Here is a 72,089-nt window from a genome sequence, read left to right as displayed (position 1 = left end):
TAATCGGTATTCTAATGGTGTTATGAGTCTTTGGTACTATTGATCAATCAGTAAGAAGTGTTATTTGGCTTGGATGAACAGCTGAGCGACTCCTGCAGAAGTCGCTGGATGATTGATTGACCAGTGAAGTTAATTGCGCCGGACTTGGTGGAACCCGAAGGGCTGGGAATCATATCAACATCGTGTTTACAACGGGAACTGCGACTCCTGATGGCCCATGCTCTCGTTTTCCACTTCCGGATGATCTGGTTTTCCATCGCAAAAACTACAGTCCGGACGATGCGCTTTTGTCTCATTGGATGACGACCTTTCGTAAGCGGACAACAAAGTGGCTGTCGAGAGAGAGAGAGAGAGAGAGAGAGAGAGAGAGAGAGAGAGAGAGAGAGAGAGAGAGAGAGAGAGAGAGAGAGAGAGAGAGAGAGATTCACTATTATGGCTGCTCGGGTGGTCGTTGTTCTCCTTTTCATTTTGTATCCATGGGCAAGTCAAGTCTCCTCCACCGTCCATAAGCAGAATATCTTGACAAAGTCTCCATCCATGCATACATCTGTTCTTTAGTCGGACGTTCGGTACCCTGCGAGCATTAGACTTATTATGGTCTGCATCAAGCTCAACAGTCCTCTCATCCCGTATTCGGATATTCCTACATCAATCAGCACGGCACAACGAAGTGAATCAGTAAATCAGATTTAGTATGTCAACAAATTATTTATTGAATTATTATTCCTGCAATTATCAATTTAAGTTTTTGGATTAAATTCTCTAATTTGGTATCAGAGCTTTTGTTATCTGTCGCGTTTATCACCACTCGCAGCTGTCCTCCAACAGATCCGCAAACTTCAGATGTTATTTCGACACTTCCGCATAATTTTTATCTGTACCGATGTATTTTATTTTCTGCTGCAATCACTGATTACAATGATGGGGTTTGTTAATGTTAACAAATCAAAAGAGTTGTGATTTTCTACCTTTATGATATAGAAACATGTCGCCAAATTTATTTTATAGCGTCGCAAATATATCGTCGTAATGAAGTTCAAAAACAGGGCGAACTAAACATTCCACGGCAATAATTGTAGAAATTCTTTTACCTGCTTGCTGTTTTCCTACGATCATTTTCCCGTCTTCTATTGGAAAAGAGCATTCTACATGCCCAAAAAAACAAAAACGGTTAAATCTCTTCAGAAAACTTCAGAAAACAGCCAAAATGACTCTCCTTTCTCGCTAAAAGGCCGATTGGAACAGCTCATGTTCGACATTTTGAATCGTTTTCGCTAGGAACAAAAAACATACCCATGGAATTACAAAATCAGCATTTTATTATTCCCACGCAATTCATCTTAGTATACAAAATACCACGACCTGAACATAATCATTCAAAAAGAAATTAATAAATCATGACTAGAAACCAGGATAATGGATGAAATTACGGTTAGACATTACATATATTGACTTATCAAATTGACCACCAAATTATTACAATTTTTTTGTTTAATTTTAGTTTATTTTGCGAAAAATGAATAATTTTAAAAATATATTTCCTAAAAATGATCGCTCATATTACTTGAAAGTCAACCAGTTGATCTACACTATACTTTTTGAATTTATTATTATTTTTCCTTTTTTTTTTTTTTTTTTTTGCTTTTTTTCTTTAGGGCTGGCAAGGATCACTGGTGACCCTCGTCGGCCGCAAAATCCTCGTCCTCGACTGTGAAGTCCTTGGGCAAGGTTGTCGAGGCCTTGCCGGTGGTTGGTGAGGGCTCTCACTACTTTGCTCTCGCTGCGAAGGTTTTGGGCAACAACTTAGGGCCTTGCTAGTAGCGGGTGAGGCCACGAGGACCCTCGCCTGAGGTCACCCAAAGTCGATGAGGCCTCAATGGCCTCACCCAGGGCCACCGCAATTGAGGGCGAGGCAGCCAACAAGGGTTTCATGCTCGGCGAGGGTCGTCAATGATCCCCATCAGCCTAAAAAAGAAAGAAAGAAATTCAATTTTTTTAAAAAAATCAATATAGGTTGTTTGCCCGGAAGTGACACTTAGGTAAATGATTTTGCTTTGATGTGGCACTTATGTGACATCCCAAATTTCTAATTCTGTTTTCAATTAAATGAGACGGACTTTTCATCGACGCGCTTATAGTTCAATTCTCCGAGCTGATCACTCACGAGATAATTAGTCTATTAGGTGAAGCCGTTAAGGAATTTAAATGCAATAGGCTTAAGAATCTGACCATGAACCGACTACTCGATCGTATAAATCTGCAAGGATCATTACGACACTGTCAGAATCGAGCATAGATTAGTAATAGGTCGATTCGACTGAGATATGTAATTAGAGTGTGGGTGATTCCACCTGATTTCAATATCCTCGTCGACCGGCACTGAACTGATTATTTTGTCGTTTTGGGTACCCTGTGTCCGTATTTGAAATCTCGAGATTTTCATGACAATCGAAAGTCGCCAATGTGTCGAAAATTATGTCGTGGCTTGAAAATAATCAACCATGGGTCAATTACACTGAAAATTTCCTAAAAGCCACCCGGTAGATTAGGACGCGCTCAAATCGTGCCAGATTGAAATTAACCGTGATTTTAAATCCGGATTCAGAAATTGAAGGTTCTGGCATGTCACAATTCATTTTAGGAACGTCGACTCATATTCAAAAGATTTTTCTACAAACTGAGATTTTGGCGGAAAAGCAAAGTAAGGCCGTTTTGTTCGGGATTGTCGGAGGGCCGTTTTGAATCGAATCTTCGGGATGCGAGTTGGATCATTTGACGGGGAAATGTCATGAGAAGGTGAGGACACATGGACCGATTTATTTGAGCTTCAATTGAGCTTCAATTGATTGGAATTAAGAGAGAATTGAATGGATTGAATGGGGGAATGTCCAAAATTCGTAGCTCCCATGGCACACCACATTTTGCACCTATTGCCAAGCTTGTAGAGGAAGATTGGAGGAGAGAGAGTGGCTGAGGTCATGTGGTGTCATGGTGGGGGCAAAGCCAATGAGAAGATGGCAAGTGTTGAGCTCTAGAGAGCCCAAGGAGACCCCCACTCTTAAGCAGCTTCTTCTCTAAGGCTTTCTCCATTGTTGTTGAAGGAGAGAAGCTCAGCAAAACCAGAGGAACCGAGCAGCATCAGCCCTCCACCGTTGCATGCCCATCGGACCCCATTTCCTCCTCTGTTTTCCCCTCGTTCCAATTTCTGCTCCAGCCGACCTTTCGCCAAAGATCCGAGTAAAAAGTTAACTTCCTGGTTGAATTAGTGAACGAGCCACCCATCGCCGCGAAGAAGAGACCCAGCCCGTTCTGGAGCACCTCACCGCTCGCTGGAACGATTCTCCGGCTGTTCCGTACGACCTCCCGAAGCCGCCGCTCGCCGGACCGTCTGGACTCGCCTGGTTCCGCCTGTTCCGCCCGTTTCGCGGTTTTCAGTCATTTTCTCCCCATTTCTACCCTACCTCCACCCATACCAACCACCAGCAAGATCCCCTTGACCCCCGGGAGCCGCCGGTTGCCAACCACCCGCTCGCCGGAGCTCCGATCAGCCCGTTTTCGCCGTTGAAGTTGCTGGTTTCTTCTCTGCAGTTCAGTCCAAATCGAAGCGAGAAGACAGCAAGAAGTTCCAGACTTTGTGGCCCGTTTTCAAGCCCTTCCCGGCCTCCGTTGGTGTCGCCACTTTGGGGTTTATCGACCGCCTTGGCGTCGTGGTCGTCGTGAACTCACCGGCGCGCAAAACCGGTGAGTTTATCCTCTAAACCTTGCTTAGCAAGTTAATCATGCTTAAGGGGTGTTTAGATTAGTCTAATTAGGTTTAGGTGTTAGATTAGATTATTTTAATGTAAATTAGATTAGTTGTATGATTAGTTTAATGGATGTTTAATTAGGGCTAATTGTATGTTTAAATTAGTGTAATCTAATTTAAGCCCTAATTGATTATTTTTAATTAAATAATTATTTCGAATTTTTAAATATTATTTTATTATTTTATATTATTATAATATAATATTTAATTATTTAATTTTCGGAATTAAATTTAATTATTTAATAATTTCGAAAATTTTGCCGGGATGGCCTGGGTCGTTAGAATTTCGTGCCGATCGCAGTAATGCGGTCGGTTTGTGCTAATTGTATGTTTAAATTGAGAAATTGAGTGATTGATGATTATGGTTAATAATTCCAAAAGTGTGAAATTGCGTGAAATTGATGAAGTTGTGGTATTTAACTTGAAAATACCCGGTGTTAGCTTTTAGCACCGTAATTGATTTGTATGACCAGTTTGAATCGATTGGATTGATTGATTGATTGAATTGAGATATGAGTTGGTTTATTATTGAATTATCCGCTTTGGCGAGCAATTGATTTATATATGTCGGCTTGTGAGAGCATCGATCCATACATCGCTTGTGTGAGCTATCATCTATGCATATATCGGCTTGTGCGAGCTACCATCTATATCAGCTTGTGTGAGCTGTGATTTATTAATGGATGAATAGATGGTATGAATTGATAGATGATATGAATTGATATATAGTATGAATTTATCGACGTATGAGTTGCAGCGACGTGCGGGGAAGGACTGAGGCGAGGTAAGTCCTCTATTCTCTTTGTGTGGCTAGAGCACCCTGGGGCTTATTTTCTTCCTAATTGAGTTTTAGAGGGTAGGACTCATTGAGACATCGTCTCATCCCGGTTGTGGGATAATATTTCAGGTCCCTAGATGGCGGATCCTCCGGAGCTTTTTGGTAGACCAGTGAGGGTCGCTGAGAGGATTTTTGACTTCGCCGATCCCGACTAAAGAGCTGGCGAATGGACCTGTCTAGCTGATCTTAGGACAGCCTAGTTTTTGAGGACTGATCTTCTATAGATCTTTTGTAAATAGCCTAGTCCTGTAAATGAACTGGTTTGATATGTATAAAAAGTATGTGGTTGGTTTTAAAAATGTGATCCTGCTTTTCTATCCCAATTGAGTTTTGTCTGGGGATTATTTATCCGCTTCCGCATGTGTAATTAAAAAGAATGGGTCGGTGACGTGTCCTGGGAAGTCGCATTTCTATCGACCGCAGTGGGATGTGCGCGTGCTCGAGGTTCGGGGCGTGACAACTTAAGTGAGCGAATAAAAATTTTGATGCTTAATTGAGCATTTTACAAAAGTTTTGATACTTCTATTATTCTTATTTCGGAACACTCCTTTCATTATTAATGGAGAACGTGCGTTCCTTCTCTTGACGCATGCCACCAACCAAACAAAGAAAAACAACTTCCGTTCAACTTAATTTTTCTAAGTTTTGGTGTTTTACTAAAACCAGAAAAATATTGTAAAAAATAAGATTCAACTCCGGCGGGCCTACATCATTGTAGCGCGGGACCCACTTCTTTTTCTCTTTTTTTTTGAAGCTTGAACGGCAACCCAGATCTTGGCCTGCCAGATCCTCGCCTGCAGAAGAATGAAAATCCCATCTCCATCCGTTGCATCGGTTTCAGCCTTCTACAGTGCTCTTGTGTGCTCTGGCTACAATTTTGTTTAAAAAAGAAAAAAGATCAGGGGTGACTTCTTCTTCTGCTTCTTGTCGATAGATGTTTGATGACATTTCTAGGATAGTTTCATTAAGAAAGACAAGGTGGCAACTTGTCTGTTTTTACCTTCGCGAGAGCCCACTGTGTCCCTTGAAACCATGTTTTCCTTGTAAGTTGTGGCAAGTCACAAAGTGGTCCTACAAGAAAGCGAGAGAATAGACAGACAAGAATTGCAGCCATAAGCATGATAAACAGATAGTAAAGCCGCTATCTTAGGGAGATTTACCTTGAAAGTCTGCTTGGCGAACTTCAAAAGTTGTGATGCAGTACTCATTGGTAACTTTTGGGGAATCTAAAGAAGAGACGCAGCGATCCAGATCATTCAAATATAGCAAGCAATTATCTGCATAGTTAAAGGAGATCTCGCAAATATCGCAGGTTTGGATTGTCCGCATACTGGCTGGAAGCCGCCCATCATCCAGAGACCACAAGGCAACGAACATGTTAATTTTGGCAGAATTGGACACCCACAAGTTGTTCTTGTCTCTGTGATAGAATGTGATTGATTGAGTACTGCTATCCATTTCTTCCTTCAACTTTTTTATGTGCAAGTAGGCCCCATAACTTTATTTTGTCCAATGACATCGTTCTGTAACTTGTCGTTACTTTCTCCATTCCCTGATGGAACGTGGCTTTAATACAGTGCGATTGGTTCTATTTGCACAAGATCTTATATCTCCCCGGTCCATGATATTATAGTACGTGAAATGAGCATCATCCGCCCGTGCGCACGCCCAGATTTGTACGCATGAAGCAGATTTGTTATTGATCTAATGATTAGACAATTATCCGCCATCCGTATATGTTCCCACATATTTGCCCTTATGGTATGATCACAGCCATTCATCACTAGAATTATGTCAAGGAAATGCAAGTAGTCCCATTGTCCTACGAGAATATATAATTTTCATATGATAAAAACTGGGGACAAGCACTGGTTCCGAGTCAAACTAGGAATCAGATCGAACTGGCCAGTTCTGGGTGGTTCCCGCGGGAATAATTGGTCTAGTTCCCAGTTTTAAATCTTTAAAATTGGGAACTACCAGTCCAGTTCCCAGTTCTTGAGGATGAATTGGACTGAATTGGTCCAGCTCGGATCCCTAGATTGAGGAGGCAGCATCTAACTTGTCTAGTTCAGAGCACTGCGGGACAAGCTGTTGCCATCTTATGTACTTGCCTGGTTGTATGATGACGTCATGCTGTATTAAGTACAGTATAGCTTTCATGGATCAGACCATATCAGGTTCTCACGGCTTAATAAGACCATTGCGACGGTTCTGTGACTCTCTGGTAGCTCGCAGATGGGGGGCATCGGTGTTCTAATGGTGTTTTGAGTCTTTAGTATTATTGATCAATTAGTAAGAAGTGTCATTTGGCTTGGATGAACTGTTGAGCGACTCCTGCATAAGTCGCTGGATGATTGATTGACTAGTGAAGTCAATTGCGCCGGACTTGGCGGAATACGAAGGGCCGGGAATCAGATCAACATCGTGTTTACAACATGAACTGCGACTCTTGTTGGCCCATGCTCTCGTTTTCCACTTCAGGACGATCTGGTTTTCCACGGCGAAAACTACGGTCCGGTCGACGCGCTTTTGTCTCATCGGACGACAATCTTTCGTAAGCGGACAACAAAGTGGCTGTCGAGAGAGAGAGAGAGCCGGTCGACGCGCTTTTGTCTCATCGGACGACAATCTTTCGTAAGCGGACAACAAAGTGGCTGTCGAGAGAGAGAGAGAGAGAGAGAGAGAGAGAGAGAGAGAGAGAGAGAGAGAGAGAAAATTTTCCTTAAAACTCCTGTGTTTTGCGAAATTTATGTGAAGGGCCTGCATGTATAGTTTCTTGAGTAATAATACCACACAGCAATATGTATTTTGTCCCCTTAAGATATTACAAATCCTCTTCTCTCGCTCAAGTAGAGTTCTTGAATTCGTCATTGCTTCAATTGGAGTGAAACTTCCATTTAATTGTAAGAGTATTTTCCATTGTAAACATAACTGTATAGACTCACCTGCAGTGGCTTCTCACGATGTTGGTTTCTATGTGATAAATTCTATTGGACGATTCATGCAAAATTAAGCAAATCATTCGAGGAGGCTATTTTTTTTTTTTTTTTATCCATAAGGAATAACTCTTACGTATAGTATGTTTGTTCGGTGACGTTCCATAATTTGTTATTACTTTCTTCATTCCCTAATGGAACATGGCTTTTGTGCGATGCGATTGATTCTATCTTTGCGGGATTTGATATCTCCCCGATCCACGATATTAAAGTACATAAAAAATTGAGCTTCGTCCTCCCGTGTGCACGCCCAGATCCAGATATGTTGTCGATCTTATGATTAGACAATTATCATTCATCTAGATATGTTCCCACATTTTTGCCCTTACAGTATGATCATGGCTTAAGAAGTACCGACACTCTCTGAAAGCCTTCGTGTCGTATCTGACACTCTGACATGTGTCCGACACGCTCCGTCACGCTCTGACACGTTCCGACACGTGGTCAACAAGTGTCGGAAAATTCGACATGTGGTCAACTCTTCCCGACACGCTCCGACACGCGAGTTTGAAATTCCGACACGTGACTTCGACACGCACGGGGTCAATTTTAAAATTTTTCAATACTTGAGGGGTTAAAATATAAATATATGAAAAAGTAATGAAAATAACAAAAATAAAGGGAAAAGAAGAACATTTTCACTCTCAAGATTCTTATTTATAAGTATTGACCTTCCCGTGAGTGATGATGGAACGCCCCTCTTCTCTCTGGCGTCGCTCCGCTGCCCCCACAGAGTTAAAGTTGTGATTTTTTTTTTTTTTACTTCTTTCCACCTCTCGCAGGCGTCGCTTGCGAATTATCTCTTTTGGTCACATTTTCCATGGCGAATTTAGTTATTTCCTTTTCTTTTGGTCGTATTTTGAGAGTTCTTGTCATGGATTTTCATTTTTCTTGAACCTTGTTTTGCAGAGGAGCTCAAGCCAATCTATATCATGAACTCCAAACTCGGTCTGGGACTATAAGAAATCTCATTAATTTCTGACAAATATAAGAAAGGGTTGATACATTGAAAAACCCCAAATTGGTACACTTATGACAAATTTACCCAAAACTATTTTTTTGATTATGAAAAACCCAAAACTGGTACATCTATGAAAAATTTACCCTGACTGACTATAAAAAACCCTAAACTGGTACATTTATGATAAATTTACCCCAAACTAATTTATTCAACCACAAAAAATCTCAAATTAGTAAATTTGTGACTAATATACCCTCCGTTAAATTTGATTAATACCACAAAAAAATCACAAAAATTGTAAACTGTTACAAACAGAGAGTAAAATCCCAAATTGGTATATTAGTCAATTGCCACGTGTTATTTAACTTAATAACTTAACAATAAAATTTAACGAAAATTAACATATGGTAAATTTGTCACAAGTGTACCAGTTTTGGGTAAATTTGTCAAAGGTATACCAGTTTGGGATTTTTGGTGGTTAAAAAAATAATTTGGGGTAAATTTGTCACAAATGTACCAGTTTAGGGTTTTTTAGGGTGTTAACCCTACAAGAAAATAGGACATGATCATTCAAATTTACTCTTTTGTGTTTGCAATTTTTAAATTTCTCATTTAATCTCTATCAAATTAAAATAATAAATGATATTAACAAATGTTGGATTAATTTTTTTAGTATAAATTAATTCTATGCTCTTATTTATTTATTTATTTATTTATTTATTTATTTTTGCATATATACATAAAAATATGTATTTAATATATAACGTGTCGGAACGTGTCGAAATTCTCTATTTTTTTAGAAATAACGTGTTGGCGTGTCGTGTCGTGTCGCGTGTTCGTGTTGGTGCTACATAGATCATGGCCATTCATTACTAGAATTATGCGAAGGAAATGCAAACAGTCCTATTGTCCAATGAGAATATATAATTTTCATATGGTAAAAACTAGGGCGAGCACCGGTCTCAAGATCGAATTGGAAACCAGACAAAACTGGCTGGTTATGGGTGGTTCCTGAGGGAATAATCAGTCCGGTTCGTAGTTTGAAATCTTAAAAATTGGAAATAATTGGACCGGTTCTTTGTTTCTGAAGACGAATCAGACTGAACCGGCCTGGCACTCAGATTGAGGATTCAGCTACTAGCTTATCTCTAGTTCAGAGCTCTATGGGACAAATTGTTCCCATCTTTATGTATTTGCCGTGCTGTATGATTATGGCATGCTCTAATAAAGTACAGTTCAGCTTTCATGGATCGGACCGACCATAGCCGGTTCTTATGTTTTAATAAGATCGTTACCTCGGTTCCGTCACTCTCCGGTAGCTCGCGGATAGGGGGTATCGGTGTTCTGATGGTGTCCTGAATCTTCGGTATTATTGATCAATCTGCAAGAAGGTGCTCCATTGGCTCGGATGATCTGTCGAGCGATGATTGATTGACGCTTCCTCAGATGACTAGTGAAGTCGATTATGCCGGACTTGAAGGGCGGGAATCAGATCAACATCGCACTCCCAACACATGAGCTGCGACGCTTGATGGCCCACGCTCTTGTTTTCCATGGCGGAAAATATGGTCTCGACGACGCCGCACTTTCATTTTATCGTAACACAGCCTTTCGTGGAAGCCGACAACAAAGTGGCTTAAGAAGAGAGAGAGAGAGAGAGAGAGAGAGAGAGAGAGAGTGGTCGTTGTTCTGGTTTTCATTTCATATCCAAGTGCTAAGTCAAGTCTCCTCCACTGTTTATAAGCACAAAATATTGGCAAGCCTCCATGCACACGGTGTTCTTCGCGGTCGTTGTATGTCATACGTTGTCTAATTTGAATTTTCCTACACATGTCAAATACTAATTGCCTTTCTACCATAACAATTACACGGCTCAATTAAGCTTGACGATGAGGTTTATACATTCTTTATATTTTTTCAATTGTCAGTTTAAACTTTTGGATTGCATTTTCTAATTTGGTATTGGAGCTTTTGTTATCTAAAATGCACCCAAGGGGCTTATCCCTCAGTGGTTGTAGCAACATCAGCCGCACTGGTCGCGTTTATTACCACTCGCAGCTATCCTTCAACAAATCAGCAGCCTTCAGATATTATTTTGACACTCTTCGGCATAATTCTTATCTGTACCCACGTATTTTTTTTTTCTGTTGCAATCATTAATCATCATGATGGGGTTTATTGATGTTAACTGATCAAAAGAGTCATGATTTTTTACCTTTATGATATAGAAAATATCCTAAAAAGTCGCAAAAATTATTTTATAGCATCACAAATATATTGTTGTAATGAAGTGCATAAATATGTAAAATAAAAAATTCCACGGTAATAATTTTAGAAATCTTTTACCTGCTTACTGCTTTCCTTTTATCATTTTCCCGTCTTCTATTAGAAAGGAGCATTCCACATGCTAGATTAACAAAAACAGTTAAATCTCTCCAGACCAAGCTTCATAAAACCGTCAATATGATCATTTTTATAAACGCCATAATTTTTTCCAGATCCTTCATTTTCTGCTTAATAAACGGAATTTGTTTAGGATGGATTGATCCATCGCGATTGTCTTGTGACCTCAACCGAGCTGGACTTGGAGAAAAATGATCATGTTCCTATTCACAAAATGGACAGATTCTGGATGTCCCACGCTCCCACGTTCCACGTTAGAAAATCTTGACTTTCCACGGCGCGCGACGCACTTCATCACATCGTCCGACAAAGTAAGAGAAGAAAAAGTGGGTTTAGAAAAATTGGGAGTGCATAACACGGGGGTCGTCGTTGACCAGACAGCAACTTGGCTCATCATTTCATGTTTAAGAGTACAAATTTACTAAAATATTAGCTTGCTTCCAGAAATTGGTTCTATGTTAACCGTTGGCTATGACAAACATTAAATATAATTTGCGCTTCAGTGATCAAATAATAAAATAAACAAAACAAAAGAATAATTAGAACGCTGGATTTAAGTGGTTAGATTAGTGTGACCGATTTCACAATAAGGATACCGCATGATTCTACTATTGATCAAGTAATAAAATAGACTTTACAACCATATTTAAATCAGCCAAATGCCCTCGGTATTTCCCTGTCCCTAATTGCATTATTTGGTCCTCTCAATTCCTCATTAAACTTAATCACCCAATCTTGCAAAGGAATTCATGCGAAAAATGTCCAAAAAATCGTAAATTCAGTTCTAAATATTTTGATTTTCTCAATTGAGTCTAAATTTTTTTGTACTTTACTAATTGAGTCCATTCAGCCAATTTTGACCAGAAACTGCTAACGTATACGGTTTGCATTAACATGGACAATTTTTAATCATGTTTCTTTTCATCATTTCCAATCGTCTATTAGAAAGGAGCATTCGGCACGCCAGATTAACAAAAATAGTTAAATCTCTCCAGAGCAAGCTTCATAAAATGGTCAATATGATCATTTTTATAAGCGAAATAAATAATCATTTTTTTCCAGATCCTTTATTTTTCACTCAACAAATGGAATTTGATTAGATCCTTCATTTTTCACTTAACAACGAAATTTGATTAGGATTGATTAATCCATCGTGATTGTCTTGTGATCTCAACCGAGTTGGACTTGGAGAAAAATGATCATGTTCCCATTCACAAAATGGACGGTTTCTCGATGTCCCACGCTCCCATGTTCCACGTCCAACGGCGCACGACACGCTTCATCAGATCGTCCAACAAAGTAGGGAAGAAAAAGTGCGTTTAGAAAAAGTGGGATTGCATAACACGGCGGTCGTCGTTGACCAGACAACAGCTGGGCTCATTTCACGTTTAGAGTACAAATTTACTAAAATATTAGCTTGCTTCTAGAAATTGGGTCTACGTTAGTCATTGATTAGGACAAACGTTAAATATAATTTGCACTTCAGTGATCAAATAATAAAATAAACAAAACAAAAGAATAATTAGAAAATCGAATTTAAGTGATTCGATTAGTGTGAATGATTACGCGACAAGGATACCACATGATTCTACTATTGATCGGGTAATAAAACGGACATTACAACCATATTTAAATTAGGCAATGCTCTTGGTATTTCCCTATCTCTAATTGCATTGTTTGGTCCTCACGATTCCTCTTTAAACTTAATCACCCAATCTTGCAAAGGAATTCATGCAAAAATTGTCGAAAAAATCGTAAAGTTATTCAATTTTTGTCAATTCAGTTCCAAACATTTCGATTTTCTCAATTGAGTCTAAACCCTTTCATATTTTGCCAATTAAATCCGTTCAACCAATTTTGATTCGAAATTACCAATTTTGGCTAGAAACTGCTAACGTAGATGGTCGGCTCTGACATTGATAATTTTTAATCATATTTTAATATTTCATGGAATTTTTATTTTTATTTTTGAATTTCTTTTGTTCCTTTTATTGTGTTTTTTTTTTGGGTTGCTGTAGTGAGGCCCTAGGTGAGGACTTCACAACCTCGCCAGCTGCAGGAGAGGATGAGGTAGCTCTCGCAAGATTTGGGTGAGAACCACCTTGTCCACAGCCAGTGGGGTCGCGATGGTCTCATTGAGGGCCTTTGTGGCCTCGCCGGAGATGATGGAGGCCTCCACAGCTAGTGAGGATCATTGGTGAGACCCAAAAAAAGCACAAAAAAGAAGTAATATTAAAAATTGTCTATATTAGCGCGACCTATCGCGTAAGACGATCGGCGTTCATATCAGTTATTTCTAAACAAAATTGGCCAGTGGACTTAATTGATAAAATTGAAAATTTTAGGACTAAATTGGTAAAGCTACAATAGGTTTAAAATTTCTTGGACAATTTTCCTGGAATTCACAAATCTTACTAGAAAATTGATTGGCTTAAAAACTTGCAAAAATCTTCAGTATGTAAGTCCCAAGTATTCAACACGATTTATGCTTTGCTCCTCAAATCCAATCTCGATTCTTTCCACTTTTCTTTTCTGCCTCCCTTATATTTTCCCAAAGAAGATAGCATAACAAGCCGTGGAATTAGATTTAGCAAAGGCATAAGTTGATTAATCCGTCTTTACTCTTAACTAGCCATGTCACAAACCGTCGATGCTCGGCTTAAGAAAGTATGCAATATTGCAAAATTCTCATCTAGCAGCCTAATTTAGACCATATCTGTTTGAGGTGAAATACGATTTTAACCTTCAAGACTATATATATATATTATTTTTTATAGGGAAAATGTCACAAATGGTCCTTGAACTTTCATCTAATGTTCAATTTCATCCCTGAGCTTTCGATTTGCTCAATTTGGTCCATGAACTACCACTTAATGTGCAATCTCGTTCCTAGACTTTTAATTTGTTCAATTTGGTCCCTAAATTATCGATAAATGTCCGATCTAGTCCCTGACTATTTGAAAATTGACCAATTTTGTCATTCTGTTAGTTAAAGTTAACGAAATTGGCTTCCATGGCTTTTAGTCTCTTAAATATAAAATAAAAAAGGACATGTGGAATATCCACATGGAAATTACCTTTAAAACAAGTCAAATTGTGGCCACCGTCCAAAAAAAAGATATAGAACCACTTCTTTTCTTTGCTTTTGTGATCAGTGCTTTGATCTCTAACTGACTCCTAATTTGTTTTTATTTTTTAAGATATATATTGACTCATAATTCTAGTATTCCAATTTAGTTCCACATCATCAATTAATGCTCCGCATAATCACTTAACGGTTTGAACAAACGGAAGGACTAGATGGAAAATTTGTTAATAGTTCAGGGACCAAATTGATCAAATCAAAAGCTCCGGGACGAAATTAGTCAATTTTCAAATAGTCAGAGACTAAATTGGACATTTATCGATAATTCAGGGACCAAAATAAACAAATTAAAAGTCTATGGACGAGGTTATACATTAAGTGAAAGTTTAGGGACTGTTCGTGATATTTTTCATTTTTTAAATGATACGATTCCTACAGTCTGATTTTTGTAAAGATACGAAATTTTAGAACATATTTATGGGATGCTCCTCCCAGCTTTTGCCCTCACTTTTCCGGCTGTCAGTCATCCACTCGAACTTCATCCGTCCAAAACTTCCCCAAAAATATTTGAAAACAATTTTCATTCCACTCCGGGCAACGTCGTACGCATCGATCTCGTGGGCCTCTGGTGGCCTCTGTTGAAGTCCCAACAGCGAGCCAGGTGGCTCACTCGTCGATGACAGTGGTGTATCCCACAGGTGACGCCTCGACGGCAAGTCCTCCCCCGCCGGTGCGTGGATATCCCACAGACGCCCCGCCACCAAGTCCTCCCACAGTTGACGACCCCTTTCCAAGTCCTCCCAGGGTCGATGTCGGCCCCAGTAGACGCCCCGGCGCCAAGTCCTCCCCTAGTGAACCCCCCGCCTCCCGCAGTTGACGCCCCGGCGCCAAGTCCTCCCCTAATTGAAAGTCCGCCGTCAAGTCCTCCCGCAGTGGATGCCCCGCCGTCAAGTTCCCCGTCAAGTCCTCCCGCAGTGGACGCCCCACCGTCAAGTTCTCCGTCAAGTCCTCCCGCAGTGGACGCCCCGCCGCCAAGTCCTCTCCCACTGGTGAGTCCTCCGACTACTTCCACCTCTCCTCCACCGGCGTCTCTGAACGGGGGGTTGCCGCCGTGGAAGCTGGCGCTGATAGTGGGGATTGGGATTGGGGGGCTCATTGTGCTGGTTGGGGTGTGCATATCCGTGATTCTATATCGAAGGAAGAGGAGGCGGCTTGAGTTGGGGATTTACCCTCCACAGGGGCCTAAAGGTGAGATTTCTATGCTTGAATGCGAGCTCTTAAAGTTCCTAAGTTCTTCGTAATTTTATTGTGTCGAGTTCCTGAAGTCTAACTCCTTCTGAGCCATTCTCAATAACAGATATGCGTTCATTAAAACCTTCGGTATCATCTCCAGGGATGGCATTAGGTCTTGCACAGAACACATTCACATACGATGAACTAAAAATAGCAACAGATGATTTCTCCAATCTCCACCTACTTGGCCAAGGTGGTTTTGGCTATGTTCATAGAGGAGTACTTTCGAGCGGGAAAGTAGTTGCAATCAAGCAGTTAAAAGCTGAAAGCAGACAAGGAGAGAGGGAATTTCAAGCAGAGGTCGAGATCATTAGCCGTATTCATCACAGACACCTTGTGTCACTTATTGGTTACTGCATTTCTGGTCCTCATAGAATTTTGGTATATGAGTTTGTTCCAAATGGCACACTGGAATTTCATTTGCACGGTGAGTATGACTTTAGAGGAATACATGTACGTCTTTCATCCGATGATGCCCTCTCTCTCTCTCTCTTATGGACTCTAGCTACCATACAACTTTGATATTCTATGGTCAATGCCTTTTTTAAGTGCTGCTGGAATTGTGGACTCGTCTATATGTTCCCTCTATTCTGGAGCAAGGGATTTGTATATCAAAGTTGTTTATCTGGCAGTATGCTGGGATTATGTTGAATTTCATTTTTCACTTAATCAAATTGGATCACTGTTTCCAAATGCTGTTGTTAGTGACGACGACAATTGCCTAGCCTTTTCCAGGTAAGCGGCAAAAGTCCACTAAAATGTATAAAAAAGGGAAAAAAAAAAAATCTCAGGTGATTTTGGTGGAATCTCATAATAATCAGCTAACTTGATCTCCACTGCAATGCGCATGCGTAGGCTACAAAGTATGTGTAGTTATTTTGGCTTATTGAAAACATTATAATCGTTGGAACTGGCAAATGTCATTGCAGGGAAGGATCGCCCAACTATGACTTGGCCTATGAGGATGAAGATTGCTTTAGGTTCTGCAAGGGGGTTGGCATATCTACACGAGGAATGTGAGTACGATCTTTTAAACCTTATACTTATGATAAGTTTCGCAGTTCGTTTTTTATTGGATTCACTTATCAGGTAATCCCAGAATCATTCATCGTGACATCAAGGCTGCTAATATTCTTTTGGAATCTAATTTTGAGGCAAAGGTACAATGCGCAACTATTTAATCATTACATGATAATATCGATCATCTAAATTGTTTATAGAATTCACTACCACATTATTCAGTTAGCTTCTTAAGCTAGCGAACTGCTCCATATCTTGAAAAGCTTTGCATCCCTCCAACATCCTCTTATAAGCCGAAGCCAAGAGAAATGGCAAAAGATCTTTAGGTTCCAAAAGTTGATTTCTTGATGAAATCATTTGGAGAGCTAAATAATAGAGTTTTAGTCTTGAAATTATTTTGGAGTTATGATGAACTTTTAATGCATAATCTAATCTTGTAGTGTGAAGCTATTTGGATATGAATCTAAAGGTTGACATTTTGATTTTAGGTTGCAGATTTTGGACTTGCAAAGTTTGCTTCTGATACAGATACTCATGTATTTACTCGAGTAATGGGAACTTTTGGGTAAGGCTATTTATCTTGCATGTGGTTCGTCTAAATTGGTTCTAAATGTTGTAAAAAACAAGTAATAATAATAAATAGAACATGGAAATAAATCAGATACTGACTTTACATGGTTCGGTTAGATTCGGTTGGCAGGACCTATTTCATGGGGAGACTAGTATAGAATTTTACTATAAAACAAGCGATATAATAGTTATCACAAGTATAGTTGAGTCACTCAAATACACTCTAAAAAAATATCTCATAATTCTTTACGAAATTATCTTTCAATCTTTTCATTGGCTTCACGACACTTGCAATTTCTTTAAGATATAATTCACGAGCACATGACATGATCGATTATTACAACCTGAAGTTCCCTTGCTCATTCTAATGTGCAAAAGCCAAAATCCATCTTATATATATATTTGAATCCAAACTAGAAATCCCTTTTAGCTGACTAAAACTAGGAAATCTACTCAAGCTAGGAAACCACTCAAACTAAGAAACCTATTTTAAATTAGGAAACTCACTTGGATCGAATTTCCTATATAGGCTCAAATATGTAACTTATTCTCAACAATCTCTACTTTTGCTCAAGGTTTGGGCCAATCACAATCGCTTTGATGGAAACTTATCACCGCTACTCTTCCACAGCCCCTCATGGGCTCACCCATCACAAGAATCTTTTAAGTCCAAGCCACGCTTGAACTCCATCATAACAGTGAACCTTATCGAGATACTAACTCTAATTGCTAGGGGTGAGGAAAAGAATCAGATTGAATTGGGAATCAGACCGTATCAATTAGTTTTGGGAAGTTCTCGAAATTAGGAACCGATGAATATCGGTTCAGTTCCCGGTTCTATGTGTGAACACACCCACTCAAACCACTTGGATGAGACTAATTTTTAAATTCTTATTATTCCATATTTCCAAAATCAAATTCTCATTCTTTTCTTGCTTAGACTCAATCATGCATGCTCGTTGGTCAAGACTCTCACTCTCACTTCTCTTAGTCTCATACACACAGCGCTGCCTCCATTGCGACTTGATGCCTATCAGACGTGGTTCTTGATGATCATTATAACTTTGTTCACGGAGATGATAATTACGTTTAGACTCATGTATCGGTTTAAACTATGCAATGACACTTGAAATATTGTGGGGAAAGAGAAAAAAATAAAAAAAGAGCCGGTTTCTTCATCCACCTAAGAATTGGATCAAACGGATCGGACCAGTTAGTATGGTTCCTGGTTGGGTCTAGGACCAGTTGGACTAGTTCATGGTTCCACAAACTAGGAACTAGCTTGCCCTAGAATCTATCACCCCTAATATTTGCACCTTTAAACACTTCACAGGAATTTTCCAATAAAATCTTCTCAACCACAAATAAAGCAAAACCATTGTTGTCATTATATATCGTAGGAGATCGAATATGCACATTGTCAAATTCAATAACTAGAACAACCGCCATTACCTCTAAAAGTTCCACCTCGTTACAAGTAGAATATGTGTTATCTACTACACAAGTACTTGCTACCTCAAGAGTTACGGGTTGCAATTCCATCTTGAGTTGAACACTAGCCAAATCTACAAAAATACTACCACAATTATTCCTACATAACAATGTTGGATTCTCATCAATATAATTTTACTATCAGCAATAAGTGAATATAATTCTAGGTACCACATATTGATAGCCCCGCTCACCTTATGCATAACCTAGGAAGATATACTTTCTTACCATGCCATTGATCTTATCGTCACTCACTTGAATATAACATATGTAACCAAATATTTTATGAACAAAATAATCAATTACCTGACCATACTTTTTCAAGAGTCTAGTATCAAATAGTAGTTGATGGAGATCTATTCATCCAGTAGCTCGCTGTATTAAGTGCATTTTGTTGAAAATTTCTTAGCCATTTCAACACTAGAAAGCATTTTATGGACTATTCCTAGTAATGTTCTCCTCATTAACTTTGCAACTTGTTGTTCACTTACACTAATGAAATGTCTCACCGTGCCTTCCTTCGCCTAGAATTTGTTCAACTACTTTGAGGAAAACTCCATGTTACTATCACTCCACATATACTTGATTGTTGTACCAGCCTTCATTTCGCTCAAAGCTATCAACCATCTAATCTTGACAATATTATTCAACTTGCACCTCCACACAAACACTCAAATCTTCATCGAGTAGTGATCTGCAATTGTTAGCATCAATTGGTACTCGTCCTCAAAGGAAAATATGATAGCTTGCACACATTTAAGTGAATCAACTCTACAATCTTTGTGGTTTCTCTGCAATCATACGGAATTGCGCTTTTAGCCATTTGCCTAAGCTATAGCACCTGTATACATTTAGTTTTTTTAGCCACATAACCACACATCAAATTCCTTTTATTCAAAACTTCCAGGCTTCTCTCCGTAGTGTTCCTTAAATGCATAGGCAACTAATCTTGTACCGATTCATCCAATGTCCGTGGTGAAATTTGTTATCGTCTCCCCTTGATCCCATATAGGCAATAGTGCTCTATTCATTTTATAATTACCATGGCAACAACTATCAAAACTCTACTTTTTGAAGTACATCGATACCCAGTTGAATGTAGAGCACGCAAGAAATCAAGTTCGACTTATTTCTGGAATGTGTCTCACAACATCGCAGTCAGCATTATTCCTTAACATCATTTCACCACTATTCGTGCACTAATAAGTAGTAATATAGTTCATGTTTGCTATAGCATGAAATAAGCAACTAGATCTATAACCTAACCATCAAATAACAAATCCTCAGTGACAAGCACAACATAATCAGCACTATCTAAGTTACCGTAAGCTATTGTAGCAATATCACTAATAGACTAGACTCTAATTCCTTTATTGCTGTCATTCTTCGGCTAGGAAATCCATTTTGAGATGCACTCTCTTGCAACGATTCCAATAGACAATACCACAATTCTAAACTGATTCCGTCTTTTTTGGTTCACATTATTCCTACTAACATGAATATTAGTTCTTCTTCTACCTTAACTTACTATACAATTAGGCAGGGGTTCGCCCGATTCTCTTTTATGGATGTCTTTATTTAAAATCAATTTGTGAACCTCATCAAACATTAAGTTTCTTGAACCAGATTAATTGCTTATTGCAATGATAGTAGTATTCTAACTAGTGAGCCACGAGGATAATAGAATTAAAGCACGTATCTCATTATCAAAGTTAATTTCAACCAAACTCAGTTGACAAGCAACCACATGCTTTGCAACTAACACACATTGCTTATTTTTAGCTAGAACAAATGTCACACCAAGTTGATCTTGCTTATCATAGAGGACTTTTGTAAATGTTTGACATGGCATTAATCAAGATTGTAGCAATCTCTTTCAATAGTAAATGCAACATTATGAGCCCACTTTAGCTAAATAACTACTAACGCTTGTCTATCCAACAAATTCAAATCAGCTTGCTTCATCTCCCCTTATAGGAAAAAGTGCATATTCATTTGATATAATCAACTACATTTTCTAGAAACTGAAACCATTCCCATCAAATCAAATGACTTTTGCTCTTCAACTCATTTAAACCTAGCTATAATATTAGTTATTGCAAAAAACATACACTCAAACACAATAATAAAGATAACAGTGAAATAAATTAGATACCAAATTTACATGGATTTGATCAATGGGACCTACTCCAAAAGAAGGGTTGCATAACATTCAACTATAGATCAAGTAATATAATTGAGATTACAACTACAGTTGAATAACTCAAACAGTCCCAAGTTTCCTAACCCCCAATTATACTCAATAGTTCATACATTGTTTAATCGTCATAATTTCTCGAGAAACAATATCTCAATCAAAAAATTTACAACTCGGATGAATAAGATTTATTGGTTCACTATACTCACAATTTACTCAAAATGTGATTGACAAGCATGCCCCACAATTGATTGTTGTGGCCAAAAGCTCCTCTATCCACTCTAGTGTGCAAAAACCAAAACCCGCCTCCTTTAGACACATATATATCCAAAGCAGGAAATCTCCTTTGGCCAACTAAAATTAGAAAACTCACTTAGACTGGGAAATTTACTCAAACTAAAAAATCTACTTCGACGAGGTTTTCTTTACAGGTTTAAACTCGAGAAATATTCTCTACACCAATGATAGTTGAGTTTAGTCATTTCCTGTCTAAACATATATTAGTTTTGTTATCTTTTGCTAATGTAAGTCTACCTAATGCACAGCTACCTGGCTCCAGAGTATGCCTGTAGTGGAAATCTCACCGAGAAAGCAGATGTTTTTTCTTTTGGTGTTGTGCTTCTAGAGTTGATCGGAGGGCGTCGTCCGGTTGACATAACTCTACCCACTGATGAGCATAGCTTGGTTAATTGGGTTAGTGGTTTTTCAGCAACATATTTACTTGTTGCCTATCATTATTTATCATTTCCCTCCATGTTTTCCTCTCTCCACTGTGAATGTTGTTATAGAATTGACTCTTCTAATAAAATTTTAGGCAAGGCCTTTGCTCACGCAAGCTTTAGAAGATGGCAATTTTGATGTCATAGTTGATCCAAAACTAAACAAGGACTACGTTACCGAGGAAATGACTCAGATGATTGCTTGTTCTGCTGCTTGTGTTCATCCTTCTGCACGACAACGTCCACGAATGACACAGGTACATTGCCTAGTTGAAAGTACATTGTTTTAATACCAGAATGGGTGCTTCTTCTTCCTTTTTTTCCCCTTGTTTTAGACACATTTGTATGCTCTACCCAATGGTTTTGCTTATCCTACAAATGAAAAATCATGGGTTATCACTTCATTTGAGCCAGAAAAAAGGAAAAGAAAAACACTATTTTCAGTGTCTTAGTTTGCTACAACTCACTTTTTGACATGACCGATTAATGCAAATTGTTCTACAAGTGTGGAATAATATATGAGCTTTGTGTAAACAGGTAGTTCGAGCATTGGAAGGAAACCTTTCTCTGGATGATTTAAATGAGGGAATTATGCTAGGACCTACCAGAGTATCTAGTCGTTATCAAAGCTCATATCATGACACCAGCGAAGACCAGGAGGATTCAAAGAAATTCGGGATGATGGCCCTGGAAACCCAAGAACAAGCCACAAGTGAGTTCGGTGGCCACAATAGCGAGGATGGCCTTCAACCATCTATTAATACGACTGTCACGCTAGTGGAGGCTCTTAATATTAATACGAATTGAGAGGACAAGCCCACTTCCACAGTTCCATGCCCTTTGACGTGGGGGCAAAAACCACATCACATTTCGTTATGTCTATGTTGTTGATTTAAGTAGTATAGTTTGACATATTCTAAATAACAGTCGTCGTTGGTTCGGTAATGTGCAAGATTGGAACTCCAAAAATTTCAAAGCAGGAGGGATGTTTCTCGTGATTGAAACTACAGAAAACGGCCAAAATGACTCCTTTCTCGCTAAAAGGTCGACTATAACGACTCATGTTCGACATTTTTCCGCATTTTCGCTACGAACAAAAGGCAAACCCATGAAATTACAAAATCAGTATTTTATTATTCACATGCAATTCATCTTAGTATACAAAACACCACAACCTGAAGATAATCATTCAAAAAAATAAATCATGACAAGAAACCAGGATAATTGATGAAATTACAGTCTCGTTTTGGTCAAAATGAAATTATGGTTAGAGATTACATGTATAGACGTATTAAGTTTACAATCAAATTGTTATTATTTTATCTTAAGTTCTGTTTATTTTGTGAAAAATGAATGATTTGAAAAAAATATTTTCTGAAAAGGATCACTCATATTATTTGAAAGTTGACTAATTAATCTACACTATAACACAACTTTAAGAGTAAAGTTTATAGATATATAAAATGAAACAAAGTTTCTTGATTCGTCTCTCTAAACAAAAATTCTTGGCACAGAATTAGATAACGTTCTTGTCCGATAAAGTACGCTTCTTTTAGTTTTTATTTTCTTTTTCCTAGGGGCCCGAAAGCTTTGTCAAATTCATTACCATAAACGAAGAGAGCAATATTCGGGCTAGTCAAGCAATTCACAATTTACTTTTCAAGATGCCAAGCCAAATCAAGCTCCAAGGCAAAATCCTTTAAACCAAATGCATTTTGAATGATTGACGCAGTCCCTTTTTGTCGATGTGCACATATTAACAACATAAGAAAGATTTGATCCTACGCTCCATTTGTTCCATGGAGAGTGGATAATTTTGAAAATATTTTACTAAAAATAATCATTTGTATTATTTGAAATAATCAGTAAAAAAAAGTTTTGATTATTGACTATAGTCAATGACTGAAATTTTTTTCGTTCATTTATTTTTATAAGCAATATAAGTTATTATCTTTTTAAGAGAATATTTTTCGAATCCTTCATTAAATAAACGGAATTTGATTAGGATTGATTGATCCATCATGGTTGTCTTGTGACCTCAATTGAGCTGGACTTGGAGAAAAATGATCATGTTCACATTCACAAAAAGGACAGATTCTTGATTACCCACGCTCCCATGTTTCGCGTTAGAAAATCTTGATTTTCCTTGGTGTGCGACACACAGCTTGGTTCATTTCACGACGGTCGTCATTGACCAGACAACAGCTTGGTTCATTTCACGTTCGAGAGTACAAATGTTACTTTAATACAGATTGGTTCCAGAAATTGGTTCTACGTTAACCATTGGTTACGGCAAATGTGCTTCGGTGATCGAATAATAAAATAAACAAAACAAAAGAAAATATAGAACACCCGAATTAAGTGATTCGATTAGTGTGACTAATTCCATGAGAAGGGTACTACATGATTCTACTATTGATTGAGCAATAAAATGGACATTGAAATGATATTTAAATCAGTCAAACGACCTTAGTATTTTCAGTCCCCAATTGCATTGTTTGGTCCTCACGATTCCTCATTAAATTTAATCACCCTATCTTACAAAGGAATTCATGCAAAAATTGTCCAAAAAGTTCTCAATATATTGCAAATCTTTCAATTTTCTTAATTGAGTCTAAACATTTTCATATTTTGCTAATTGAGACTATCTGATCAATTTTGATTGGAAATCACAATTTTGGTTGGAAATCACTGACGTAGACTGTCATTGCTAATGTGGACAACTCATATTGTAATATTCCTTTGCAATATAGTCAAGCCAGTCACCCCCTTCATTTCAGAATAAACCTCTTGCTCCTACAAGTCTAGGATTATCTTAACACATGTCGAGCATTGTGTATATGCCATGATTGCATCCAGTTCATTCCATGTTCACATAAGGAGGGATAAAAGTACCGTGATATTTTAGATAGCACGAATCAATGACAAAATTACGTAATTACACAAGATAGCGATTTTCATATAACATCTTGTAATTTATCTAGTCTTCGTTATGATACGCAAGTTTTTTCTTGTTTCTAATTTAATAATAAAAGACCATGAAAACATCTTCCTAAAATTATACAGTAATAATGTTGAAGTTCTTTCATCGAAACGTGTAAGGAGAACGATGATCCATGCAACGCGAATCGAGTCAAAGAAGCGAACTTCTGACTTCTATCAGCTTTGAAATCGCGCGGCAGTTTGGTGCTCTGGGCGCGCTATGCTAAACTCGACGGGGGATGGGATGGAACGACGATGGAGTGCGCTCGCGGGGGCGGAGGACGGGACAGAAGAGCCACCCATTCTCGGTCAAACGGACAGTTCGCGATTCCATCCCTCCTCCGAAACCGTCCCAGGTGTTGTCACGCTAGCAGTGGCTAAAATGTTGACCGCAAAATCTGCAAATCCTAGCCGTCTCTTTCGCATTCCTCTTTTAGTCATCGACAGGGATGATAGAAAATTGTGATATCCCAGATTTTCAATTCTATTTTCTATTGAATAAATCAGATGTTTCATTGACGTGTTTATAGGGCTGTTCTCAGAGCTGATCACTCTCGAGATAACTAGACTATTTGAGGAAGCCATTAAGGATTTTAAGGCAAATAGACTTGAGAATTCGAGTAGGAATTGGCTTCTCAACCGTGCTCATCTTTGGAGGCCATTATGGCACAGTTACAAATCGATTTGAGATCAGAGATAGGTCGGTTGGACTGAGATGTGTGGCTAATCGTGGGTGACACCACTAAATTGGAAAATTCTCGTCGGCTGATACTAGACCGATTTTTCTATCGTTTTGGTATCCTGTGTCCATATTTAAATCCTCGAGAATTTCATGACAACCGAGAGTCGCAAATGTGTTCAGTGAGTTTATTGTGGCTCGAAGAAAATCGACCATAGGTCATTTGCATTAAAAAATTCTGAAAGTTACCCGATAGCTTAGATCATGCTAAAATCGTGCCGAATGAAAATTAACTGTAAATTTGAGTCCGATTTCAGAAATTAAAATTTTTTTCATGTCACAATTAATTATAGGAGCGTCAACTCAGTCTCAGAATATTTTTCTGCAAATTGAGACTTTTTGGGAAAAAGTCGTCCTAGGCCGTTTTTGTCCAAAAAAAGTCAGGGATCGTTTTTTATCGCAAAATTGGGAAACAAGTGAGACTAATTGGTGAGGAAAAATAACAATTGGATCAATGAGGCGTCGGTTGATTTATATAGGCCGGTTTGTGATGGATTAAGAAAGAATGGAGTTCAATTGGAGGGGAAATCCTTGCAAATTCATAGCACCCCATGGACCCAACCTTTTGGACCCTTTCAAGACTTCTTGAGGAAGCCAAGGATACTGCAATTGTGTTGTGGAAGCCAGCCATGAAAGAAGGATTGGTCAAGGAGACATTTGGAGAGAAAAAGTGACCAGGTGGCCCCCCCTTGCCTCCTCTCTCCTTCTTCTCCCCCTCAGCCCATTGACACTCCTTCCCCCTCCTCTCTTCTTGCTACTTGACGTTCCAACAGTCCAGAAAAGTCACCGGAGAAGCTAGCAGCTCAGGCAGAACCATCGCACGCCATAGCTGGAGTCGCCACCGTTGCATGTTGTTTCTGTTCGCCGTGCAACCTAGTCGGTGTTCCTCAAGTCTGGTCAAGCTTAGCCGGAGCCCATGCACTGCCATATCGCCGCCGGTCAGCCCTGCCTAGGCCGATGCAGCTCCGCCCGTCCACTGTTAGCTTTGTCTCCCCCAATCAGCCACCGAAGCAGCCCTGATCTCCACAGCTCAGAACCGAAGAACAGTGGGTATTCAAGGCACTGTTTGGCCCGTTTTGAGGGCTCTCCCGACCCTAAAAGTTGGGCCCGCTTTGGAGAGAAGTGAGCCCCGTCACGTCTCCGTCAATTTGAGCCGATTGGATCGCAAAACAAGTGAGTTTAACTCACTAATCCCCACTTAGTAGGTTAACGATGCTTAATGGTTAATTAGATTAAATTAAGCACGGTTTAATGTGAATAGATTAGATTAGATTAGTTAATTTAATTATCTGCCGATGCATGTTAGGTGGTTGGTTAGTAAAATTAGAGCCTAGACGAGCTCTAGTATTTATCTAGAGTGACTCAGAAATTTTTCGGGTCCATTTCGGTGTTCAATTAGGCTTTTCCGAGCCTAAGTTGATTTATTAGCATTTATTTAATATTTTATGTAATTAATTAATTAATTATTTATTTATTTTTCGAAAATTAGACTGGGATAGCGGATGACCGAAATTTTATGTTGATTATTGTGGTGTGGTTCCTTTATTTAATTGAGTTCTAATTTGTGTCGAATTGATTTAATTGTGATTTTAGGATTTTATTCCTAATTTAATCAATTTTGGTAATTGTTTAGAAAATAACTGAGCGTCGGTTTAAAACGCTAAAAAAATTTTGGTGGACTATAGAAAATGGTGCGATTCATGGCAAGGAAATTATTATATTTTGGCTAAGGTCAATCGTGTACCCACACACGGCTAGTTCATCGAGTATGATAAAAAGTGAGAAATTGTTAGAGAACGAACTTTGGCTCGATGACTTGGTATATCATATTGGAGAAAGGCATATATTATGTCGGCTTGATGACTCGGTATGTCATCTCGGAGAAAGACATTATACTATGTTGGCTCGATGACTTGATATGTCATCTTAGAGAAAGACATTATATTATACCGGCTCGGTGACTTGATATGTCATCTTGGAGAATGAATAGTATATTATGTCGGCTCGGTGACTCGGTATGTCATTTCGGAGAAAGACACTATATTATACTAGCTCAATGACTTGATATGTCATCTTGGAGAATAGATAATATTGACTGGAATGACCGAGGAATGATTTGATTGACAAGTAATCGACTAGGTCGATTGATTGATGAGTCGATCCGAATTGATTGAGTGTCATGATTGCGAGTTTATGAATTGAACTGACTTGTAGGAAGGAATAGAGGCAAAGGTAAGACCTCCAACTCATGGTTGTGCTTAGGCAGCCCTTAAAGCGTATTTTCTTCCTAATTGAGTCTTAGGGAGTTGAACTTGCTGAGACTTTGTCTCATTGGTTATTGTATAACCATTTTCAGGTCCTTAGATGGTGTTGGTGGAGGACCAGAAGCACCGGAGTTTAGGAGGTGAAGCCTAAAGAATCGGCGATCTTGTCCGACTAGCTAGTCGTAGGACAATTCTCTTTTGTTGGGAGCCGATCCCTTTTGTAAACCTTTGTGTATAGATTTGTGTGTTTATAAAAAGGTATTTTGTGAAAAATTGGCCCTCTTCCCTATCCCATTGTTTTATTGTCTAGGGATTATTTATATGCTTCCTTATGCATGTTAAAAAGAATGGGTTGGCGATGCGTCCAGGGACGTCGCTTTTTAATTGACCAGTGAGGGATGGGTGCGCGCTCGAGGATTAGGGCATGACAAAAATAGGTTGTCATCTCCCCTGCACTTTTGTTTAGTGGGTCGCTTAAAAATTTAAATGGGTCAAAAATGGGTCATAAGTTTTGATCCATTTTTGACTCGTTTAAATTAGACTCACTTTTTAGACCTAGTTTTAGTTAGGTCTTAAAAAATATTTGACCTATATGCAATCCATATAAATAAAATACGAGTCCAAAAACAGGTCCATAACCCATTTTTCACCCCGAGTTTTGTTCTTGAAACTGCTTATCAAATTGATTGAGGTCGTGGCGGTTTTTACTCGTAGAGTTTCTTACGTAATATTTTCTTGAAACTCCTTTTTTTTTGTCTTTTGCAGAAATTAATGCGGAGGGCGTGCAAGATTTTGTGAAAACAGATCCTCCGTTTAAAAGAAAATTATTTCCGTTTTCGTCGGGGGATTTGGCAGACCCTTTTTTCAGTCAGACAACGAAAGCAATGAACACAAAAGCTTAATGCTAGCGCCAAAAATTCTTCCATTTTATTAGTCAAGCCAAGCCGACGCGCAACTTCTTTAGATTATATTATCGAGATTGACTTGGATCTTTATAAGTCTTGAACTAGAGAGATGAATTTAATCAGGGCATAACTTCCTAAGATCGGTTTGCTCGCGACTGGTTATATATGTTCCACAAGCCGCTATAGTCAATATTGGATCAAGAAAATAAAAAAAAGAGCATGAAACTACGAACGAAACAGGAAGCCAATAAATTATCATTCCCTTAACACTGGATCAAATTTTCAGTAATGAATAATTTAGGCAGATGAGCCGAAAAAAGTAAAGCTTTTCATTAGCTGTTTCAATTAATTAGCTTTAGTTAACTCATACCTCAATTCCAGGCATCAGTATAGCTCATACTGATGTGTGAGTGTATCCATTTATCTTCTCATGAAAAGGGTTACCGGACTAGACTTTGAACTTGAGGCTTGTTCTTCTGCTCTTTCTTTCATAGCTTTATTTAGAGGGGAAAAATCATCCGCATGTTTTATTGCGATGAACATGTCTGCAAAAAGCTACCAGAGCACTTTAAGTCCAGCTACTTACCTTTTTTTTTTTTTTTTTTTTTTTTAAGCTAGAACGGCAACCCAGATCTTGGCCTGCCAGATCGTTGCCTACAGAAGAATGAAAATCCCATCTCCATCCGGTCATTGCATCAGTTTCAGCCTTCTACAGTGCTCTTGTGTGCTCTGGCTACAATTTGGTTGATCGAAAGGAAACAGATCAGGGGTGACTTCTTCTTCTGCTTCTTGTCGATAGATGTTTGATGACATTTCTAGGATAGTTTCATTAAGAAAGACAAGGTGGCAACTAGTCTGTTTTTACCTTCACGAGAGTCCACTGTGTCCCTTGAAACCATGTTTTCCTTGTAAGTTCTCGCAAGTCACAAGGTGATCCTACAAGAAAGCGAGAGAATATACAGACAAGAATTGCAGCCATACGCATGATAAACAGATAGTAAAGCCGTTATCTTAGGGAAATTTACCTTGAAAGTCTGCTTGGCGAACTTCAAAAGTTGTGATGCAGTACTCATTGGTAACATTTGGGGAATCTAAAGAAGAGACGCAGAGGTCCAGATTATTCAAATATAGCAAGCAATTATCTGCATAGTTAACGGAGATTTTGCAGATATTGCAGGTTTGGATTGTCCGCATAATGGTTGCAAGCCGCCCATCATCCACAGAGACCTCAAGACAACAAACATGTTAATTTTGGCAGAATAGGAGTGTGGCATCCAGATTTTCAGGTTCTAATTTAGACTGGATGAATAGGGCAGTTTTCGTTCAGTTGAATCCGGGAATTGTGAAATTGAGAAGCATGAGGGATTCTTGGATAAAGAAAATAATCAATTTGATAATGGAGATATCAATTGATTTTTGTGAGAATTATTTGAGAGAAATTAAGAGAGAATTTGGATGCAAAAATGCAAGTGGGAACCGAGTACTCTAATCTGAAATTTCTTTTGAGAAATTATGGGCATATCAAAAAGAAAATGGGATGAGAATTTTCTACTCTAGGAAATTCTTTTGTTTAGTCTTCCTCCCATTTCCCTTTTCTTTTTCTATTTTTGGGCCAATCACCTTTTCTCTTTCCCCTTTTTCCTTTGGCCGAAAGTCTCTCTCTCTTATCCTTATCTCTCTCCCTCGGTACTCTCTCTCGACACTCTCTCTTTCCCCTCACTGTTTGAACGAAGACAGAAGCGGAAGCAGGACAGCAGCTCGCCTGAAGACTGAAGCAACTCACCGTCGCCGCCTCATGCCGCAAGCCGTCCTCGCCCGCGCATCACCTGCTCCGTCGCTCCGTCATTTGTCTCCGCCCCTCCCTCACCCATCTTAGCTGCCGTCGACACCCTCTGTCTTCCCCTCCGTTCGCTGCTCGGGGTCCCAGATCTGGGAGGACACCGGAGTTGGGGCAGCAGCTGGCGTTGCTGGACCGGAGCTGCCATTGTCGCCGGTCGCCCGTCCCCGCGCGAGCGCGCATGCAGCCGTGCTTGGCCGCGCCTCTCACCGCCCCGTCGTGAGACCCCAGCTCCTAACCGCCTCTGTTCAGCTCCGTTTTGGCCAGCACAGGCCACGGTCCGGCCACCTCCGGCCACCATGCGCTGCCACCTCGAACCGCCGGAGCTCCACCCGACCCTAGCTGCCCTTGGCCGCCTCAATCAACCCTGGAACGGCCCTAACCAGCAGCGCACAGAGAGTGCAGAAAATGGGTATTGCAGCAACTATTTGGCCCGTTTTGGCTGCCTTCCCGAGCCCGGATGCTCGGCCCGCTTTGAGGAAAGTCGACCCTCGCGTTGAGCTCGTTGTTTTGAGTGAGTTTTGTTAGCTGGGTTCACTCCTACGTGGAGGAAGCCCAATGAGTTGCAAGCCAAAAAGGGGTTTGAGCCCATATAATAAGTTATATGAGGAAATAGGATTTCTCATTATCTATATAAAGAAGTAGCAACATAAAAGGAAATAATAACAAGAGAAAAAGAGAAAGCAGAAAATCTGGGGTTTGGGGCAATATCTTATTTACATCAAGCTGGCGTCGGACGTCGATTCGTGGTCCGATTGAGCTGAAATTTTGTCAGCATGTTCGTGGCACAATTTAATCGAATCTGAACGGTTTGATTTTCGTTTGAAGCTCTATACATCAGGTTTTTTGTGGATTGATCAAACCTGCGTTTTTTGTCAGATTTATCCTTGATCTCTTATGAAGTTCATGTGTATTGCCAAGAATTATGTTCTTGAGGTGTTTGCTGCTATGTACCTCTAGTATTTGCTAGATAAGAACAATTTTATTAAATAGTGAAGATTTTCAGGTGGACTCCGGTCCCGTGGTTTTTTATCTCCTCACATCAAGGAAGTTTTCCACGTAAAAAATCGTCTTGTGTTCGTGTGCTTGGTATTTATTTTACTCTACTATATCAATTCCTATTAGATTTACACAAGAGGGGAGATTAGTTTATTCCGCTGTGTTGATTCGATATTGTTCGAATTATTACCGTTCTCCTATCAGAGTGGTATCAGAGCAACAGGTTATTGCTTGATTTTTTTTCTGCCTTGTGTTAAACAATGGAAACGAATATGAGTAGAATGGTTACACTGAATGGTTCGAATGATCATATCTGGAAATGGAATATGGAAGATCTTTTTATATGTAAAAGATTTTTATTTGCCTGTATTTGTTGAGGAGAAACCAGAGAATAAAACTGACGCTGAATGGTCTATATTTCATCGTCAAGTGTGTGGTTATATTAGGCAGTGGGTAGATGATAATGTTTTAAACCATATTATTGAGGAAACACATGCACGCAGTTTATGGGATAAGCTCGAACAGTTATATGCTCGAAAGACTGTGAATAATAAGTTATTTTTGATAAAACAGATGATAGCTCTGAGATAGGTTCTCGTTTGACTGATCATTTAAATTCTTTTCAAGGAATTATAAATCAGTTGGCTGCGATGGGAATCAAGTTTGATGATGAGATACAAGCACTATGGTTGCTTGGTACTTTGACGGACTCATGGGAGACGTTCCGAATATCTTTGTCTAATTCTGCCCGGATGGTACAATTACCATGGATTTAGCCAAGAGTAGTATTTTGAATGAAGATATGAGAAGGAAGACACAGGGATCGTCCTCTTCACATTCTGATGCCTTGGTTGTTGAGAAAATGGGGAGAAGTGAGTCTCGAGGTCCGAGAAATAGAGATAAAAGTCGAGACAAAATCAGAGGTAAGTATAATAAATTTGCTAAAGTTGAGTGCCATTATTGTCATCAGAAGGGACATATTTAGAGATTTTGTCGCTAGTTAAAAATGGAGAAACAAAAGGAGAAAGGTAAAGAGAAGAAAAGTGATGATGACAATGATGACAATTGTGTCGCTACACTTAAAAAAGACTTTCTCACTATTTTTTATGGTGATGTGGTGAATTTTGTTTCTCATGAGACCAGTTGGGTAATTGATAGTGGTGCATCCGTTCATGCTACATCTCGTAGGGATTTCTTTACATCATACAGGTCAGGTGACTTTGGATCTGTGAAGATGGGAAACAATGGACTAGCTCAAGCTGTAGGCATCGGTGATGTGTGCCTAGAAACCAGCAATGGCACGAGGTTAGTATTGAATAATGTTAAACATATACCTAATATCCGCTTGAATTTGATTTCTACAGGCAAGTTGGATGATGAGGGGTATTGCAACACCTTCAGTGATGGTCAATGGAAACTTACCAAAGGTTCTCTTGTTGTGGCTAGAGGTGAAAAATATTCTTCGTTATACATTATGCAGGCAAAGTTGTCTACAGACAAAATTAATGCAGTAGATAGCGAAGATGCAGCTGAGTTATGGCATAAGAGGCTCAGTCACATCAGTGAGAAGGGTTTTTCAATATTGGCCAAGAAGAAGCTCCTTTCAGGATTGAAAAGTTCAGCGCTAAAAAAGTGTGCTCATTGTTTAGTAGGAAAACAAAACAGAGTTGCATTTAAAAGTTCCCCTCCTTCAAGAAAGTCAGGTATACTGGATTTAGTGCATTCTGATGTTTGCGGTCCTATGAAAACAAAATCACTTGGTGGCTCTCTTTATTTTGTTACTTTTATAGATGATTTTTCAAGGAAAATTTGGATTTATACCTTGAAAACTAAAAATCAAGTGTTAGATGCTTTTAAGCAATTTCAGGCTTCAGTTGAGAGACAGACTGAAAAGAAATTGAAATGCATCGTAACCGATAACGGGGAGAGTATATTGGACCTTTTGATGAATACTGCAGACAACAAGGTATTCGACATCAAAATACACCTCCCAAGACGCCTCAGTTAAATGGCTTAGCTGAGAGAATGAACAGAACACTGGTTGAAAGGGTAAGATTCTTACTTTCACAATCAAAGCTATCTGGATCCTTTTGGGGTGAGGCTTTAAGTACAGTTGTGCATATATTAAATCTTACTCCATGCGTTCCTTTAGAGTTTGATGTTCCTAATAGAGTTTGGATGGGCAAAGAAGTTTCTTATGATTATTTGCGTGAATTTGGGTGCAAAGCATTTGTGCATGTTCCCAAAGATGAGAGGTCTAAACTTGATGTGAAAACACGACAATGCATATTTATTGGTTATGGACAGGATATGCTTGGCTACAAATTTTATGATCCACTTGAAAAGAAAATTGTAAGAAGCAGAGACGTTGTGTTTATGGAAGATCAAACAATAGAGGATATTGAGAAATCAAAGATGATTTCAGCACCACGGGTTAGTGATAATCTGGTTGATTTAGATCCAGTTCCTCTTACAAATATTCCTACACAGGTTGATGAAGAGTAGCAGGAAGTCAATGTTCCAAATAACGCGCATGTTCCCGAACATGTTGAAATAGATAATACTATTCCTGAACCAGAGGCTCAATTAGATGTTCCACTGGATGTTCCAGTCCGGAGATCCGTTAGAGACTGACGACCTTCCACCAGGTATTTTGAAGATGAGTATGTATTATTGACTGATGCAGGTGAACCAGAGTGTTATGCAGAAGCAATAGAAGATGAGTACAAAAGCAATTGGTTCGATGCTATGCGAGATGAGATGCAGTCACTTTATGATAATCATACTTTTGAATTGGTGAAGTTACCTAAATGTAAAAGAGCTTTGAAGAACAAGTGGGTATATAGGTTGAAGCAAGATGAACATACTTTACAACCACGGTACAAAGCTAGATTGGTTGTTAAGGGATTCGGTCAGAGAAAGGGCATTGATTTTGATGATATATTTTCTCCGGTAGTGAAAATGTCTTCTATTCGTGTGGTACTAGGCTTGGCAGCTAGCCTAGATTTAGAAATTGAGCAAATGGATGTTAAAACGGCCTTCCTACATGGTGACTTGGAGGAAGAGATATACATGGAACAACCTGAGGGTTTCAAAGTGAAAGAGAAAGAAGATTATGTGTGCAAATTGAAGAAAAGTCTCTATGGCCTAAAACAAGCACCGAGACAGTGGTATAAGAAATTTGCGTCAGTTATGACATAACAGGGCTATACGAAGACTTCCTCGGATAATTGTGTGTTTGTCCAAAAATTTTCTGATGATGACTTTATTAGTCTCTTGCTTTATGTTGATGATATGCTGATTGTTGGCAGGAATGCTTCAAGAATTGAGTTATTGAAGAAACAGTTAAGCAAGTCTTTTGCCATGAAAGACTTGGGCTCGGCGAAGCAGATTCTTGGCATTAGAATTACCCGAGACAGAGATGCTAAGAAGTTATTTTTGTCGCAAGAGAAATATATCGAGAAGATCCTTCAGAAATTTTACATGGATAAGGCTAAAGTGGTTAGTACTCCTCTTGCTGCCCACTTTAAGTTAAATATGATGCAAAGTCCTACGACTGATAAAGAGAAGAAAGATATGGAAAGTATTCCATATGCTTCAGCTGTAGGAAGCTTAATGTATGCGATGGTATGTACACGCCCAGACTTGGCGCATGCAGTTGGCGTTGTTAGTCGCTATTTGTCACATCCAGGTAAAGAGCACCGGAATGCAGTGAAGTGGATTATGAGGTATCTTTGGGGAACTTCAAATTTGAAACTCAGTTTCGGGATCGGGAAACTTGAGTTAGTTGGATACACAGATTCCGACTTGGCAGGATATATTGATACTCGTAAATCTACTTCTGGTTATTTAATTTCTTTTGCGGGTGGAGCTGTGTCATGGAAGTCAAGATTGCAGAAGTGTATTGCACTTTCTACAACCGAAGTTGAATTTATTGCAACAACTGAAGCTAGTAAAGAGATGCTATGGATGAAGAAGTTCTTAGAAGAACTTGGGTTCAAGCAAAAGAGGTATGTGCTATTTTGTGATAATCAAAGCGCAATTCATCTTGGTAAGAATTCATCTTTTCATTCTAGATCGAAACATATTGGTGTTAGATATCATTGGATAAGGGATGTTCTAGATGAAAAGTTGTTGGAACTTGAGAAAATTCATACGGATCATAATGGCTCCGATATGATGACGAAGACTCTACCAAGAGAGAAGCTTGAACATTGCCGTTTGATAGCAGGGATGGTGAATCCCTCCACATTGTCGTGAGGGGGAGATTTGTTAGCTGGGTTCACTCCTATGTGGAGGAAGCCCAATGAGTTGTAAGCCCAAAAAGGGGCTTGAACACATATAATAAGTTATATGAGGAAATAGGGTTTCTCATTATCTATATAAAGAGGTAGCAACATAAAAGGAAATAGTAACAAGAGAAAAAGAGAAAGCAGAAAATCTGGGGTTTGGGGCAATATCTGATTTACATCAAGCTGGCGTCGGATGTCGATTCGTGGTTCGATTGAGCTGAAATTTTGTCAGCATGTTCGTGGCACAATTTAATCGAATCTGAACGGTTTGATTTTCGTTTGAAGTTCCATACATCAGGTTTTTCATGGATTGATCAAACCTACGTTTTTGGTCAGATTTATCCTTGATCTCTTGTGGAGTTCATGTGTATTGCCAAGAATTATGTTCTTGAGGTGTTTGCTGCTATGTACCTCTAGTATTTGCTAGAGAAGAACAATTTTATTGATAGTGAAGATTTTCAGGTGGACTCCGGTCCCGTGGTTTTTATCTCCTCACATCGAGGAGGTTTTCCATGTAAAAAATCGTCTTTTGTTCGCGTGCTTGGTATTTATTTTACTCTACTATATCAATTCCTATTAGATTTACACAAGAGGGGAGATTATTTTATTCCGCTGCGTTGATTCGATATTGTTCGAATTATTACCGTTCTCCCATCAAGTTTTACTCACTAATGCCTTCTTAGTTTGCTAATTGCACTTAAAGGTTGATTAGTGTTAATTAAGTGTAATTAGGTTGTTAGATTAGAACTGATTAGTGATTATTAGTTAATTGCTTTGCATATTAGTTGTGTGATTAGTGTAATTAGATAGAGAATTGCCTATAGTATTTATTGGATGCTTCTTGGAATTTTTCCCATCCCTTATCGGGTGTTAATTAAGCAAATCAGGCCTAGGTGGAAATTTTAGGAATTAAATATTAATTTTCGAAATTATTTATTTATTTCCCAGAAATTCAACTAGGATGGCTAGTGACCGGGATTTTATGCTGATGATCGTGGTGCAGTCCGTTTATTTAATTGAGTTTTATATTGTGCTAAATTGAATTTATTGTATTTATTTATCGAAATTAATTATTTAATTATTTATTTTCCGGAAATTCAACCGGGATGGTCGGTGACCGGAATTTCGTGCTGATTGTCGTGGGGCAATCCGTTTATTTATTTGAACTCCACGTCATGCTTAATTAAATTGATTGTGCAATTTATGGAATTATTCCTTAATTGATTGAATTTGAGTGGAATTGAATGATTGATTTGTAAATGGCTGAGTTTGTTTATTTAACCTTTATAATGCTTTGATGAGCTGTAAAGTGAAGAAAGTGATAAGAGCTAACTGAGAATTTTATTGGCTGAGACCGATCAAGTACAAAGTATAGACAGGCGTGGTTTGGTGATAAAGTACATCACTGTGCGAAAACGGCGCCTTAAAGAATGCATGTAGACTGTCTATGACTTATGGTAGGCGTGGTTCGATGATTAGGGAGATCACTGTGCGAAAACGGCGCCTTAAAGAACGCACGTAGACTGCCTATGAATCGTGATAGGCGTGGTTCGGTGATGAAGGACATCACTGTGCAAAAACGGCGCCTGAAAGAACGCACGTAGACTGTCAGTGATTTGTGACCTATGACGGGCGTGGTTCGGTGATGGGGAATATCACTGTGCGAAAACGGCGCCTTAAAGAACGCACGTAGACCGTCTGTTACTTATGTCACCTTGGTGAAAACGACGCCCGGGAGCATTAATGAGGCTCTGTGACTAAGTGTACTGCTGGAGATTATCGTGATCGGTAATTGATACGTCACCTTGGCAAAAAAGACGCTCGAGAGCATTCATCCGGCTTTGTGACTGAGTACCCGAATGGAGATTTTAAAGTATGGTGTTGATGTGACCAAGAGGTGGTCCGAATGACATGTAATCGACTAGGTCGATTGATCATCGTTATGATCTGATGTTGTGAATTGATTGATTGAATGGGAATGACCATGAGTGGTCTTGTTGGTGTGTAATAGACTAAGTCGATTTGATCGATGCTTCGATCTGTGATGTGATTGCTTGGGTGCCTATTTAATCTGTGCTAATATGCAGGTGGAATCTGAGGCCAAGATAAGTTCTCTGACTCATGTTGTGCGTAGGCAGCCCTAAGGTGTATTAGTTTACTAATCGGGTCTTAGGAGGTAGAACTTGCTGAGACGTTGTCTCAATGGTTATTGAATAACCATTTCAGAACCTGGATGAGGAGCCTAAGGAGCATGAATCTGATGAGGAGATCCCTGTTGAGGAACCTGAGGAGGAGTACGTGAAGGAGAACCCCGAGGATGATCCAAAGTAGGATCCTAATGACGATTGTTATAGAATCAATTTGAGTAGAAACCAATCGTTTTAGTATGGCTTGTATATGAGCATAAGGGTGTTGACTTTCAGGTTCAATTTTCTAGTCCTAATCCATCCCATTGTTTTATTGTCTGGGGATTTATAACTGCTTCCGCATGTGCATATATAAATAAAGAGGCCGGCGATACATAGTTCTGGGATATCGCAATTTAAAATCGACCAAAGGTAAATGATGTGTGCGTGCCTGAGGATCGGGGTGTGACAAGGAGACCCACAAGGTGTCATTGTCTCTGTGATAGAATGTGCTTGATAGAGTACAACTATCGATTTCTTCCTCCAACTTTTTTATGAGTGATTAGGCCTCATGACTTTATTTTGTTCAGTGACGCCTTTCCGTCATTTGTTATCACTTTCTCCATTCTCTAATGGAACGTGGCTTTTGTGCAATGCGATTGATTCTATTTGCGCGGGATTTGATTTTTCCCCGATCCATGATATTAGAGTACATGAAAAATGAGCTTCGTCCTCCTGTATGCACGCCTATATCCAGATATGTTATTGATCTTATGATTAGACAATTATCATTCATCCAGATATGTTCCCACATTTTTGCCCTTATGTTATGATATGGCCATTCTTTACTAGAATTATGCCAAGGAAATGCAAGTAGTCCTATTGTCCTACGAGAATACATAATTTCCATACCGTAAAAATTAAAGGTGAGCACTGGTCTTAGGGTCGAACCGAAAATCATACCAAACTGGTTAGTTCTGGGTGGTTTTCGCAGGAATAACACAGTTTGCAGTTTCAAATCTTTAAATTTGGGAATAATTGGTCCAGTTCCCGGTTATTGAGGACGAATCGGACTGAACTGGCTCAGCACTTAGATTGAGGATTCAGCAACTAGCTCATCTCTAGGTCAGAACTCTTTGGGAAAAGTTGTTGCCAGTCTTATGTATTTGCCGTGTTGTACAATTATGGCATGCTCTAATTAAGTACAGTTTAGCTTTCATGGATCGGACCGACCATAGCAGGTTATTATGTTTTAATAAGATCGTCGCTGTGGTTCCGTCACTCTTCTGTAGCTCGCGGATGGGGGGTATCGGGGACCTGATGGTGTTCTGAATCATTGGCATCATTGACAGATCAGTAAGAAGGTGGTCCGTTGGCTTGGATGATCCGTTGAGCGACTCCTACAGAAGTCGATGGATGATTGATTGACTAGTGAAATCAACCGTGCTGGACTTGGAGGGCGGGAATCAGATCGACATCGCGTTCCCAACATGAGCTGTCGCGCTTGATGGCCCACGCTCTCGTTTTCCATGGCGGAAAATGTGGTCCTGACGACGCACTTTTATTTTATCGTACCGCGACCTTTTGTGTAAGCGGGGACGGCAATGTGGCTTTTGAAAAAAAGAGAGCGCGTATTACGTGCGCCCGGATGGTCGTTGTTCTGCTTTTCACTTCATGTCCAAGCGCAAGTCAAGTCTCCTCCATTGTTTACAAGCAGAATATATTGACAAGCCTCCATGCATACGGTGCTCTCCGTGGTTGTTGCACGTCGGACATTGTGCCTAAGTTCCATTGACACCAGCAGAGAAGCATCGTCATTTACCCATCCATTTTCTCTTCTAGTGACATTCGGACTTACAATATCGTTCGAGCACTCGGCTTATTATAGTTCGTGTTAAGAGTGATAGTCCTCTCATCCTATTTTTGGATATTCCTATATATATCGAATAATAATTGCCTTTCTACCATAGCAGCCACATGGCTCAATTAAGCTTGATAATGGGATTTATACGCTTTTTATATTCTTCCAATTATTAATTTAAGTTTTTGGATTAAATTTTCTAATTTGGTATTAGAGCTTTTGTTATCTAAAAAGCACCCAAGGAGCCTATCCCTTGATGGTCATAGCAACTTCAGCAGCAAGGGTCGCGTTTATCACCACTCGCAGCTATCCTTCAACAAATCCGCAGCCTTTGGATATTATTTCGACACTCTTCCACATAAATCTTATCCATACCAATGTATTTATTTTCTGCTGCAATCATTGATTATCATGATGGGGTTGTTAATGTTAACTGATCAAAAGAATAGTGATTTTTCACCTTTATGATACAGAAAATATCGTAACACGTCGCCAAAATTATTTTATAGGGTCACGAATATATTACGTAATGAAGTGCAAAAACAGGGTAAAAAAAATGCCACGGTAATAATTTTAGAAATTTTTACCTGCTTAATGTTTTCCTTCGATCATTTTCCGGTCTTCCACTGGGAAAGAGCATTCTACACGCCCAAAAGACAAAAACAGTTAAATCTCTCCAGAAAACTTCAGAAAACAGCCGAAATGACCCTCCTTTCTCACTAAAAGGTCGATTGGAACGACTCATATTCGACATTTTCCCCCATTTTTGCTAGGAACAAAAAACAAACCCATGAAATTACAAAATCAGCATTTTATTATTCACACGCAGTTGTTCTTAATTTACAAAATACCACAACGCGGACATGATCATTGAAAAAAAAAAAAAGTCACGACAAGAAACCAGGATAATGGATGAAATTACGGTTAGACATTACATATATTGAGTATGAAATTTACAATCAAAATGTAATAATATTTTCATAAATTCCGTTTGTTTTGTGAAAAATGAATGATTTAGAAAATAGGTCAACACTATAACACATCTTTAAATCTAAGGTTTAAAGATATATGAAAACAGTGACACCAAGTTTCTTGATTTGTCTATCTAAACAAAAATTCTTGGCGTAAAATTAGATAACGCTCTCGTTCGATAAAGTACGTTTTTTTCTTCCTGTGGGCCGAAAGTTTTGTTAAATTCATTACCATAAACAAAGGGAGCCATATTCGGGCTAGTCAAGCAATTCACAGTCTACTTTCCCAGATGCCAAACCAAATCGAGCTTCAAGACAAAATCCTTTAAACCAAATGCATTTTGAATGATCAATGCCGACCATTTTTCTCAATATGCACATACTAACAGCATGGGAAAGAGCTTTACCAAAAAAAAAAAAAAAAACAGCATGGGAAAGATTTGATCCTATGCTCCTTTTGTTACGTAGAGAATGAATAATTTGAAAAATATTTTACTAAAAATAATAGTTTGTATTATTTAAAATAATAAGTAAAAGAATTTTTTTTTATTATCGACTATAGTTAATGTCTAAGAAATTTTTTTGTTCATTCAATTTATAAACAATATATGTAATCATTTTGATTAGGAAAAATATTTTCTAAATCCTTTATTTTTTGTGAAATAAACGGAATCTGATTTGGATCGATTGATCCATCATGATAGTGTTGTGACCTCAACTGAGCTGGACTTGGAGAAATATGATCATGTTCGCATTCACAAAATGAACAGATTCTTGATGACCGCGCTCCCATGTTCCACGTTAGAAAATCTTGATTTTCCTTGGCGTACGACACACTTAATCCTATCTTCCGACAAAGTGGTGTAAAAAAAAAAAGTGGCTTTAGAAAAAGTGAGAGTGCATAACACGGCGGTCGTCGTTGACCAGACAACAGCTTGGTTCATTTAACGTTGGAGAGTACAAATTTACTACAAATATTAGCTTGGTTCCAGAAATTGGCTCTAAGTTAACTATTGGTTACGACAGACATTAAATATAATTTGCGCTTCAGTAATCAAATAATAAAATAAACAAAACAAAAGAATAAATAGTACACCGGATTTAAGTGGTTCGATTAGTGTGACCAATTCTACGACAAATGTACCACATGATTCTACTATTGATAGAGCAATAAAACGGACATTACAGCCATATTTAAATCAGTCAAACGCTCACAATATTTCCCTGTCCTCAATTGCATTGTTTGGTCCTCACATTTCCTCATTAAACTTAATCACCCAATCTCACAAAGGAATTCACGCGAAAATTATTCAAAAAGTCGTAAGCTTATTAATCTAATTCTAGACTTTTTGATTTTCTCAATTGAGTCTAAACCTTTTCATATTTTGCCAATGGAGTCTATCTAGCTAATGTTAGCAAGAAATTGTCAATTTTGACTAGAAATCGCTAACGTAAATGGTTGGTGCTGACATAGACAATTTTTAGTCATATTTTAATATTTCATTGAATTTTTATTTTCCCTTTATTTTTGCTTTTTTTGGGTCATTGCAGCGAGGCCCTAGGTGAGGGCTTTGCAACCCCACTAGCCGCGAGCAAGGGTGAGGCAGCCCTTGCCAGAATTGGGCGAAAACCGCCTTGCTCGTAGCTAGAGGGGACACGATGGCCTCCTTCGGGGCCTTTGCGGTCCCGCTGGCCATGAGCGAGGCCTCCACGGCCAACGTGAGACCCAAAAAAAGCACATAAAAAAGGAATATTACAAATTTTCCATATCAGCACTAACCTTACTACATAAGACGACGGGCATGTACATAAGTTATTTTTGACCAAAATTGACTGGATGGACTCAATTGACAAAATTAAAAAGTTTATAATCGAATTAGCAAATGTACGATAGGTATAAGAGTTTCTGGACAATTTTCCTGGAATTCACAAATCTTACCAGAAAATTTATTGGCTTAAAAACTTGCAAAAATCTTCAGTATGTAAGTCCCAAGTACACGACACACTTTATGCTTTGCTTTTCAAATCCAACCTCGATTCTTTCCACTTTTCTTTTCTTCGTCCCTTACATTTTCCCAAAGAAGATGTAGCACAAGCCGTGGAACTAGATTTAGCAAAGGCATAAGTTGATTAATCCGTCTTTATTCTTAACCAGCATGTCACAAACAGTCCATGCACGGCTTAAGAAAATAGGCAATATTGCAAAATTCTCATCCTAGCAGCCTAATTTTAGACCATGTCTGTTTGAGTTTAAATACAATTTTAACCTTCAAGAAATTTTTTTAAAATCATGCTATTCCTACAATTTGATTTTTGTAAAAATACGACAACTATTAGAACATATTCCACATATATATGTGTGTGTGTATGGGATGCTCCTTCCAGCTCTCTCCCTGACTTTTCCAGCTCTCACACATCCACTCGAAACACATCCGTCCAAAACTTCCCCATAAAAATGTGAAAAACAATTTTCATTCCACTCCGAGCAACGTCGTACGTCGAACTCGTGGGCCTCTGATGGTGGGAGCGCTAGGGCCGCCAGCGAGTCGGGATTGCCCTTGGAAGACGACGGATGCCTCCGACCAATGTTCCTCTACTTATTCCCCGCCGCCGCCGGCAAGGAAGGTGCTTTCCCCGCCACCAAGGCTGGAGCCGGCGAGTCCTCCCCCTACGGCAAGTCCTCCCCCGCCAGCGAGTCCTCTGCCGGCAAGTCCTCCCCCGCCAGCGAGTCCTCCCCCGCTGGCAAGTCCTCCACCGGCGAGTGCAGAGCCTCCCATGGGCCACGCCCCGTCATCGATTTCCCCCACTCCGTCGACTAACTCCACCTCTCCTCCACCGGCGTCTCTGAACGGGGGGTTGCCGCCGTGGAAGCTGGCGCTGATAGTGGGGATTGGGATTGGGGGGCTCATTGTGCTGGTCGGGGTGTGCATATCCGTGATTTTATATCGAAGGAAGAGGAGGCGGCTTGAGTTGGGGAGTTATCCTCCACAGAGGCCTGCAGGTGAGAATTCTATGCTTGAATGCGAGCTCTTAAAATTCGTAAATTCCTCGTAATATTATTGTGTCGAGTTCCCGAAGTCTGACTCCTTCTGGGCCATTCTCAATAACAAATATGTGTTCATTAAGACCACCTTCGGTATCATCTCCAGGCATGGCATTAGGTCTTTCACAGGACACATTCACGTATGAAGAACTAAAAATAGCAACAAACGGTTTCTCCAATCTCAACCTACTTGGCCAAGGTGGTTTTGGCTATGTTCATAGAGGAGTACTTTCGAGCGGGAAAGTAGTTGCAATCAAACAGTTAAAAGCTGAAAGCAGACAAGGGGAGAGGGAATTTCAAGCAGAGGTCGAGATCATTAGCCGCATCCATCATAGACACCTTGTTGAACTTGTTGGTTACTGCATTTCTGGTACTCATAGAATTTTGGTATATGAGTTTGTTCCAAATAGCACGTTGGAATTTCATCTGCACGGTGAGTATGACTTCAGAGGAATACATGTACGTCTTTCATCCGATGCTGCTCTCTCTCTCTCTCTCTCTCTCTCTCTCTCTCTCTCTCATGGAACAACTTTGATATTCTATGGTAAATGCCTTTTTTAAGTGCTGCTGGAATTGTGGACTCGTTTATATGTTCCCTTTAATCTGGAATAAGGGATTTATATATCAAAGTTATTATCTGGCAATATGCTGGGATTATGTAGAATTTCATTTTTCACATAATCAAATTGTGATCACTATTCCAAATGCTGTCGTTAGTGACGACGACAATTGCCTAGCCTTTTCCAAGTATGCGGCAAAAGTCCATTAAAAAGTAGAAAAAAGGGGAAAAATCTCGGGTGATTTTGGTGGAATCTCATAATAATCAACTAACTTGATCTCCACTGCAATACGCATGCATAGGCAACAATGCTTAGTTATTTTGGCTGATTGAAAACATTATAATCGTTAGAACTGGCAAATGTCATAGCAGGGAAGGATCGCCCAACTATGACCTGGCCTATAAGGATGAAGATTGCTTTAGGTTCTGCAAGGGGATTGGCATATCTGCATGAGGAATGTAAGTATACTCTTTTAAACCTTATTCTTATGATGAGTTTCGCAGTTCATCTTTATTGGATTCACTTCTTAGGTAATCCCAAAGTCATTCACCGTGACATCAAGGCTGCTAATATTCTTCTGGAATCTAATTTTGAGGCGAAGGTATGGTATGCAACTGTTTAATCATTACACGATAATATTGGCCATCTAGATTGTTTATGGAATTCACTACCACATTATTCAATTAGCTCCTTAAGCTAGTGATCTATTCCATATCTTGAAAAGCTTTGCATCCCTCCAACATCCTCTCATAAGCCGAAGCTAAGAGAAATGGCAAAAGATCTTTAGGCTGCAAAAGTTGGTTTCCTAATGAAATCAATTGGAGAGCTAAATAATAGAGATTTCATCTTGAAATTATTTTTGGAGTCATGATGAACTTTTGATGCATAATCTAATACTGTAGTGCGAAGCTATTTGGATGTGAATTTAAAAGTTGACATTTTGATTTTAGGTTGCAGATTTTGGACTTGCAAAGTTTGCTTCTGATACAGATACTCATGTATCCACTCGAGTAATGGGAACTTTTGGGTAAGGCTATTTCTCTTGCATATGGTTCGTCTAAATTGGTACTAAATGTTGTAAAAAACAAGCAATAATAATAAAGGGTTAATACACTGAAAAATCCTAAATCGGTATACATGTGACAAATTTACTCCAAACTAATTTTTTGACCATGAAAAATTCCAAATTGGTACACTTATGACAAATTTACCCAAATGACCGCAAAAAAACCCTAAATCGGTATACTTGTAACAAATTTATCCCAAACTAATTTGTTCGATTGCCAAAAACCCCAAACTAATATATTTGTGACAAATGTACTCTTCATTAAATTGTATTAATACAACAAAAACCCACAAAAATAGTATAACTGTGACAAACAGATAGTAAAATCCTAAACTGGTACACCAATCAACTGTCGTGTGTAATATAATTCAGCAATTTGACAATAAAATTTAACGAAAACTAACGAAGAGTAAATTCGTCACAAATGTACCGGTTTGAGATAAATTTGTCAAAGGTGTACTGGTTTTGGGTTTTTGGGGGTCAAAAAAATAGTTTGAGATATATTTGTCATAAGTTTACCAGTTTGGGGTTTTTAAGGATATTAACTCAATAATAAATAAAACACAGAAATAAATCAGATATTGACTTTACATGGTTCAATTAGGTTTGGTTGGTGCGACCTATATCATGGGGAGACTAGGATAGAATTTTACTATAAAACAAGCCATATAATGGTAACAAGTATACTTGAGTCACTCAAATACACTTGGAAAAACAGTCTCTCATTATTCATTGCGAAATAATCTTTCAATCTTTTTATTGGGTTCACGACACTTGCAATTTCTTTAAGATATAATTCATGAGCACACCACATGATCGATTATAACGACCTAAAGTTCCTTTGCTCATTCTAGTGTGCTAAAGCCAAAACCCACCTTATATATATTTGAATCAAAACTAGAAACCCCTTTTAGCTCACTGAAACTAGGAAATCTACTCAAGATAGGAAATCACTTAGACTACGAAACCCACTTAAATTAGAAAACTCACTTGGATTGAATGTTCTACATAGGCTCAAATATGTAACTTACTCTCAACAATCTCTACTTATGCTTGAGGTTTGAACCAATCACAATTGTGATGGAAACTTATCACCACTACTCTCGCACAACCCCTCATGGGTTCACCAATCACAAGAATCTTCCAAGTCCAAGCGATACTTGAACTTCATCATAGTAGTGGACCTTATTGAAACACCAACTTTATCTACTAGAGGTGAGCAAAATAACCGGATTGAATCGGGAATCGGACCGAATTGGTTAGTTTTGGGAGGTTCTCAGAATTCAGAACTAGTGAATATCAGTTTGGTTCTTGGTTCCAAGTGTGAACACACCTACTCGGACCACCTGGATCAGATTGATTTTTAAACTATTATTATTCCAAATTCCCAAAATCTAATTCTCATTCTTTTCTTGCTCTGATTCAATCTTGCACGCTTGTTGCTCGCCACTCTCACTCTCACTTCTTTCAGTCTAGTCACGTAGCGCTCACGCCTCCCTTAAGACTCGATGCCTCTCAGACTTGATTCTTGATGATCATTATAACTTTTTTGATGGAGATGATCATTATTTTTAGACTCGTATATTAGTTTAAACTATGCAACAACACTTAAGTATTGTAGGGAATAGGGGGGGAAAAGAGAGGAGGTAAGGCCGGTTTCTGGATCCACCTCATAACCGGATCGAACAGATCGGACCAGTTAGTATGGTTCTTGGTTGAGTCTAGGACTAGGTGGGCTAGTTCATGGTTCCACAAACTAGGAACCGACCTACCTTGGAATTGATCATCTCTAATATCTGCACCTTTAAACACTTCACAAGAATTTTCCAATACAATCTCCTCAACCACCAAAAAAAAAAAAAAAAAAAAATCATTGTTGTCATTTTATATCTTAAGAGATCGAACACGCGCATTGTCAAAATCAATAACTAGAACAACCGCTGTTACCTCTACAAGCTTCACCTCATTACAAGCAAAATTTGTGTTTAATACTGCACAAGTACTCGCTACCTCAGGAATTTAGGGTTGCAATTCCATATTGAGTTGAACACTATCCAAATCTATTTAAATACTACCACAATTGTTCCTACCTAACAGTATTGGATTTTTATCAAATATAATTTTACTGTCAGCAATAAGTGAATTTAATTCTGGGTACTACATACTGATAGCTCTGCTCACCTTATGCATAGCCTAGGAATATGTACTTTCTTGTCGTGCTATTAATCTTATCGTCATTCACTTGAACATAACTCATGTAACCAAATATTTTCAGAACAATATAATCAATTACCTGACCACACTTTTTTCATAAGTCTGGTATCAAATAGTAGTCGATGGAGATCTATTCACCTAGTAGCTCGCCGTATTAAGCTCATTCGTTGGAAATTTCTTAGTCATACCAACACTAGAGAGCATTTTATGGGCCGTCTCTAATAATGTTCTCCTCATTAACTCTGCAACTTGTTGTTCACTTGCACTAATGCAATGTCTCACCATGCCTTCCTTCACACAAAATTTGTTTAACTACTCTGAGTAAAACTCCATGCTACTATTAGTTTGCATACACTTGATTGTCGTACCAGCCTTTGTTTTGCTCAGAACTCTCAAACATCTTATCTTGACAATAATATTCAACTTGTGCCTCAGCACAAATAGTCAAATCTTCATCGAGTTGTTAGCATCAATTGGTACTCTTCCTCGAAGGAAATTGTGATAGCTTGCGCAAATTGAAGTGAATCAGCTTTACAATCTCCGTGATTTCTCTGCGGTTATATGGAACTACACTTTCAGCCATTTGCCTAAGCTATAGCACCCGCATACATTTAGTTTTTTAGCCACATAACTACACATCAAATTCCTTTTACTCAAAACTTCCGGGCTTTTTTCTATAGTGTTCCTTAAATGCTAGGCCACTAATCTTGAACTGATGCATCCAATGTTCATGGTGAAATTTGTTATTGTCTCCCCCTGATCTCATACAGGCAATAGTGCGCTATTCGTTTTATCATTGCCATGGCACCTCCAACAATCGTCAAAATTCTACCTTTTGAAGTACATCGATACCTAGCTGAATGTAAAGCACGCAAGAAATCAAGTTCAACTTCAATTCTGGAATGTGTCTCACAACACCATAATCAGCATTATTCCTTAACATCATTTCACCACTATCTGTGCACTAATAAGTATTTAGTTCATGTTTGATATAGCATGAAATAAGCAACTAGATCCATAACCTATCCATCAAATAACAAATCCTCAGTGACGAGCATGACATAATCATCATTATCTATGTTACTATAAGCTATTGCAGCAATATCATCAATAGACTAGACTCTAATTCCTTTACTATTCTCATTCTTCAGCTTAAGGCAATTCATTTTGAGGTGCACTCTCTTGCCACGATTCCAATAGACAATATCACAATTCTAGATTGATTTCGTCTATTCAAGTTCACATTATTCCTACTAACACGATTATTAGTTCTTCCTCTACCTTGACTTTCTATACAATTAGGCAAGGGTTCACTTGATTCTTTTTTATGGATGTCCTCATTTAAAATCAATTTGCGAACCTCATCAAACATTAAGTTTCTTGACTCGGATTAATTACTAATTGCAATGACAGTAGTATTCTAACTATCGAGTCACGAGGATAGTAGAATCAAAGCACGTAACCCATCATTAAAGTTAATTTCAGCCGAACCTCGTAGACTAGCAACCACATGCTTCACAACTAACACACATTTGCTTATTTTTAACTAGAATGAATGTCGCATCAAGTTGATCTTGCTGATCATAAAGGACTTTCGCAAATGTTTGACAAGGCATTACTCAAGATTGCAATGGTCTTCTCTTTCGCGATATTAAATGCAACATTATGAGCCCACTTCAGCCAAATAATGACTAACGCTTGTCTATCCAACAAATCCAAATCAGCTTACTTCATCTCCCTGTATAGTAATAAGTGCAGATTCCTTTGATATAGGTATTAATCGACTACATTTTCCAGAAATTGAAACCATTCCCATCAAATCAATTGACTTTTACTTTTCATTCTTCTATTGCCATCTAATCTCTTCAACTCATTTAAACCTAGCTCTAATATTAGCCGTTGCGAAAAACATACGCTCAAACAAAATAATAAAGACAATAGTGAAATAAATCAGACACCAAATTTACGTGGATTTGATTAGTAGGACCTACTCTAAGGGAAGGGTTGCATAACATTCAACTATAGCTCAAGTAATACAATAGAAATTACAACTACACTCGAGTCACTCAAACAGTCCCAATGTTTCACAATCCCCAATTATACTCAATAGTGCATATAGTGTTTAGTCATCACAATTTCTCAAGAAGCAATATCTCAATCTCACAAAAAAGTTACAAATCAGACAAACAAGATTTATTGGTTTCACTATACTTGCAATTTACTCAAAATGTGATTGACGAGCATGCTACACAATTAATTGTTGCGGCCAAAAGCTCATCTACCCTAAGTAGCACTGACACTGACACGCAACACATGATACGACACGACACGACACGCCGACACGTCGTTTCTAAAAAAATAGAGGATTCCGACACGTTAGGACACGTTGTATATTAAATGTATATTTTATATATAGATAATAAATTATTATTTTTGAAAATAATCTGATTCAAATTCACAAATAAATAAATAATAAAAGAATCCTATAATAAATTTACACTAAAAACATTAATCCACCATTTATTAATATCTTTTATTGTTTCAATTTAACAAATTCAACATCATTTCAATAAATCCATAAAACTTGGAAAGAAAAAAACAAGTAATTCACATTCTAAACTTACGTGTTAAATGTGTCAGAAAAGAAAACTTGAGGGTAAATTATGTATGATGAAAAGTGAGTCAAAAGAGAAGAAAAAAATATTAGGTTTTTATTCTATCCTAATTTGTTATTTTTATTATTGATTTTTACTTTTTTTCACATATATATATTTTGACCCTTCATTTATTAAAAATTGTAAAATTGACATCGCACGTCAAAATTGTATGTTGGAAACTCGCATATCAGAATTCCAACTCAAGTGTCAAAGAGTGTCGGAAATATTGATCAGGTGTTGGATTTTTCGACACGTGTTGACTGAGTGTCCGAGAGTGTCAGACACGTGTCGAAGTGTCCGACATGACATGAAGGCTCCCGAAGAGTGTCGGTGCTTCCTAACCTCTACCCACTCTAGTGTGCTAAAACCAAAACCCGCCTCTTTTATACACATATACATATATCCAAAGCAGGAAATCCCGTTAATCAAAACTAAAATTAGAAAATTCACTGGGACTAGGAAATTTACTCAAACTAAAAACATCTACTTTGATGAGGTTTTCTTTATGGGTTCAAACTCGAGAAATATTCTCTACACCAATGATAGTTGAGGTTATTCATTTTCTTTCTAAGCATATATTAGTTTTGTTATCTTTTGCTAATGTAAGTCTACCTAATGCACAGTTACTTGGCTCCAGAGTATGCCTCTAGTGGGAATCTCACTGAGAAAGCAGATGTTTTTTCTTTTGGTGTTGTGCTTCTAGAGTTTATAAGCGGGCGTCGTCCGGTTGACAGAACTCGACCCTTTGCTGAGGATAGCATGGTTGATTGGGTTAGTGGTCTATCAGAAACATATTTACTTGTGGCCTATCGTTATTTATCCTTTCCCTCCATGTTTTGCTCTCTCTACTGTGAATGATGTTATAGAATTGACTCTTCTATAAAATTTTAGGCAAGGCCTTTGCTCACACTAGCTCTAGAAGATGGCAATTTTGATGTCATAGTTGATCCAAAACTGAACAAGGACTACGTTACCGAGGAAATGACTCGGATGATTGCTTGTGCTGCTGCTTGCGTTCGTCATTCTGCACGACATCGTCCACCAATGACACAGGTACAATGCCTAGTTGAAAATTCTTTGTTTTGATACAAGAATGGGCGCTTCTTCTTCTTCTTCTTCTTCCTTGTTATAGACACAACTTTATGCTCTATCTAATGGTTTTGCTCATTCTACAAACGAAAAATCATGGGTTATCACTTCATATGAGCCAGAAAAAGGAAAAGAAAAACACTATTTTCAGTGTCTTAGTTTGCGACAACCCACTTTTTGACATGATCCGTTGATGCAAATTGTTCTACAAGTGTGGAATAATATATGAGCTTTGTTTAACCAGGTAGTTCGAGCATTGGAAGGAAACCTTTCTCTGAATGATTTAAATGAAGGAATTATGCCAGGACACAGTAGAGTATATAGTCGTTGTCAAAGCTTAGATTATGAAACCAGCCAAGACCAGGAGGATTCAAAGAAATTCGGGATGATGGCCCTGGAAAGCCAAGAACAAGCCACAAGTGAGTTCAGTGGCCACAACAGCGAGGATGGCCTTCAACCATCTATTAATACGAATATGGCAGAGGATGGTCATCAAGCTAGTAGAGGCTCTTAATATTAATAGGAATTGAGAGGACAAACCCTACTTCCACAATTCCATGCACTTTGACGTAGGGCCACGCGTTCGCAATTGTTATTTATATATAGAAATGGATTAGATTTGGGAAAGGCAAAAAGCGCATCAGATTTCGTTATGTCTATGTTGTTGATTTGAGTAGTATAGTTTGAGGTATTCTAATAACAGTCATCGCTGGTTCGGTAATGTGCAAGATTAAAACTACAAAAAACTCAAAGCAGGAGGGATGTTTCTCGCGATTGAAACTACAGAAAACGGCCAAAATGACTCCTTTCTCGCTAAAAGGTCGATTGGAACGACTCATGTTCGACGTTTTTCCCCTGTTCCGCCAGGAACAAAAGGCAAACCCATAAAATTACAAAATCAGTATTTTATTATCCACACGCAGTTCATCTTAGTATACAAAACACCATAACCCGAAGATAATCATTCCAAAAAATAAATCATGACAAGAAACCAGGATAATTGATGAAATTATGGTCTCTTTTTGGTCGAAATGAAATTAAGGTTAGACATTACGTGTATCGATGTATGAAGTTCACAATCAAATTGTTATAATTTTTTCTTAACTTTCATTTATTTTGCGAAAAATGAATGATTTGAAAAAAATATTTTCTCAAAATAATCACTTATATTATTTGAAAGTTGACTAATTGATCTACACTATAACACATCTTTAAGAGTAAAATTTATAGATATATAAAAACAGTGAAACAAAGTTTGTTGATTTTTCTCTCTGAACAAAAATTCTTGGCACAGAATTAGATAACGTTCTTGTCCGATAAAGTACGCTTCGTTTGTTTTTCTTTTCTTTTTCCTAGGGGGCCGAAAGTTTTGTCAAATTCATAATCATACACAAAGAGAGCAATATTCGGGCTAGTCAAGCAATTCACAATTTACTTTTCAAGATGTCAAACCAAATCAAGCTTCAAGGCAAAATCCTTTAAACAAAATGCATTTTGAATAATCAACGCGGACCCTTTTTGTCGATATGCACATATTAACAGCATAAGAAAGATTTGATCCTACGCTCTGTTTGTTCCATGGAGAATCAATAATTTTGAAAATATTTTATTAAAAATAATCGTTTGTATTATTTGAAATAATTAGTAAAAAAAAAAGTTTTGACTATTGACTATAGTTAATGTCTATGAATTTTTTTCGTTCTTTTATTTTTATAAACAATATAAGTAATTATCTTTTCTGCTAAACAAATGGAATTTGATTAGATTGATTGATTCATCATGGTTGTCTTGTGACCTCAACTGAGCTGGACTTGGAGAAAAATGATCATGTTCACATTCACAAAAAGGACAGACTCTTGATGACCCACGCTCCCATGTTTCACGTTAGAAAATCTTGATTTTCCTTGGTGTGCGGCACACTCAATCATATCTTCCGACAAAGTGGTGTAGAAAAAGAAGTGGCTTTAGAAAAAGTGAGAGTGCATAACACGGCGGTCGTCATTGACCAGACAACAGCTTGGTTCATTTCACGTTTGAGAGTACAAATGTTACTTTAATACAGCTTGGTTCCAGAAATTGGTTCTACGTTAACCATTGGTTACGGCAAATGTGCTTCGGTGATCAAATAATAAAATAAACAAAACAAAAGAATATATAGAACACCCAATTTGGGTGATTCGATTAGTGTGACTGATTCCATGAGAATGGTACCACATGATTCTACTATTGATGGGGCAATAAAATGCACATTGAAACCATATTTAAGTCAGCCAAACGCTCTCGGTATTTCCAGTCCCCAATTGCATTGTTTGGTCCTCACGATTTCTCATTAAACTTAATCACCCAATCTCGCAAAGGAAGTCACACAAAAATTGTCCCAAAAGTTCTCAATATATTGTGCTTTTGTCAATTCAAACTTAAATCTTTCAATTTTCTTAATTGAGTCTAAACCTTTTCATATTTTGCTAATTAAGTTTATCCGGCTAATTTTGGTTGGAAATTGCTGATTTTGATCGGAAATCACTGATGTAGACCGTCGACGTTAATGTGGACAACTCATATTGTAATATTTCATCGAATTTTTATTTTGGTTTTGAATTTTTTATTTTCCTTTTTTTTCTATGCCTTTTTTGGTCGCGGCCCTAAGGGAAGGCTTCAAACCCCACTAGCCGAAGGCAAGGGTGAGGCGGCCCTCGCTAGATCTGGGCGAAAGCCTCCTCGCCCACCGACACCATGGGGGCCTTGTCTAGGGCCTTTGTGGCCACAACGGCCATGGGTGAGGCCTCCATGACTAGCAAGGGTTGCCGGTGAGACCCAAAAAAAGCACAGAAAAAAGGAATATAAAAAATTCTTCATATTAGCATCAATTCTGCCACATAGGATGATTGACATCCACAACAACGATTTCTGATCAAAATTGATTAGATGAGCTTAATTGGCAAATTTAAAAAGTTTAGAATTGAATTGACAAAGATACAATAAATTTTAAACTTTTGGACAACATTTCTGGAATTCACAAATCTTGCCAGAAAATTTTTTGGCTTAAAAACTTCCAAAAATCTTCACTATGTAAGTCACTAGTGTGCAACACAATTTATTGTTACAGCACAAGCTTTTCTACTCACCGACGGGCAAAAATCAACTCCGATTTGGAAAATATTTTGAAAATATATTGATGCAAGTGGAGAACTCCTTTAAAACGACTCAAACTAGGAAATCAACTCCAATTTGGAAAATATTTCAGTAATTTCCTTCTTTGGGTGTCAAACCACAACTCCTATTTAGAGTTGAAATCTCTACTTAGATTGGATTTTATGGGTTCGATTTGTGATAGAAATGGTGTCAATCAAGTCTCGTGTATGGGACAGCGGTCTACACTAAATTCCCTTTTTTCTCGCTTTTCAAAATTGATTGAATTGATCTCCATCCACAACCGGGCATTTCCAAAGCATAACTATAGTCAAAATCAAACTGCTCATGCTTTGCTCCCGAAATCCAGTCTCGATTCTTTCCACTTTTCTTTTCTTCCTCACACTTATATTTTCCCATAGGGGTGTGCAACCGGACTGGGTATACCTGGTTCCCGGACCGACCCACCCGGAAAACAGGGTCGGGAACCGGTTCCTGTTGAAACCGGTTTGGGAACCGGTTCTCAAAATTCGGAACCGATTTAAACTGGTCCGGGAACAGGTTCCGAGTGACTACCCACCTGGAAACCGATTCCTAGACCGGTTTTGGAACCGGTTCCCAAACCGGTTTTGTTAGTAGAGATCCAAAACCCTTTTTTTTTCCCTTGATTTCTATTCTTACTCCCACAATCACATGACGTTTTTCCTCTTGGCTCTCTCAAACATACATGACACTCCTCCTTTGTCATTCCTCTTCCTCACTTGCTTCCCTCCCTCACCGGCTCCCTCTCGCACCGTCCAATGGATGGATGGTGTTCATCACTGCCAAATTCTTGTGTATCACATGGATTGGCTCGCCAAATTTCTCTTTCGTATGAGGAGTTATGCTTGCATAAATGAGTAGCTTCATGTAGTAGTTGTGGGAATAAGACTAATATTAGACCCATGTTTGTTGCTAATTCTTTACTTTATGATTTTATTTATTATAATTAGCCTTGTGGATCCTTAATTTTTCGTTTAGTCAAAAATTTCATGTATTTATTTATTATAAGTGCTTAATGTTTCAATACAAATTATGAGGATTACGTTATTTTCTCACGTATTAATATAAAATTCGAAGTCGTATAGGATATCGGGAGATTGCAAAACAGGTTCCAGTGGAAACAGGGTTGACCCTGGAACCGGATCGGAAAAACAGGGTGGGTTGGGTACAGGGTCCAATACAAATAGGGTCGACTATAGGGTCCAGAAAAGAGAAACCGGTTATAATAGGGTTGGGTACATGGTCTAGGTCTAGACCCTACCCACCCTGGACCCGATCACCCCTATTTTCCCAAACATATAGCACCACAAGCCGAGGAATTAGATTTAGCAAAGGCATAAGTTGATTAATTCGTCTTTATTTTTTACTAGCCATGTCACAAACAGTCAATGCTCGGCTTAAGAAAGTATGCAATATTGCAAAATTCTCATCCTAGCAGCCTAATTTAAAACATATCTCTTCGATGTGAAATACAATTTTAACATTCAATAAAAAAAAAAAAATTAAATCATACGATTCCTACAATTTGATTTTTGTAAAAATACGAAAACTTATAGAAGATATTCTTTCTATATATATATATGGCATGCTCCTTCCAGCGCTCGCGCTCATCCACTCGAAACACGTCCGTCCAAAACTTCCCCCAAAATACCTGAAACCAATTTTCATTCCACTCCGAGCGACGTCGTCCGCATCGAACTCGTGGGCCTCTCATGGCAAATTGCGTTCGGCGGCCGGTGAATACCAACACCGTAAATTGTTCCCCTTCTCCTCCTCACCCAACGGCGGGTCCTCCCCCACCGCCGATCGTGGGAGGACCTCCCCCAACGGCAAGTCCACCCCCACCGCCGATCATAGGAGGACCTCCCCCGACAGCGAGTCCTTTCCCATTGCCGAGTCCGAAGCCTCCCACCGGCGATGCCCCGTCGTCGAACTCTCCCACTTCATCGACCAACTCCATCTCTCCTCCACCGTTGCCACCATGGAAGCTGGCGCTAATAGTGGGGATTGGGATTGGGGGGCTCACTGTGCTGGTTGGGGTGTGCATATTCGTGATTCTATATCGAAGGAAGAGGAGGCGGCTTGAGTTGGGGAGTTACCCTCCACAGGGGCCTAACGGTGAGATTTTTATCCTTGAATGCGGGTCTCAAAGTTTGTAAATTCTTCGTAATTTTATTGTGTCGAGTTACCAAGGTCCGACTCCTTCTGAGCCATTCTCGATAACAATAATGTGTTTAGTAAGACCTTTTTCCGGACCATCTCCAGGCATGGAATTAGGCTTTTCACAGAACAAATTCACGTACAAGGAGATAAAGATAGCAACAGATGATTTCTCCAATCTCAATTTACTTGGCCAAGGTGGTTTTGGTCACGTCCATAAAGGAGTGCTTTCGAGCGGGAAAGTAGTCGCAATCAAACAGTTAAAAGCTGGAAGCAGACAAGGGGAGAGGGAATTTCAAGCTGAGATCGAGATCTTCAAGCAGAGATCGAGATCATCAGTCGCATCCATCACAGACACCTTGTTTCTCTCGTTGGTCACTGCATTTCTGGTGCTCATAGAATTCTGGTATATGAGTTTGTTCCAAATAGCACGTTGGAATTTCATTTGCACGGTGAGTATGACTTCAGAGGAATACATGTACATCTTTCATCATATTTGAACTTTGATACCCTTTTTCCAACATCGATCACCTTCTCTCTCTGTTACCCTTTTTCCAAATTTAGACTTGAACTTTTGTCGGTATGTATGGATTCTAACTACTATCAACTTTGATATTCTATGGTTAATGTCTTTTTAAAGTGCTGCTTGAATAGTGGACTCGATTATATGCTCCCTCCATTCTGGAACAAGGGACTTATATAACAAAGCCGCTTATCTAAAAAATTGGCAATACACTGGGATTTTTTTCATTTTCGATTAATCAAATTGTTATCATTGTTTTCGAATGTTGTTGTCAATGACAACGACAACCACCTAGCCTTTCCTAGGTGTGTGGCAAAAATCCACTAAAAATTAGAAAAAAGGGGATAAAAGTCAGGTGATTTTGGGTGAAATCCCATGAGAATAAGCTAACTTGATCTCCACTGCGGAACGCATCCGTAGGCAACGTAAGACGCAATATTATTTTGGAGCTCAAAAGCTGATCGAGAACACAATCGTTGTTATGACTGGCAAATATTATTGCAGGAAAGGATCAGCCAACTTTGACTTGGCCTATAAGGATGAAAATTGCTTTAGGTTCTGCAAAAGGGTTGGCGTACCTCCATGAGGAATGTAAGATTGCTCTTTTAAACCTTATTATTTTGATAAGTTTTGCAGTTTATCTATATTTGGATTCAGTTCTTAGGTAATCCAAGAATCATTCACCGTGACATCAAGGCTGCTAATATTCTTTTGGAATCCAATTTTGAGGCAAAGGTATGATGCACAACCGTTTAGTCATTACATGATAATATCTGTCATCTAGGCTATTTATGAAATTCACTATCACATTATTCGGTTAGCTCCTCAAGCTAGTGATTTACTTCATATCTCAAAAAGCAATTTGCATCCCTCCAACATCCTCTGTATAAGCCGAAGCTTAAAGATCTTTAGGCTGCAAAAGTGGGTTTCTTGATGATATCATATGGAGAACTAAATAATAGGCTTTTCGTCTTGCAGCTATTTTTGAAGTTGTGATGAATTTTTAATACATAATCTAATATATTAGTCTGAAGCTATTTGGATGTGAATTGTAAAAGCCAACATATTGACAGGTTGCGGATTTTGGACTTGCAAAGTTTGCTTCTGATGCAGATACTCATGTATCTACCCGAGTAATGGGAACTTTTGGGTAAGGCTGTTTTGCATATAGTTCATCAAAATTGGTACTAATTCTTTGAAAAGAAAAGAAAAGAAACAAGTGATTTGAACAGAATAATAATTAGAATAAGTAAATAAATCAGATATTGACTTTACATGGTTCAGATCGGTTGGCGGGACCTACTCTCTAGGGAGAGCATGATAGAATTCCACTATAAAACAAGTGATATAACAATAATTACAAGTATACTTGAGTCACTCAAGCACCCTCGAAAAAAACATCATCTCAATCTCACAAAGGAATCACAAATCTTACCTTAAGATATATTGACTTCACAACACTTGCAATTTCTTTAGGATGTAATTCACAAGTACGCTATGCAATTGATTATTATGGCGTGCTAAAGCCAAAATCTACATATATATTTGAATCCAACCTAGAAAACCCCTTTTAACCGACTCAAACTAGGAAACCTACTCAAGCTAGAAAAACTCAGACCAGGAAACCTACATAAATTAAGAGACTACTTCAAACAAATTTTATGTATACACTCAAACTTGTGACTTATTCTCAACAATATCCATATTTGCTTGAGACTCGAGCTAAATCAGAACCACTTTGATGGAAATTGACCATCGTTACTCTACCACAACCAATCATGGGCTCATCGATCACAGGCATCTTCTGAGCCTGAGCCACGCTTGAGCTTCATTCAATGACCTCATCAAGACGCTAGCTCTATCTACAACTTTAATTATTCCACAAGAACATTTTGACATATCCTCAACCACAAATAAAACAAAACCACAGTTGTATTTATATATATGTTAGGAGATCGAACATACAACTTGTCAAACTCAGCAACTACAACAATCGTAGCCTCTACAAGCTTCGCCTCATTCGCACAAGTACTTGCTAGCTCAAAAGTTTCTGGTTGCAAATCTACCTTGAGTTAAACATCATCCAAATTCATATAAATACTGCCACGATTTCTCATACCTAGTGGTATTAGATATCGTCAAATATAATTTCTTTGTCAACAATAAGTGAATCTAATTTTGGGGATAGTCGCACTCACCTTATAAATAGCCTAGGAATATGTACTTTCTTGTCATGTTATCAATCTTACTATCACTCAATTGAACATAAAAATATTCTAAAAACAAAATAATCAATAATGTTACTTGACCACACCTTTTTGGGAGCCTAGTATGAAATAGTAGTTGATGAAATCTATTTACGAAATAGTTTGCCGAATTAAGTGCATTCGCTAGGAATTTCTATTCGTTAACTCTACAACCTGTTGTTGTTCATTCACACTAATACAGTGTCTCACTGTGCCTTCTTTCATGCATAATTCGTTTAACTGTTACGAGTAAAACTCCATGCCACTATCAGTCTGCATATAACTAATCGCCCTTACTAGTCCCTGTTTCACTTAGAGCTCTTAACCTTTGACTTGGATAATAATATCCAACTTTTATCTCAGCACAAACATTTAGATCTTCCTCGATTAGTCATCCACAATTGTCAATATAAATTGGTACTCTTTCTAAAAGGAAACTGCAACGGCTTGCACACATTTGAATGAATTAATTTGGCAATCTCTATGGTTTCTCCACAGTCATACCGAACTGTGCTTTTTGCTAATTGCCTAAGCCATAACACCTACATACATTTAGTCTCTTAGCTACATAACCACATATCAAATTTCTTTTACTCAAAACCTTTAAGCTTCTCTTTGTAGTGTTCTTTCAACGCATATGGCACTATTCGTAATCTCGAACAAATGCATCCAACGCATTACTGTCTCCTCTTGATTTCGTATAGGCCGTAGTGCTTTATTCCTTTTATTATTACCAAAGCACCTTGAACAACCTTCAAAAACTACATTTTCTGAAGTACATTGACACTTAGGTAAATTTAGGGCATGCAAAAGAATGGGTTTTTGCTTCAATTTTGGACGCGTCTCACTCAAATAAATTCTTATTCTAGCAATGCCAAGACTCACAACATCACACTTAGCATTATTCCTTAACGTCTACGCATCGCTAAGAAGTAAACCAGTTCATGTTTCATGTAGCATGGAATGAGCAACTAGAATCCATAACATACCCATCAAATGATAAATCTCGGTGACAATCATGACATAATTTGCACTATTCGAGTTATTATAAGCTATTGCAACAATATCGTTAGTAGGCTTGATTCTAATTCCTTTAACATTCTCGTTCTTTGTGTTGAGGCTAACGATACAACCTAGAGGGGGATGAATAGGTTATTTTCAAATTTTGATGATCTTTTGCTAAAATTAGCTAATTCTCAAGTAAAGATCACCTCGACTTGATGTTTAAGCAAACACTCACTAACTGTATGTCAAAGTATGTAAGAAGATGAAAAATAGTGGGACATAGAAAGTTATAATGGTTCGGCTTTATCCTCAAGCTTACGTCCACTCTTCAGACAAACAATATCAAGATGGGTTGGAAAGTTACAATCGGTTAGCATTGATCTTGCATGTGATAGATCACGCTATCTAGACTTAGTTGTTGCTCATACACTTATATACTTAATCTGTAGCACAATTGTCAAGGAGAAGTACACTATCAGTGCCATAAGTTGTGTACGGCGCTCACTTTGGTGCCAAAAGTTTCTGTCGGATCACTTAAGTGCCAAAAAATTTGAAAAATGCTCACTTTGGTGTCAACGCCAATCTGATCGGCCGGAAATCCGATGTGGCCTTTTTTTTATTAATTTCTTATATTGATGTGGCTCGCCGGAGAGTCCAGTCAGCATGTAAACCACCAAACGACATTGTTTGGCGTCTTAAACCCCAAGTCGAAACCCTAAATCCCCAAATCGAGAGAGAGAGAGAGAGAGAGAGAGAGAGAGAGAGAGAGAGAGAGAGAGAGAGAGAAGCCATGGCGGCGTTGAGAAGAACAACACCAGCACACAGAGAGAGAGAAGCCATGGCGGCGTCATCTTCTTCTCCGAAGAAAAACACCAGCACAGAGAGAGAGAGAGAAGCCATGGCGGTGTCGTCTTCTTCCCCGAAGAACAACACCAGCACCAGCCACTCTCTGAGCAAAGCCCAATCCATCATCTCCATCTGCGCCATCCTTGTTTCCCTCGCACTCCTCGTCTTCTCTCTCTCTCTCTCTCTGCACCTTCAACCCCCCTTCTTCCTCCTCCTCCTCCGCCCTCACCTCCTATTTTCCCATCACTTCTTGGCCGAGCAATGGTGGCCGAGCACGGTGGCCGAGCGACGGTGGCCGAGCACGGTGGCCGAGCGACGGTGGCCGAGCACGGTGGCCGAGCGACGGTGGCCAAGCACGGTGGCCAAGCGACGGTGGCCGAGCAAGCTAGGTCGGCGAGGATGAACAAAAAAACCCTAATTTCAATCACAAATGAGCTATACGGCGTCGTTTTTCCTAAGCCATCCACATAGGACAGCAAAACGACGTCGTTTTCTTAAGTAGGACAGAAAACGACGTCATTTAAAGGGTTTATCGATTTTTTTTTTTTAAATATAAAGCCACGTAATCATTTTGGTCGGAATTTCTCGCCGGTGGCACCAAAGTGATCGTTTTTCCTCCAATTTGGCACTTAAGTGATCCGACAGAAACTTTTGGCACCAAAGTGAGCGCCATACACAACTTATGACACTGATAGTGTACTTCTCCCCAATTGTCAAATAATATGACAAACAAAACAATTTAATAGAAAGCTTTCAGCTAAGACCAACAGTACGTAAGCTACTTGATTTTTTATGTGTCACACCCTCTTTTGGTTCCTCAAGTCCTTTTCTTTTATACTCTTCCTCAATTTATCCGTTGATATTGGTTTAGAAATGTAGGTGACCGTTGGAGAGTTTTCCGTTGAGCTGCTGTCTAGGAAGATACTACTCATACAATTTCTTTCCTGGGAATTCTGCATACTAACCAAAAATAGCAACTGCTGCTATCTTCTCACTATGGTCTTTGATTGACCTGTTAGGCATTTTAGCTACTCTGTTGGTAAGATGATGTCTTGAGCACTTACACATCCAGGACCCTTGACACAAATAGACGCGTTGCGAGTTCCATATAGATTACTTCTCAATACAATTTCTTTCAAATTCATTAAAATTTCATGTACTGATTCTTGAATACCTACTATGGTAGAATATTCATGTGGTATTTTTTCAAATTTTGCATGGGTGATACATGTTCCTTCTATTTCACCAAGCAAAGCTCTTCGCATCGCAATGCCTATTGTATCGGCTTGCCCTTTCATAAGGGGAGATAGAATAAAGCGTCCATAATAAAGACACTTGCTGTCTGCTCTTAATTCAACACACTTCCACTGTAGTGTCCGAGTAGATACTCTTACTTTCTCTCGAACCATAATAATATTATTTGATCAGATCATTGAATTGTTTATTTCTCTTGAAATCTCTTTCATTTTGATTTCTACACACGTCTTTTTTTAGGAGGTCTACAGCCATTATGTGGCATAGGGGTTACATCACGTACGAAACTTAATAGTATACCACTTCTATGAATAGCTCTTAATGCTGCATCTCTTCCGAGACCAGGACCTTTTATCATGACTTATGCTTGTTGCATACCTTGATCTACTACTGTCCGAATAGCATTTCCTGCTGCGGTTTGAGCAGCAAATGGTGTCCCCCTTCTTGTACCATTGAATCCACAAATACCGGCGGAGGACCAAGAAATTACCCGACCCCGTACATCTGTAACAGTCACAATGGTATTGTTGAAACCTGCTTGAACATGAATAACTCCCTTTGGTATTCTACGTGTACTTTTACGTGAACCACTACAGGCATTCCTACGTGAACCAGTTCTTGGTATAGATTTTGCCATACTTTATCTTCTCATAAATAAAAATTCGAGATATATGGATATATCCATTTCATGTCAAAACATATCCTATTTTTTTCATTGGGTCCTTTACGTTAGAGAGCCCCTTTTCAAAAGATTATCCTTGTCTTTGTTTATGTCTCGGATTAGAACAAATTACTATAATTCGTCCTCTTCTACGGATCAGTCAACATTTTTCACAAATTTTACGAACGAAGGCCCTTATTTTCATAGTTGTCGTTCCTTAACTTAATTCTGACTCTATTTATTGGAAGAAAATAAGTTTATTGAAATGTTGAACCTCAAATTGTATCCCCATGAAGGGAATGCTGAAGTTGAAAAAACAACTTAATCATTCGAATCCTTGTTGTGGCATCTATAAATTATACACCCTTTGCTTGAATCATAACGACTTACTTCAATTTTGCCCCTCTCCCCCCATAGTATACGTGTAAAACTCCGTCGGATCCTTCATGAAACATAACCTAGAATTAGATCTTCATTATCGAAAAACCCTGAGCATACATACCATTGAGAAGGAGAAGTGATTCATTAATTAAACCTTCCTGAATCCATTTTTTTGTTTTTTCATTCTAGGTAAAAGCCCTAGAAGTATCACCTAATGTAGTAGGAATGATATCAACTAACTGTCGCGACCAATTTTTTTCGAGGGGTGAACCACCTATGGTTTGGCTAATGGATTGTTAAGCCTAAACTTAACTCGGGCTCTCCCAAGCCCATACCAATTCGCGACTTAGGTTCAAGTTTATAACATGCAAATGATTTTTAATTAGGAGTCGCCACTAATCTATTTTTGGTGGGTCGATTAGAAACCCAAGTAAAGTAATGGGAGATTTACTTTACTTCTACGAACCAGAGATTATGGGTACGGGACTTGGTTACACTAGATTTCTCTAATGCCCTTTCGGTACCATTCTTTTAATTTCAAAATGTTTTTGCAGGCAGCTTGAATTGATTTTAAATTCTAACATGTGAGGTGATCATGCGGATGCGCAAACCACCAATTTAACATCCAAGAAAGCAATGAATAAATTGCAGGACTTACCTCGTAGCAACGAAAGCATCTGCGTTGTTAGTTTAGAATTCACATCAGCAGTCATAAATATGATTTCTAATTAACACGCAATTTTTGTTTTGTTTTCACTTAATTAATGAAAATCATGCAATATGCAATGCATGCCACTAATTTAACATGAAATGATATGACATGTCAACATGACTTAGTTATATGACCTAAGCAATATGACATAACTAAGCATGTAGTCTATCCTAAGCATGAGATGATTTATTCTAAATAATTTTTTTATTTTCCATGAGATTCGAAATTAAAGAAATGCAACATTTAAATATGCAATCTAAATTAATCTAACAATTGACAATTTCTAATTAAATGGCCCTAACAAAAATCACTAAATGACGTGCATTGTATGAACCTAAATCTATATGACATGCAAATGACATTTTTTAAAAAAAAATGCAATCTATCCTAAAAATTGCAACTAATTTATCCTAAGACAAATTTTATGAAATTTGAAATGATCTAGCTAGATTAAGATTCTATCTAATTTAAACTAGGAATTAAGTCATATTAAATCCTAATTTAAACTAAGACATTATCTAAATTTAAAATGCAATTTATTCTAAAAAAGATGATCTAAATTTAAAATGAAACGTGCAACTCTAATCTAATATGCACAATGATCTTTTTGTGTTTTTCTTTAAGAAATTCGAAATTAAAACTAACACTTAATTAAACATGCAATTCAAATAAAAACTAACAACCTAAATGAATGCACTTTCTTTTTTTTTTGGATTTTTTATTTAAAAATTCATAACAAGATTGCAATCCTAACATGCAAGATAACAAAAACAAACCTAATTCTTATTCGGATTTTTCTTTTTGATTTTTCTTATTTAAAAATTTAAAATCAGATTGTGATTTTAACCCTAAGACTAAGAATATTCTAAAACATACTTAATTCTAATTTGAATTTTTTTGATTTTTTCCTCTTATGAAAATAAAATTTATCCCAACACACGATATCAAATCAAGCAAGACAATATTGATATCCAAAAATTGGCGAACCATATCTCGCGCATGAGATCGGGTTGACCAATTTTAATTTTAAATCGCGAATCAAATCTCGGGCTTGAGATTGAATTGTCGATTTTTATAAGGGATTGCGAGTCAGATTTCGGGCGCGAAAATCGGACTATCAATCCCTAGCTTGAGGGGCACTTTCATGTTGGAATCTCAATCAAACATTTAAGAAGAACAATAAACAAAACCAGATATAAAGGAAAATAAAAAGCCTATAACCGGATGAGCAATAATTTTTAAATAAAAAATCTACCTAATTCACTTTTCCCTTTTTTTTCTTCTTTCCTTTCCCACGTGTGACCGTGGGTCTCCAAAGGCAATTGTCGTCGGTCCGGCAGGGGAACTCCGACGGAGGTGAATTCCGGTGGTAGCAGACGGCAGAGCACGAGCAGAGAACTTGGAGCAAGGCCGGCAATCGAATCGGCAACGGCAGCAGCTTCGAAGGCGAAGCAGAGGTGATGCGGGTCCGCCTGGCTTCAATATGGGTCACTGATCGGAGGCGGAGCAGTTGCTAGGCAATCACGGGCAAGTGGCGAGGGGCAGGAGCGGCGTCGGCGAGGCGTCGCGGGTTGCTCGCGAAGGAGGCGCGGCGAGGCTCGGCGTCGCGGTGGCGCGGGTCGTCGGGGCTCGTGGACGGAGACCGGCGGCTACGTCGGCGCGGGAAGGCGCGGCGAGGCTCGGTTGTAGCACGGCTCGAGCTCGCGCGGAGGGTGGAACGTCGCAGGTCGTCGGGTTAAACGACGAGGCGCCCGATTCCGATCCAGTCGTCTGCACCTCCGCGTGCCTGGGCGGCGTTGGGTGAATCGGCGTCGCGGGTCCTCCCGGCTTGCGGTCCAGGTCACTTGATCGGAGGCGGGGGAGGAATAGACACAGACCGGTGCTCGGCGGGAGGCAAACGCGGGGTCGTCGGCAGCAAAATAGGAGGCGGAATCGGGTCTGGGAGATGGAGGGCAAAGCAGAGCGGCGAGTGTGAGGGAGACGATGAACAGTAAACGTCCCCTCACCTCTGCTTTTTACTTTTACCTTTTCTCTCTCTCTCTCTCTCTCTCACACGTTCTGACTTTTCCTTTTTCTACAGTTTTTCCAAAGAAGCCCCCTTTTTGCGCTTATACGCGGATGGCCTTTTATAGGGAAGGAATTGGATTTTCAAATTCTTCCTCGAATCAACATTTGCAATATTTTCCACAAAATTCATCCCTTATTGATAAGGATTCGAGCTTAAGATAAATTTTTTTCTAAATCCAAATCTTTCAAAGCCAAATCGCAATATTTTTTTTACCCATCTACCCTATTCAAAAAAGATTCATATCTCGGAAAAATTGTAAAATATTATATTCTCATGAGATAATTTTTAATTATTAAACAAACACGGGCTTAGGTCAACCTACTCGCTTCGTGGGCGTGATCCATCTAATTCAAACTCATCCGCCACCAGTCCAATAAAATGCAAAAAAAATGCAAATAACAAAATAAATGCAATCTAAATCTATATGCTATGCAATTAATAAAATTAACCCATAATTTCCTATGCAATAAATAAATAAACTAAATCATCAAAATTTAGGTGTCAACACTAACCCACCCTTTTTTCTTTTGACAAATAGCAAATTCCGGATCCAATTCGGATATCAGAACAGAAAGATTACCAAATATAACACAAAATTTCTCCGCCGATTCCTTCTAGTCGAGCCTCTCGGTCTGTCATTATACCTCAAGAAGTAGAAAGAATTACAATCCCCATCCTGCCTAAAATTCTAGGAATTCGTTGATAGTTCGAATAGATTCGTAGGCCAGGCCTACTGATACCTTTTAAATTTAAAATAGTTCGATAGGGTCCTTTCCTATTCCTTCTATGTCGTAGGGTTAAAACCAAAAAATATTTGTTGTTTTCCTGATGCTTCCTCACATTTTTGATAAAACCTTCTCTTAAAAGTATTTTAACAATGTTTTTCGTGATGTTAGTGGATGCTATTTGAATCGTCCATTTTCTATTCATATCAGCATTTCGTATAGAGGTTATTATGTCAGCAATAGTGTCCCTACCCATGATAAACTAAAAATTTTGGTTGCCTCCCATTTTTGATATAATCAACATGCTATTTTTTATTTATTTTTTCATTTTTATATTTTTGTTATTAAATAAAGGGATATGCATCCGATACAACCTAATCCACTAATTACTCTATTTCATCCAAATACTATGTATAATATAACTATATTACATATGATCTCATCCTATAATACCTCAGGTGCTAATGAAACTATTTTAGTGAAATTTAACTATCTCAATTCTCGGGCAATCGCACCAAAAACTCGAGTTCCTTTTGGATTTCCTTCTTGATCAATCACAGCTGTAGCATTATCATCATATCGTATTATCATACCGTTGTCACGTTTAAGTTCTTTACAAGTACGTACAATTATAGCTCTGATCACCTCTGATCTTTCTAGAGGTGTGCTTGGTAATGCTTCCTTGATCACAGCAACAATAATGTCACCGATATGAGCATATCGGCGATTACTAGCTCCTATGATTCTAATACACATTAATTCTCGGGCCCCGCTGTTGTCCGCTACATTCAAATGGCTTTGAGGTTGAATCATATCATTTTTGAATCTGTTCTTTCAATGTTAATCCAAAGGGCGAAGTAAAAAATATATAAAAAATATATATATATATATATTGTTTGTCAAAAAGAAACCTGCAATTTTTTTTTATCCCCAGGACTTCTTTTCTTTGGTTCTACGTTCCTATCCCGAAATAATAAATTGAGTTCGTATAGGCATTTTGGACGCCGCTATTGAAATAACCTTTCTGGCTATATTTTCTGCTACTCTCGTATGGGTATGTATATTTCCAGACAAACCAGTTACGGTAAGACCTACGGAAACATGTATGGGTTCGTGTAAAGGATCTCCCGAATATTGGGTAGCTGTCGTTAAACCAGGTCGAATACTTTATGAAATGGGCGGCTACATGCTTTATTCTGATTTTACCGCTGTGTGAATCTAGATCTTTCAATGGCTCTTTAATTGACCCAACAAACATCAACTGACGTACTTTGTTGTCACATTACCATCAACCTGATCTTTACTACTTCGACATAAACATCATCAGTATTTGATCTTTTTGATTGACTAGTGTTGTTTCTAATTATAGGACGTTTGCAAACTTCTTTCCAATAGATGACACCATGGATGTTACGTAGTCCTTTAATCCAAATATCTGCAAACGACATAATAACTAATATACTAAGGATAGTTTGGGCATCATCACAATCACTTGAAGATGTTTTATCCAACACTTTGGCTTAAGGCAATCCTTTTTAAGATACCCTCTCTTGCCACAATTCCAACAGCCAATACAACAATTCTAAACTGACTTCGTCTATTCAGGTTCACGTTATTCATGCTAACATGAATATGAGTTCTTCCTATACGTTGACTTACTATACTAGCAGATAGAGAGGTTCAATTGATTCTCTTTTATGGATGTCTTCATTTAGAATCAAATTGCGAATCTCATCAAACATTAAGTTTCTTGACCTAGATGAATTACTAATGGCAATAACAATAGTACTTTAACTATCGAGCAATGAGGATAATAGAATTAAAACACATACCCCATCATTAAAGTCAATTTCAACCAGATTCAATTGACTAGCAACCACATGCTTGACAATTGACGCACATTTGTCTATTTTTAAGTGTAATGGATATTGCATCAAGTGGACATTGTTGATCGCAAAGGGCTTCCGTAAATGTTTGAGAGGGCATTAATCAATTTTTCCGTGGTTTTCTCTTTCACAATATTAAATGCAATATTATGTGCTCATGTTAGCTGAATAATAGCCAATGTTTGTCTTTCTAGCAAATGGCAATTAGTTTGCTTCACCTCCCCATAAAGGAAGATGAGTAGATTCCTTTGATACAAGTAATCCTCAATTGCATTTTTCAAAAACCAAAATCATTCGCATCAAATCTATTGATTTTTACTTTTCCTTCTTCAGTTGTCATCTATTTACTTCAACTCATTCAAACCTAGCTTTGATACCAATTGTTACGAAAAACAAGCGATCAAACATAATAATAAATGCAATAATGGAATAAACAGAAACCAGATTTACCTATTTTGGTCAATGGGACCAATTTTAAGGGAAGAATATAACAACATTTGACCATAGTTGAAGCAATATAATAGAGATTACAACCATGCTTAAGTCACTCAAATACTCTCAATGGAACCTATCCCTCAATTACATCCAATAGCTCGTATAGTGTTAGCCGACATAATTTCTCACAAAAGAGTCTCTCAATCTCACAAAAGAATATACAAATTAGACGAAAAAGATTTATTGGTTTCACAATACTTGCAATTTATTCAGGATGTAATTCGTGAGCATTCCGTATAATTGATTGTTGTGGCCAAAAGCTCCTCTATTTAGTCTAGTGTGCTAAAACCAAAACTCGCGTGAGCGCGTACGCGCACACACACATCAAAAGTAGCAAATCCCCTTCAATTGACTAAAATTAGAAAACTCACTCAGACTAGGAAATTTACTTAGACTAAGAAATCTACTTGGATTAGGTTTCCTTTATGGGTTACAACTCAAGATATATTCTCAACACCAATGATGGTTGAGTTTATTTATTTCCTCTCTAAGCATATATTGGTTGTATCATCTTTTGCTAATTTTAGTCTACCTAGTGCAGCTACCTGGCTCCAGAGTATGCCTCAAGTGGGTATCTCACTGAGAAATCAGATGTCTTTTCTTTTGGCGTAGTGCTTCTAGAGTTGATAACTGGACGTTGTCCAGTGAATAGAACTCGAACCTTTGATGAGGATAGCCTAGTTGTTTGGGTTAGTAGTCTATTTACAACATATTTACTTGCAGCCTATCATTGTTAGTGATCTTATCTAATAGGCTAAAGAACCGATTTCAAGACTCTGAGCATTCATACCCCCTCCACTTCATGTTATTTATCCTTTCCCTCTTTCCCTCTTTCCACCATGAATGCCATTATATAAATAGAATCCTCTAATGAAATTTTAGGCAAGGCCTTTGCTCACAGAAGCATTAGAAGGTGACAAATTCGATGCCATTGTTGATCCAAAATTGAACAAGGACTACGATACCAAGGAATTGACTCGGATGATCGCTTGTGCTGCTGCTTGTGTTCGTCATTCTGCACGACACCGCCCACCAATGACACAGGTACATCATCTAGTTGAGAAACCTTCCCCCACTCCCCCGCAGATAGCGCAAGCATCATAGACATAATTATATGCTCTATTTAGTGATTTTGTTCCACCTACAAATCACAAGTTGTGGGTTGTCACTTCATTTTGAGCAAGAACAAGAAAAAGAAAACACTTTGGTGATTTTATTCCACCTACAAATGAAAAGTTGTAGGGTTGTCACTTCATTTGAGCAAGAAAAAGAAAAGGAAAACACTATTTTCAGTGTCTTAATTTGCTACAGCTCACTTTCTGGCATGACTGATGGATGCAAATTGTTCTACAAATGAGGATAAAAATGAGTTTCTTGTAACTAGGTAGTTCGAGCATTGGAAGGAAACCTTTCTTTGAGCGATTTAAAAGAAGGAATTATGCCGGCACATAGCAGAGTATATAATCGTTGTGAGAGCTTAGAGTATGGCACAAACAAAGACCAGGAGGATTCAACGATATTCAGGATGATGGCCCTAGAAAGTCAAGAACAAGCCACAAGCGAGTTCAGTTGCCCCTATAGCGAGTATGACCTTCAACCATACAACTCAAGTAGTGGGGGTCAACAGACCAGTCAAGAGATGGACATGGGGAAAATGGCAGAGGATGGTCGTCATGCTAGTGAAGGCACTTTATATTAATGCCAGCCAAGAGGTCAGATCCTCCTTCCACGGTTCCATGTTGTGTGTGCAAGATCCGTGCTCTAATGAGAAATATCATATGGAAATAAGAGTTCATGATGTGCTCTGGCCTGTGGCTGCGTGTTTTGACTTGTTACTTTTAGATCGAAATGGATTAGATCTGGGAAAGACAAAAAAGCACGTCAGGTTTCGGTATGTCTGTGTTGCTGATTTGAATAGTATAGTTTGAGAAATTAACAATTGTTGTCACTGCTAAAGGAACATGTAAGATCGGTACGATGAAACTATAGGTAGGTAAGATCTTTTCCTCATGATCTCATAGGAAGGGTGGGCTGCTGCAATTTTTGGCTGGAAGGTTCGGAAGCAATGGTCATTCGGATTCAATGCATCATGCTCAAAAGAGTTTCTCTCATAATCTTTCTAGGTGCAGTCAAGGTGTATGATTGTAATCATCCTGTACTCTTTCCATTACTTTGTTGAAGGACGAACCTGTACATTTGTGTAATCCAACATACTGATGGTTGCTCATATCCTTCACATACTGGTCCAAATCAATGCAGTAATAAATGTGGAATTGTGTTCCTGAACTGCTGATGAAGTGGATTGAGGTCGCGGTGGTTTATAAATGTAGAGTTTCTTATGAAAAACTTCCTTAAAACTCCAATGTTTTGCGAAATTTATGTGAAGGGCCTGCATGGATAGTTTCTTGAGTAATACTACCACACGACATGTGTATTTTGCCCCCTCTAAGATATTACAAATTCTCTTCTCTCGCTCAAGTAGAGTTCTTGAATTCGTCATTGCTTCGATTGGGGTGAAACTTCCATTTAATTGTAAAGTATTTTCCATTGTAAACATAACTTTATAGACTCACCTGCAGTGGCTTCTCACTATGTTGGTTTCTATGTGATAAATTCTATTGGACGATTCATGCAAAATTAAGCAAATCATTCGAGGAGGCTATTTTTTTTTTCTTATCCATAAGGATTAACTCTTACGTATAGTATGTTTACATGTAGTATGTCTGCGTTACTCTTAGTGTTGAATGTAAATTTCAAACATAGGGAAATACTCTTACGTATAGTATGTTTGTTCGGTAACGTTCCATCATTTGTTATTACTTTCTCCATTCCCTAATGGAACATGGCTTTTGTGCGATGCGATTGATTCTATCATCGCAGGATCTGATATCTCCCCGATCCATGATATTAAAGTACATAAAAAATGAGCTTCGTCCTCCTGTGTGCACGCCCAGATCCAGATATGCTGTTGAT

The 72,089-nt window shown here is 38.5% G+C and overlaps 2 protein-coding genes, 1 long non-coding RNA gene and 1 pseudogene across 3 annotated transcripts; all 4 read left to right on the top strand.

The window, feature by feature from the left end:
- The first annotated feature begins 3,143 nt into the window (after positions 1 to 3,143).
- On the top strand, positions 3,144 to 4,987 carry LOC108954168. The gene is made up of 2 exons (XR_001979884.2): positions 3,144 to 3,741; positions 4,713 to 4,987. It is a non-coding gene; the product is annotated as an uncharacterized LOC108954168 (long non-coding RNA).
- Positions 4,988 to 14,559: 9,572 nt separating this feature from the next.
- On the top strand, positions 14,560 to 22,357 carry LOC104424046 (proline-rich receptor-like protein kinase PERK15). The gene is made up of 8 exons (XM_010036438.3): positions 14,560 to 15,336; positions 15,446 to 15,808; positions 16,311 to 16,397; positions 16,471 to 16,541; positions 16,890 to 16,966; positions 21,205 to 21,352; positions 21,474 to 21,635; positions 21,916 to 22,357. The coding sequence occupies exons 1-8, from the start codon at positions 14,898 to 14,900 to the stop codon at positions 22,183 to 22,185; spliced, it is 1,617 nt and encodes a 538-aa protein (XP_010034740.3). The 5' UTR covers positions 14,560 to 14,897; the 3' UTR covers positions 22,186 to 22,357.
- Positions 22,358 to 43,416: 21,059 nt separating this feature from the next.
- On the top strand, positions 43,417 to 51,676 carry LOC104424174 (proline-rich receptor-like protein kinase PERK15). Its single transcript, XM_039303372.1, has 6 exons — positions 43,417 to 43,830; positions 44,329 to 44,415; positions 44,488 to 44,558; positions 44,908 to 44,984; positions 50,518 to 50,665; positions 51,228 to 51,676. The coding sequence occupies exons 1-6, from the start codon at positions 43,467 to 43,469 to the stop codon at positions 51,495 to 51,497; spliced, it is 1,017 nt and encodes a 338-aa protein (XP_039159306.1). The 5' UTR covers positions 43,417 to 43,466; the 3' UTR covers positions 51,498 to 51,676.
- A 4,485-nt stretch (positions 51,677 to 56,161) lies between these two features.
- Positions 56,162 to 71,181, top strand: LOC104424050 (annotated as a pseudogene).
- The last annotated feature ends 908 nt before the right edge of the window (positions 71,182 to 72,089 follow it).

This window comes from Eucalyptus grandis, chromosome 10 (assembly GCF_016545825.1).
Source record: "Eucalyptus grandis isolate ANBG69807.140 chromosome 10, ASM1654582v1, whole genome shotgun sequence".
In the NCBI taxonomy this organism is placed as follows: Eukaryota; Viridiplantae; Streptophyta; class Magnoliopsida; order Myrtales; family Myrtaceae; genus Eucalyptus; species Eucalyptus grandis.
The sequence above is the reverse complement of the archived record's forward strand: the minus strand, read 5'-3'. Positions and strand labels throughout refer to the sequence as shown.

Excerpts from the sequence above, each read along its gene's own strand:
- LOC104424046 (XM_010036438.3), top strand. The coding sequence starts at position 14,898 with ATGTCGGCCCCAGTAGACGCCCCGGCGCCAAGTCCTCCCCTAGTGAAC. Across the intron at positions 15,337-15,445 it reads CCCTCCACAGGGGCCTAAAG|ATATGCGTTCATTAAAACCT; the intron begins GTGAGATTTCTA and ends TCTCAATAACAG. Across the intron at positions 16,542-16,889 it reads AATCTAATTTTGAGGCAAAG|GTTGCAGATTTTGGACTTGC; the intron begins GTACAATGCGCA and ends TTTTGATTTTAG.
- LOC104424174 (XM_039303372.1), top strand. The coding sequence starts at position 43,467 with ATGTGTTCATTAAGACCACCTTCGGTATCATCTCCAGGCATGGCATTA. Across the intron at positions 44,416-44,487 it reads GGCATATCTGCATGAGGAAT|GTAATCCCAAAGTCATTCAC; the intron begins GTAAGTATACTC and ends TTCACTTCTTAG. Across the intron at positions 50,666-51,227 it reads AGGATAGCATGGTTGATTGG|GTAGTTCGAGCATTGGAAGG; the intron begins GTTAGTGGTCTA and ends TTGTTTAACCAG.